This window comes from Camelus bactrianus, chromosome 3 (genome assembly GCF_048773025.1).
Source record: "Camelus bactrianus isolate YW-2024 breed Bactrian camel chromosome 3, ASM4877302v1, whole genome shotgun sequence".
Lineage (NCBI taxonomy): Eukaryota > Metazoa > Chordata > Mammalia > Artiodactyla > Camelidae > Camelus > Camelus bactrianus.
In genome coordinates, this window is record NC_133541.1 from 103,285,613 (window position 1) to 103,357,701 (window position 72,089).

A 72,089-nucleotide genomic window follows, 5' to 3' on the forward strand; every position below is an offset into this window, starting at 1 on the left:
AAATCCTCCAGTGTTTTCCTGTTATACTTAGAATACAAGTCAAGCTCCATTCATGGTGAACAAGGCTATTTTAGATTTGTGCTTCCTTCCTTCTCTTCTTTCATTTTTTTTTTTTTTACTGCTTTCTCTTTTTTCTCTATTCCAACCACATTGTCCTTGTTGCACTTTCTCAAATATGCCAAGTTCATTTCCCAAACATGGCTTTTACCCAGCTGGTCTCCACCTTTGCATTTTCTTCCCTAAGGTTCTCACATAGTGGGGTGTTTTTATCTTTCATCTATAACCAGATCTAAAAGAGCTTCCCACCTAAACCCTGCTCTCTAAATGCTTACCCTGCTTTATTTCTTCATTGCAGTAAGTCTATAAATTTATCCAAAATTGTATACTTAAATTTTTCTTGTACTTATAAATTATCTGTATTTCCTCCACTAGATTATAAACACTTTGAGGATAAGAATTTTGTGTTTTTCCTTTTAACCACTGTTTCCTAGGAACATAGAATGATAGTAGATAATCTAAAATTTTTGAATTAAGGAATAAATACATTTTACTAAAATCAATTTTTTTTTGAGCAGAGATAATTAGATTTATTTATTTATTGACTTTTTAAGTGGAGGTAGTGGGAATTGAACCCAGACCCCATGCATGCTAAATATGCTTTCTACCACTGAGCTATTCCCTCCCACCTGATAAAAGTAATTTTTATGTGTCCCATTAGCAGGCCTTCCTCTAATATAGAATGCCTTGCCTATCTCCTCAATATATCTATTTATCTCCCATTTTTCAATTTCCTTCCATATGATAACTTTTTATCAGATTTCCCCAGGTTATACTTTCACATCTTTCTGCCCTTCATAGTACCTGATACCATGCAGGGATGAATGAAAGATGGATAAAGTAAGCATTTCATGCCACAGATACCCATTAAGTATTTACAGTCACTCAGAATGTGGGAGAGGTACAGAAGAAAAAAAGTAAAATGAAAGTAAATATACCATGGTTTAAATTACATCATTTTGTGAAAGTCTGGACTGAAAGACTTTAAGAGTCATCAGATGCTTTATCTTAGGAAATCCATAGCACTGTGTCATCTGTGGTAAAAGACAACACTATGACCAGTGGGGAGAGTGACTGGGAGAAGAAAGTTATACACAGGGAACCCAGGTTGGAGGCTATTGTAGTGCAGGTAAAAAGGGACTAAAACTAGGACACTGGCCAAAAATAAATAAGTAAATGATGTTAAATAAAACAGTTTAGTGAATCCACTTGAGGGGTAAGTTGTGCAGGATTTAGTGAATAACTGGATATGTGTGCTATGAACAGACAATATTGAATGAAGTTCTGGGTTTCTAACCTAGGAATTTTGTAAGACAAAATACACAGAGAGCTTATGGAGGGGACTCTTCTCATCATAGAAATCCTGACTGACCTAGTTTATGTGCACAGGAGAATTTGTTGTGAGGATGTTGAGTGTGGTAGAAGGAATAGTGGTCCATCAAGTTGTGTGTGTCCTTATCCCCAGAACCTGTGACTAAGTTCCCTTTCCTGGTACAGGGGGCTCTGGAGGCATGATTAAGGTTAAAGACCTTGAAATGGGACTATTTTGGCTTATCCAGATGAACCCAGCCTAATTACTTGAATCCTTAAAAGCAGAGATCATCAGTCAGCCGAGTTTAGAGAGAGATGTGACATTCTGCCTTTGACGACAGAGGAAGTGGTCATGAGTCGTGGAATGTGGACAGCCTCTAGGAGTTAGAAAGAGTGACAGCTGGATTATCAACTAGGGTATGCAGAAAGGAGTGCAGCCCTGCAGACACTTTGATTTTCACTGGTTAAAGCCCATGTCAGACCTCTGATCTGGAGAAGTCTCTCTGGAGGCTGAAAGACAGGAAGGTGGTTGGGTCTCAGGAATAACTACAACCTAGAATGGAAATAGGATTATCTTCCCACTTAGCTTTCTGCGTGTCTACTTCATTCTCTCTCTGGAGACTGGCTTTGTCTACTTCTCCAGTGGTTAAATCTGTACGAGGGTTTCTGAGAATTCCTGAATGTGTTATCTAATAGATCCATCACCCAGAGAGGCTGCTTCTCTTTTTTGAATTTACTTCCCAAACTTTTGTGCAAGAACCAACTGTGGTCATAAAAAAAAGTTGATATGAATTAACCAAGGGGATAGCACTGAAAGTAACCAGGTGGATGGAGTAAAATTGGGAAGGCTCTGTCCCCCGAAGTAGAGAAGGGATGATGCCTAGACAGAAGAACAAACAAGAAGTAGAGAAGGACACGGGTGTAAAGCGTGGCACTGCTGCTTTTCTCACCCATTAGAATTCAGGTAGCACGTGAGTAGTTGCTGAGTGCCTGTTCCATGCCAAGCACTGAGATGGTCGCTGCGTAGCCCTGGTGAACAAGAGAGCAAGATGAGTGTCCATACTAAGCTTATACTTCCAATGGGAAAGGCAGTGGTTTAATGTTTTTTAAAAAAATTTACACACAATTACAACTGTATAAATAGCTGTGAAGAAGCACGAGTTTTAAAAGAAATGTCTAATTGAGATGGAAGGGTGATTCATAGAAATGAGACCTACCTAATCTATGCACTTGGGGAGCATTTAAGCGGAGATCATTTTTTTAAAATTTAAGGGTAAGAGGGATTTGATCAGACAAAAATATGGGGGTTCCAAACAGAGGAGATGGCAAATGTAATGGCATTAAGGCAGAAAGGAATATGTAATTTTATAGAAACTGAGTGAGAGTCAATATAGCTGAAGGTGAAGCAATGAGAAGGGAGTAATGTAAGTGGAATCTAGAGATAAAGGCCTGGGCATGCCGTTATCAAGGTGTGATGTGTCATTGGGACTTGGTACGTTTGTAAATATGGGATGTAATTATAAGGCAATGATTCAAATAGAGCTTGTCTCAGTCTTGGATCCTTGAGCCTCACTTGTAATCTTCTGAATCAGAATCTCTTGGGATAGAGACCAAGGAATCCTCTTAGGATTTTACACGCTTTAAATTGTAATAGCTACTCTTCAAAGGGAAATGACAATGATATGCTTTTGTTATAATAATATTATTAGGGAATCCAAGGTGGCTTTCACGTTTCTCTCAAGAACTCACATAGGAAGAACAGTGAATTCTGTTTTTCTCAGATGCAAAAGATCAAGTTAGTAGAGATACAAAATTGTCAGATTTCATTGATGTTCACATCAGCACATTCTAAGTTTCAACCAACCTACTCACCTCCATCTCAGTATTAAAATGAAAAATGCTTGTAGTGGATTACACTGCATATGGGTGTTGTCCAGCTTTTGCCCACCTCCTCCCCAGAGAATTCTTGATGGTTTGTTTATATTTATTTTAAAATAGGAGAAAGACCTTTCTACAGGGAAGAATGCAGAGTGTGTGTGTTCATCTGTGCTACAGTTGTTGGAATCACTGTCGGTTTACACCCTCTAAACTGACTATAGTGTAAATTGATGAGATGTGACAATTGTTGCTTTTTCACCAATTCCAATTACATTAGCATGAGATGTGACAATTGTTGCCTTTTCACCAATTCCAATTACATTAGCACTTAACTGAAATAAACAAAGATATGCAGAATATCTATTGATCATAAATCACTTAGTATTTTGGATGTTAAAAAAAAAAACTTTGGGCATTATTTGGGAATGTGTGAAGTATCTTTCTCATTTCCATTTGTCTAGGATGGGAAGACATAGACATTGAAAAGAATCTCTGCTCGATTGCCTACAGTCACCAAATGTTCTCTGCTGAATTCTCTCCTCCTTCTTTCGAGGTGTTTTAAAGATGACTTTTCAAGGCACTCTACTCCTTTATCACGTGCAAGGTAGTGGTTGCTAAAGGCAAAGGACAGAACTAGAATGTGGAGTTAAGCTTTTTCAGGTGCTTAAATTTGGAGGCAAGGTGAGAGAGCAAAGAGAACTCCCTAGGGACCTGAAAAAGCTGGCAGATAGGCTGTTATGTGTGAAGATTTCTGAAGAATCATTACGACTTAGCATCTCAGGCCCTGCTGAAGGGCAAGTCTTGATCCTTGCCTAATAATCATTTGAAACCAAAAGTGAACAGAATTTCAGTAAAGCTGCAATAAAACTCAGATTCAGGTCTATTATAGATTGCTTACTTCACTTTCTATTGTTCTTCTGCAAACAATATCCTGAATTACTTAAAAACAGCATAAGACACATAAAGAAGCAAGAAAATGTGAAACATAGTCAAGAAAGGAAAGTGTCAGATGCAAAAATGATTCATATAATTGGACTTAAAGACAGATGAGGACTTTAAAATTACTTTTTAGCATATTTATCTTAGTTTAGTGGAAAATGTGGACAAAATATTGTGTGAATAGATTGAGAATTTCAGCAGAGTAATAAATTATTAGAAAGTACCAAATGAAACAGTAGAAATAAAGTAATTTTTAGGAAAAATGAAAAATTAATGTGAAGATCTTAACAGAAGACTGGACATAACAGAAAAGGATAAGGCAGCTTGAAGATTATCTAAGTAGAATCATTTGGAGGAAAAAAAAAATTAAAAAAAAAGAACCAGATCAGTTGAGGCCAATGGAGCAACATTAATCAGTCTAACACTATAAATAATTTGACCAATTTGATATTTATAAACATAGCACTTCAAAACTGCAGAATACAACTTTTTTCAAGTGTGTATGGAATAGTCACCGAGAGGGATTGTATGGTGGACCACAAATCAGTTCTCAACAAATTGTAAGTGAAATCATGTAGAGTATGTTTTAGGTCACAACAATGATGAATTAGAAATCAACAATAGTAAGATACATAGAAAACTCTCAATCAGTTAGAAATTCAATAAGATCCTTGAAATAACTCATGAATCACAAAATAAATTAGAAGAAAACAACCAAAGTACATTCTATGCAGTTAGTGGGAAGTTTATCGCTTTACATGTTTATATTCTATAGGTAATAAGAGTATAGGGGGATATTACAGCCAAATTCATGAAAATAATTGAAAATTTAGATGAAATGGACAAATTCCGTGAAAGGCACAATTTCAAACAATTGATGCAAGATACAGAAAACACCGGTAGACCTTTCTCTATTAAAGTCATTAAATTAGTAAATAACAAAACAAAACAAAACAAAACCTTCCTACCAAGAAAATTTGAGGTCCATATGACTTAACTAGTTAATATTGTCAAACTTCAAAAAAAAACCAAAAACAAACAAAAGTAATACCAATCCATCTCATTTTTTAGAAAACGGGAGAAGAAACATTTCTTTATGTGTTTTATGAGTTCAACTTAATTCTGACATCCCACCCCAAAAAGGTAATACAAGGCCAATAGCCCTCATCAAAAAAGGACCAAAAGTCCTTAACAAAATGTTAGCAAATCAAATGCAGAAGTATATTACAAGTACCATGAACAAGTGGTTTATTTCAGGAATGCAGTTTTTTGCTTTTGTTTAAAAAATTTTTTTAAACATAAGTTAGAGGACTTATGATATCTAATTTCAAAACTTATTATAAAGCCATGTCAATTAATACAGTGTGTCATTGGCATAAAGATAGTCAAAGAAATCGAAAGAACAGAAAAGTAACAGAAGGAGAGGGTTACATACATGGCTGATTCATGATTGTGGCACCAAATGAATTCAGTAAGGACAAGAAAGTTTTTCTAACAAATGGTACCATGATAATTGGGTAATAGGAATATGAGAAGAAAATAAAATGTTAAGATCTACCAAATTCTGTATCCAAAAATTAATTTTTGATGGATCATAGATCAAAAAATAAAAGCTAGAAACATTAAACTACTTAGAACAAAGCAGTGGAGAATGTCCTTGTGACATTAAGTTTTCTTTTATGGGGATAAAAATCATTAACTGTAGAATACAAAATTTCAAAATTAAGTGTCATTAAAATTAAAATGTCTGTTCATCAAAGGACACCACTAAGGAAATGAATGGGTAAGCCAAAAAATGGGAAAGAATAAGCAAAATACACAAAATCAGCAGAAGACTTACGTCCAGAATACATAAAAAACTCTTACAAATCAACAGTGAAATGACAAAGAATATGCAATAAAAATAAGCAAAAGTCTCAAACATATATTTAAGAAGAGAAGATGTATAAATAACCAATAAGCACATAAAAGTGTTCAAAATCATTAGTCGTCAGTAATTTGAACATTAAAGCACCAATTGCTTCACATGGTTGTAAGGGTAGAAAATCTAGACTCCTTACCGCGTCCTATGTGGTCCCTTTCTATCTCTAAAAAGTTGTTGTCATGCTGCTCTCTAAGGCTTCTTGAAGGTCCTCAGAGTGTGCACCTGTTCATACCTCAGCCTGGCCCATTCCTAACTCCCTCCCAGCTTTGTTTGCTTACCTGGGTATCTGGTGCTTTGACATTCTTCAGGTCAGTGTTGAAATGCAGACCCTTCAGAATGCCATGAAGAACATCTTGGGTCAGTCAGTCTAATGCAATCCCTCTTCACCCCATGCGTTACAGTATCTCATGCTCTGTGTGTTTTCTTTATGGCACTTACAACAATGTAAGTTAATCTGATTTGTATGTTTACTTCCTCTCCTAGAATATAAATTTATGAACAGAGATTTTGTCCTTTTGATACCCTCTACATTACTACAGTGTGTGACAAAATGAACAGCCCTAGTAGTAGACACTGTCAAATATTTATTAATTGAATGAATAGATAAACAAATAAATCAAGTACAAGAGGTCAGTGAAACTAAGAATTTAGGATCTACATCTGTGAATTCTGGACATCTCTGGAGTTTCTGCTGCATTTCTGCAAAGTGCTGTCAGTCAGAAAAGCCCCTTCCAAAACTGAACTTTTGCTTTAATTTATAAAGCTGCCCCTGGAGGATCTTTACTGTATCAGGCAGGTGTTTTCCTGAGGGAATTATCTGTCTTCACACCAGATGCCCAAGCATGAAAAGCCACATCTTCCGTACATGAGTCAGGCAGTTTCTGATGAAAGCAGCCACTTACTCTTTTTTTTTTTTTCCCTTTTTCTTTTTTACTGAAGTACAGTCAGTTATATAATGTGTCAATTTCTGGTGTACAGCACAATGTCCCAGTCATGCAAATACATACATATATTCATTTTCAGTAAAGGTTATTACAAGATATTGAATATAGTTTCCTGTGCTATAGAGAAGAAACTTTAAAAAATCCGTTTTTATATATAGTGGCTAACATTTGCAAACTCCCAGATTTATCCCTTCCTAACCCCTTTCCCTGGTAACCATGAGATTGTTTACTATGTCTGAGAGTCTGTTTCTGTTTTGTAGATGAGCTTATTAGTGTCCTCTTTTTTTCTTTCTTTAGATTCCACATTTGAGTAATATCATATGGTATTTTTCTTTCTCTTTCTGGCTTACTTCACTTAAAATGATGATCTCCAGTTCCATCCATGTTGCTGTAAATGGTATTATTTTATTCTTTTTTATGACAGAGTAGTATTCCATTGTATAAATCATACAACAACTTCTTTATCCAGTCATCTGTTGATGGACATTTAGTTTGCTTCCATGTCTTGCCTATTGTATATAGTGCTGCTATGAATATTGGGGTGCCTGTGTCTTTTCTAATAACAGTTCTCTCCAGATATATGCCCAGGAGTGGGATTGCTGGATTATATGGTAATTATATTTTTAGTCTTTTGAGGAATCTGCATACTGTCCTCCGTAATGGCTACACCAAACTACCTTCCCACCAACAGTGTAGGAGGGTTCCCTTTCCTTCACATCTTCTGCGGCATTTATCATTTGTGGACTTTTTAATGGTGGTCATTCTGACTGATGTGAGATGATACCTCATTGTAGTTCTGATTTGCGTTTCTCTGATAATTAGTGATACTGAGCATTTTTTCATGTGCCGTTGGACAATTGTATGTCTTCATTGGAGAATTGCTTGTTTAGCTTTTCTGCCCATTTTTGTATTGGTTTGTTTGTTTTTTTCTTATTAAGTTGTATGAGCTGTTTATGTATTCTGGAAATTAAGCCTTTGTCAGTCACATCATTTGCAAATATTTTGTCCCATTCCGTAGATGGTTGTTTTATTTTGCTTATGGTTTCCTTTGCTATGCAAGAGCTTATAAGTTTAATTAGATTCCACTTGTTAAACTTTGCTTTTATTTCTATTGCCTGTGTAGACTGCCCTAGGAGAACATTGCTAAGGCCACTTACTCTTAAAGGGCTTCTAGGAAATCCAAAATGTTGGAAATGTTTTGTTGATAGAGACTTTTAAAGAGATGGGCCTGTGTCATGGCAGCAGTCTGAATCAAGCTATTGCAACTCAATCCCTTCCCTGGAGACATAGCTGAGTACTTTGTTAAATGGATGGAACTGTGCCCCAAAAAACAAGAGACCAGACAAGTATGTATGTTATCTGATTCCTAAGTCTAGTAGTTCTTATATTTTACTGACCCAGTGACTGCATCTCATTTTAAAACAAAAATGTCATATAATTACAGTTCAGCTTTGGTTCAGTAGAACCAAATGTTTAAATTTTTACTAGGCTGTCACTCGGGGGGGATGGGGAAGAGGCTCTGTGTGTGTGTGAGAAAGAGAGAGGCTCAAGTATTGACTCAAGTATTCACTTTTTACCCCTTCTTTGTCTCTAGATGATTTTTACATGACATTAAGCAAAATAGCAAAAGCCCACTGAAGACTGTGGTCAGAAACCATCTGCATAGAAGTATTTTTTTTTCCTTTAGCCTAAAACAATAGAGGCAGATATTCCCGTAAGCAATAACTAAGATTAATATCTTTAACCATCTAATGTTTGTGCTGTAGCTAACATAGGCAGCACAGGTACACAAGTTACAAATTACTTATTTGGGACATTTCCCTCATTTCCCAGTCTCTCTAGGCCACCACAACAGTCATTTTAGGGCTGTGCAAGTGTAAGTGGATGCTCCTTTGCCAAATCACCTTGTTTAAATCTCTGTAAAACATTGCTGCCATCAGCAGCTAGAAACTTTGAGGAGCAATTTAGAGTTGATATAATTTGCAGGTAATTTATCACTGCAAGTAGATGGTTTCATTAAACAGCTGTAGGGTGCCTGTATAAAAAAAACAAAAGAAAGGTTACCTTTGTTTGTCCTCCCTCTCATCCTTTCTAATTTTACCCCTTTTGTTTTCTGCTGTAGTTGTTTAAACTTCTCCTGGGTTGGGAAATAATGAAGTAGACAACACTCTAGCATGTATTGAACTACAAAGATTCCTCTAAGTGTATGATGACCTTTCCTGATTGTATGAAAATAGATTCCTATGAAGAAAAGTCACAATAAAACCTAGACTAAATAGAGAAAATGTTGTGGAGGAGGTGGGTTTTGGGTTGGATCAGAGGTAACAGAAGGAGGAGGAAACTCCTTTAGGACAAAGGAAGAGTATGTGCTAAGGTCCTGGGGCAGGATTGAAGAGGTAGTGAGAAGAGTTTATAGTAGAATTTTATTAATCATTTTTGCTTTGTACTCAATATATTAAGTCGCTGTATCTCTATATTAAATTGGTGATTAATTTTGAATAAATCTAATGTGATGTATCCAAATTACTCAAAATTCCCAAGGCTAAAATGTTTATCCATTCAACCAACAGAGCATTAACTTCTACTATATATCACACAGTGTGTTAATCAGGGGTATAAAAAGAGATTGAACCAAATTATGTAATAGATCAATCTATTAAAATTAAGTGGTTTAGTAGAATAGTAGAGTTTAGTCGTTTAGTGGAATTTCTGACTGAAGTTCTGTGAGAGATGGGACAAAGTGAGGCATTTTGACAGATAGCAGCTTAGGGTGATTAGGTTAAGCCTTTACTTCATCATATTTTTGATAATTCTTTATACATTGAAATTCCAAGTAAAGTTGCTGTAAGAATGCAGAGGGGCATGGGACCAGCTTGAGTGAGCTGAAGGCAGCTTTCAGGAGCAGGTCAAGGTTTCAGTAACACATGAGTCAGTGAACTTGGAATGATTAACAGTATGGATTGCATGCTCACTACAGTTTGTATTAATTCAAGGAGGTGTGGGTATGGTTGTATGCATATATTTTATGGAAGCACATCTATGTCCTAGATGATTACTTGGACTAAAAATGGATAAGCCATAAATTTTTACATGAGTTATTGGGCCCATAAAAAGGCAGTCACTCGAGAGTAAGCAGCTAACAGAATTAATCTGGGTTTGAAGAGAAAGAATCATCACTACTCAGAACCTGGTGTTGATTTGTAAGCAAGACCCCTATCCCTTTACCATATCGCAGTCACCAGGCCTCCCCACCTGTCACTCACGCCTTTGGATTTTGGTCGCATTTCCATGCAGTATTTTGGTTCTGGAAGGAGAGATGGAGACTTTGTGGCCACACTGTTGGAGAACCCAAAGAAATTCTCGTATTTACTCATGTAAATACGGCCCAGTCACTAACCTCTTTCTAATTCATTGGATCTGCTAAATTCAGTACAGGCTGCAAAACCAGATAATGCTCCCTGCTTCAGTGGAGATAGCACCGTTGGCTAATAGTTTTTGAAAGAAAAGTTAATGATGAAAAGAAGTGAACATGAGTTTGTTTGAATTGAATGATTTGAAACATTTAAGGAAAGCCAATTTAAAATGTTTTATTATTTTTTCCAGTTTGTTTTCCCATGGGGTGTGCCCCTAGGGAGATTTTCCTTTCCTCTTCCCCACAAAAATCTCTTTTTAAGATTTGTTCGAAGTTATTTTTTAATAAAGAAATGCATACAACTGAATAGTTCATCTTCTAATACCACAGAAAGAAAAAAAAAATACTATCAAGTTCTCATTCCCTAAGAAAACAGCATACAAACTCTTACTGAGTGGTTTATGAATAAGCTGTACCCATGGGGAAATGCTGGAGATTCTAGGAATGTTGATACTCAGATTTGGCAGCATCCCCTATTAATCACTCACTGGTCAAGGAGCTGCTGGCAGGTCCATAGATCTTAGATTTGGCCGTTTATCCCTCATCAACATTGGGTACATGGGAGTTTCCTCGCTCCTCAAAACCAAGAATAGATGAAGGAATGAATAGTTCGAAGCTCTAGCAAAGGAGCTTTCTTTGGTATTGCTCTCGGATTTTTGTCCTCTAGTCAGATTTATGCCTTGGCAGCAGGAGACAGGAGCCAGGAAACTAAATCATACAGTGGGAGCCACTGTGGTAAATAGAGAAGAGATCAGTCTGCCAGGAAAAGACCTAAATCCAATGGATCCTCTGCTTTGTTCCCTCCTCCGCAAAGAGTTCATGTGAACCAACTCCAGGATCAGGGGTGATGAAGGTTTTACCCTAATGATTCGTGCTGGGGTTGTTCTTGGCTGAGCCATCAAAGTGCATTACTGTTTACTAAGTGCCTAATTATGTCCAGCACTGTGCTTGCATGACCTCTCATTTAAACATTTAAGAACTTAAAATTTTAAAATGTATTCCTGCTTCTCAGACATTTATTTATTTAAAAGTAGAAGCAGACACTGAGGGTCAGTAAGAGTAACCAACGCGCTGTAGGATGTACAGATGGTAAGAGGCAGGGCCACCACTGAACCAGGGTGTGCGTGGGGCCGACGTCTCTGAGCTTTCCTCTACACACAAATGGCCTCTTGAGCAAACAGGTTTGAGCTTGAAGCCAGATCAGTTGGGGATTATTCATATGGCTATCACTTTAAGTTACTATTTGTGTCAAGTATCACTGGGGCCTGGGAGGAGGGCATATGAGAGAAAGTATTACGTGGGTTAACAAAATGTTTTCACCTTATCCACAAGGATGCATTAACAGCTAGAAGAAAACATATTATACTATCTCAAGTGAACTCACTCATGATACAAATACAAATGCAGCTGCTAGTCAAGGAAAGTCATCAAGAGAAGAGCTGCGAGTAGAACTTCTGATCTTTAATTGCTTTGAGACACAATCAGGGCTCTTTGGTGTCTGTCATTTTCATGTTCACTGTGTCTTCAGAGTTCCCTGCAGGAAACCCAAAAATGAAAGTGAGGTTCCAGCTCAATAGCAAATGAATTTAGCGTGGATTCTTTGTACATTTAAGTCTAAGATAAAGTAGATAAGCAGACAAACTGCTCTTAATAACAGACACTAGTATGAATTATAAGCCAACTAGGTAAGAACTAGATGAGCAGGTTTTTCGTTTGAAAAGAAAAATGCAAGTATGTTAGTTTTCTAGAGTGTTAGCTTTAGATTTATGATGTATATTTACAGGTTCTGACACTTGATAGCTCTGTGACTTTTCAGAACAAACGTCTCTGTGCCTCAGTCTTATCACAACAAAGTGAAGACAGTGGTAGTGCCTGCCCACCGATGAAGTAGTGATGAGGATAATGAAATGCCCCACATACACAGGGTCTGGCTTGCCATGAGCCTTGACACATTGTAATCATCAACTATGATTACCACTGAATCGTGTGTAGGAAGATGGAAATACCTTTGGGTAATTCAAAACTGAGTCTGATTTCACTGGGGTTCACACCTGTTCTTGTACCATGAGGCAGGTCTGCAAACTGAAAAGCATTTTAATTTGATTGGGTCTTCCGAAAAGATGCATATTGGCTTTATAAAAGCCCTTAAGTCATATTGTAATGATTGACCCTTATACCTGAAAGTTTGACACATAACTACTCAACAGATACTCCATAAATTGAGTTGTGTTAATTTGTATTAACCGTTTTAGTATATGATAAGTAAGCATATAAGTGTGTCTGTACGTACAAAATTCATCAACTGTGACTTAAGATATTTGCACAGGATTTGTAGATGGCTATCATAAAACTATTTAACATAGTGACAGAAATTTTATTTTATCAAATACACGCACTACAATGAATTTCTCAGGGGACAGAATAGATGTGTTGATGTTGTTTTATGACTCAGTATTCACTAAAATCAGGAAATGTGGTCCATCTATATGCTGCTAGAAATGCCAGGAAATAAGTACATCACATGCTCTTAACCTTTGTTCCAGTTGGTGCAGAAGGCAACCATTCATTTATTTGACATGCATCTATTGAACATCTTCTGTATGACAGGGACTGTTCCAGACACTGGGGATAGAAGGATGAACAAGATACACCAGGTCCTTGGTCTTTTGAACTTGTGTTATAGTGGGCATGGTTGGACAGTAAATAAGCAAAGGGGCTACGGAAAGTGATGTGTACTGGAAAGAAAATTAAATGGAAAAGGTAAATAGAGAGTAACAGTAACTGGGATATGTTTCTTTTAAATTAGGTAGTAAGGAGAGCCTCTCTGTGTGATGCTTAACTATTTTTCGAAACATCTTGAATTCTTTTAAAAGTTCAGAGGATCTAAAAACCATCAAAATGAGAGTCATTTTAAGAGTTTAGAAAGCCTTCATGTAGCTGAGTTTTCTTTTGTTCTAGGACGTCAGTAGTTACCAAACTGGGAAGCCCCTTCTGTCTTGCATGACTGTCCCCAACTCTTTGACTACTTTGGTGGAGTTCAGTTTGAACGTAATCTCTTCTGGGAAGCATCCCTGATCTCTTGAATGTAACGTTCTGTCCCTTCTGTGTACTCCTCTAGCACGTACGTCTTTATAACATTAAGTTAAAGAGGTTTATTTACTTGTCCATTCCAACACCCACTATCCATACATTAAACCATAGGCCCTTTGAAAGAAATGACTTTCCTTATTTGAATTTGTATATCCAGTGGCTGGCACAGCTACAGCTTTCCCTTGTGAAAGGTGATGGATATAACACGGGGCCTTTAAGTTTCATTAAGTATCAACTCATTTATTGAACATCCTTGTATTCTATACGTGCTGCATATTTTCTCAGCTGATCTTTGTTCCATGTCAAACTGACTAGCTTGTATAACCTCAGAAAAGTCACACATTGTAGAACCAAGTTTTTGATGTCTTCCAAACAACCAATAGGTCATGGAGGCCCTGGAAGTCATATATAAGCCCTCAGTGTTTGCCTGTGGTGTATAGGTACTTGTTAATAAATAATAATTCATAGTTAATAGAAAATTTCCTCTTTTTGTGTCATTTTCCCATCACTCTCCTTTCTAATCAGGCTCGATAACTCACTACCTCCTGTACTAGGCTCAACCCCTTATCCTTCATCCAAGACACCTCTTCTTTTAGGGCTTCATTCACATTTGAATTTCCCACCTGAAATGCACCTTGCTCTCCACACTTTCAATCCCTGGATGATATTGTAGAAGGGGGAAGGTGCAGTACCCTGGAAAGAGCTGGTACTGGGGATCTGGTGGGCAAACAAAAACGATCAGTGGAGAATTTAATTTCTAGAGACTGATACTTTGCCAGCGTTTCCAGTAAATTAGGATCAACCCTAAAATGGAAACAGTAAATGAAATCTTCTAAATATGTTCAGCTCAGTGGGCTTCAAAAATCTTTTACATCAAAGTTATTCATGAAGTTTTGGAAGTTTGAACATTTTTGTTCAAAGCCCCAATTCTCCAAAATTCATGTGCAGATCCAACAGGAAAGAATCTCTTTGAGGGAATTTGAGGTGAGCTCTGAAGTTTTATATGGATATTCTCGTGGTGCTTTATAAATTATTAAGTATACATGTATATGTATTTCACAATAAAGATATGCTACTTGCTACTTGCTGGGTATTTTGTTAGAACGGATATACAGCAGGTGTAGGGCTATATACACATTATGAGCCCCCAGTAAATGCTGTTTACTGATTGATGAAATACAGGTTGGAGCAGATTGAGCCCAGCCAAGACTGAGCCCCAGTAGTAGTTTCATTGCATGATGGCTTTTGTCAGGAAATCAGGTTGATTATTTCACAGCTTGGTATCCTGTTTCCCCAGTGCCTTTGAATCTTGCAATAAACACCCTTTTCTTTATGTTATAGGTAAGAGAAATCTACTTGAGAACTTTCTGGGTGTCAAATGCTTATTCTCATTGCTAATCAGTAGCTAATTCTGCTGATTTTACTTACAGTATGTTCTGGATACTCGTTCTCTTACCCTGAATCCCACTCCTTTTGCTCTATGCCAGACCTTACATCTTTCATTAAATTAGACAGCATGTGCCTCAGACACTTAAAAGATGCTCAAAAAATAGTAGGTTGCATACTTTTTTGAATATCTCTTCGTTCTGCCTTCAGTCTATCCTGTACACTGTACTCACAGTAAACCTTCTAGAGTATCATTCTAATGATGGCTCATGTTGGCTCAAAACCTTCAGTGATTCTCAAATATTCAGAGAATAAACCACAGACTCCTTATTTAGGTATTCAAAGCCACCTTGGCCTGGCCCTGAGTAGTGACTTAAAAAAAAAAAACCTTTTCTTGATCATGAAGCCTGTGTTCCTGCATAGTGTTTAAGAACTTGGACGATGGAATCTAATTCAGATCCTGACTCCACAACTTGTGACCTGTATGGCCTCGTGTACTGATAGGCACTCAGTGGGGAAAAACTTATTAACTACTTCACTGGGTTATATAATGATGGTTAAGATCATGCATATGAAGTTCTTAGAATTTCTGAGGTGGGTCTTAGCTCTTGACCTGTCTCCAATTAATAAGTGTTAATTTTTTTAGCATTAATTTTTAGCAGCCACTTGGTACAGAGTGCTACATTCTGCTTTTATGAGGGGAAAATCTGAAAGACATACCTGAAAGGTGTACTTTCTGTTCAAAGACTCACATGCTTTCCATCTATTAGCAGATGATTTAGTGCCGAAAAGGCAGATGTCTGATGGCTAAGGAGAACTGAGGAGTTTCAGCTTAGCTGATAATGTCCTTGCTATAACTTTTCTGTTAGTCATGCTCAATGAATAGACAAAAATAACTCCCCCAAGGAGAGTAATTTTCCTCCCTAATCATGATGTCTGTGGAGTCCCTGAGAGTAATGATACTGTGGGGGGTATCCTGGGATCTCCTCTGTGTCCTAGATGCGGACAGCACGTGCAGAGCGAGATGAAGGCTACCTCAGGGGATAACTTTACCTCCTCCCTCCTGCGTCTTTTCTTATCCCACATTAATGCAGTGCCTCCCTGCCTTCTTCCTGCTCCCAAAGGGGCACTGGCACTGAATGCCGTTAATAATATCTCAGTTATTCATTCTACATTGATCACCACCCATCTGGGAAATGGTACAAGAATACGCACACAGAGTGAAAAATTTTGAAAGTTAAGAGGTGACCTTACTTTCTTAACAAGTATTATAAATGTTACTTATTTTGCAATTTCTGCCCTCATTTTTCCTACGTTCTTTCCATTCTCACCATTTTCCCAAAGAATAGCTTGTGTGCATCCTTGCCCTTATCTCCTTGGACATCAGTCTTTTAATTAACATGGGGCCTATCACATTATCAACCTGTTAATTAAAAATACAAGGAGAGTCATCCAGGAGTTGAACAGTGTCCTCCAGGGATTCTCGGTCAGAAGGTATATTGCAAGGAACCATTAAACTTTTTTCAGCTTTAGGACAATGATGATCAGAAAACTCTGATTTTTAATTTATGACAGTTGAGTATCAAATATGTGAAATAGACGTGGTGCTCTGAGAGCTTTTATAGCATATAGTCCTTGACCAACAGAGCCCCAGGGGACCCCCTTGTTCATGCGTCTATGCACTTTGAACCATGAAACCCTCATCTCCTGGCCATAGACTGTTGACATTTGAGCGAAAGGCAGCCAGTGGACCTACTGACCTAACATGAGCCCGTATATTAGATGGTTACTAACAGATGTACTCAGGTTTTGTTATAGTCCTTTGAATATGAGTAACTGTTTACTCATCAATGATCTCTTAATGAACATCCACTGTGGACTTTCTCACCTTTTTACTTCTGTATGCCATTTGCCAAGTTCAAGCATTTTCAGCATTATTTCTTTGACTACCTTCAGCTCCAGCCTCTTTCTCTTCTCTTTCTGGGGGCTCTGATGACACAACTGTTAGCTCCTTTGCTATGGTTCTATACATCTGAGGTTCTTTTCATAGATTCTCAGTCTATTATCTCTGTTTTGTTTTAATTGGATAACTTCTATTTTTCTATCTTGAAGTTCACTGATGGTTCCCTCTGTTCTGTCTTCTGCTGTTGAGCTCATCTGTAAGTGTTTTTCTTAAGTTCTAAAATTTTTATTTCATTCTTTTTAGTATTTTCTGTATCTCTACTGTTTTTTTTCATTACTTTCAAGCATGTTTATAATTATCCTCTGAGGCATTTTTCGGCAGGACTGCTTTTAAAACCCATGTCATTTAATTGTAACATCTTTGTCATCTCAGTGTTGGTATATGTTTTATTGTCTTTGAGCTTTTTCTAGTTTTTTGGTAATGGATGTGACTCTTTATTGACTCCTGGACATTTTGAGCATCATATTGTGAGACTATTAATCTAATTTACAGTTTCTCCTCTCACAGCCTCCCGTAACACTACACAGGAGGCAGAGTCAAGCACCACCTGGTTGCTGTCAGATGGGCTGGGAGTCTGGGTTCCCCGCTCAGTCTCCTTGACACCCTAAGTAGAGTCATGTCTCAGGACTTGGGAGGAGGGAGTTCAGACTCCTTGTCAGGCTTCTGTTCTGATATCACCAACACTGAGAAGGTTAAAGATAGTTTGTTACTATCCCCACGCAACCTTCACTGACACCACAAAGGGCATCCTTATTGTGTTATATGCCACTCTGCACTAAAAAGAACGGACAAGTTTTCCTGGAGAAATGGCTGATTCCTTCCTTCCATGTAAGGAAGACACATGCCGCAAGGACACAGGAACCAGCTTGAATGGGCTCCCAGTGATCAAATCTTGAATACTGTAAGTGCCAAAATAAATAATGATAGCAGTGAATTATAACCCATTAATTAAAGTAAGGATTACTCAACTTTATGCTGAAATAAGGAAAGCTCTTTCTTATAATGGAATTACAGCTAATGTGTATGGAAGTTGAAAAATCATCAACAGAAACTAAAATTTCTAGGGGTAAGTTTGATAAGGGACAGGATATTTATATAGTTTCAAAATAGCTTCCACAAATTACTTTTTTGATTACAAAGGGAAAAAGTAGTAACCTTACAGTGAGGAAACATGGCAGGAATCATCTTAATCAAGGCATCAAAGCTAACGTTTAATATTAGTAACACTGAGACAAACCAACATGAAATGCCTTCTGTCAGGTTGCACTGAGAATGCTGCTTCATTGGTATTCCTATAAAAATGCATAACCTCAACCTAATTATGATGAAACATTAGACAAATCCAAATTGAGAGATATTCAACAAAATAACTAATACGTACTTTTAAAAATGTGAAGATACGAAAAGAAAGAAAGTTTTTGTACTGTTTATTTTAAAAGACACGTGCAACTAAATATATGCAATAATTTATCCTGGATTATTTATGACAACTAAATACAATGAATTATCCTTAATTGGGTTCTACACACGGAAAAATAGTTTAAAGGATGTTATTTCAGGAATTACTAAGATTTTGAATATGGACTGTGGATTATTAGGGATTGGGAAACTACAGTATGTCAGCCAGGTTCATCCTAGGGTCTGTTTTTGTATGATTTATGAGCCCAAAATGGTTTTTAAATATTTAAGTGTTAGAAAAACAAGTAAGCCAAAAACAAAAACAAAAACAAAAACATGTAAAGAGAACTGATGAGGCTGTCAATGCCTAAAATGTTTGTTATCTCTTCTTTATGGGAAACAGCTTGCTAACTCCTGGACTAGAGGACTAGTGAAAGTCAAGATACATTTCATTTAAGCTCCCAGATACAGCAAGGTGTCCCCCTGGCCTTTTCCTGTACATGAGGCAACAAATTTCCTTTGTTCTTATGAAGTCACTTGAGTTAGGGTTCTAACATTTGTAAGCAAAGGGATCTTGGATGATACAAACAACCTGCACATCCAAGGCAATGTGCCCTTGGTTCCTCAATTTTATTTGCTAGTGTAGACCGCCTTTCAGTGGTAAGGTTCTTCAGAGGCCATATCAAATCTCCCATCATGGCTGGCATAACTGTACAGGTATAGAATTTTCCATTTAGTCAGGTTTACATGTCTCTGCAAGTGCCAATTTACATTCTACTGCTCTCAGAAGAAATATTGATGAATGTGTCCAATGTAATTAAAAATGGATTCATAATGGAAATGCCAATTCCTTGAGCATAACTAATGACACTATGAGTTCATTTAATTACTTTTTAAATGGTCTAAAGATCTGATAGGAAAAAAGAAAAGACTTCACTATCATACTATTTCTTAAATTTACTTCCGAGAAAATACATAAAGCAGTTCTTAAAGGAAGGGGAGAGTTGAAGGGAGAGAAACGTCAAAATGATTTAGAGAAATAAGGACTTCGGCTTCACAAGTTTAGTTCAGCATCCTTTATTCATTCTCCTTTCCGTTCCTCTCTGCAAGCATGTGCTGAGCAAGTAATGTGTGCTGGCACAGAGGCAGGCACTGAGGCCCTGCTAAGTAATGTGATGCAGTCCTTACCACTGTGGTGATCACAAGGTGCTAGGAAAGGGAACAGTTATCATACAATTGCAGTGCCAGCTGATGAGTGAAATGAAAGTTATACATGTAAACCTCATTGCTTAGGGCTTTGCAAAAAGTCTTGTCTAAAGAATAGAAGTTTGATCTGGATATTGAAGGTGAATAGGAGGTTGCCAGGATAATCTTGAAAACAAAGAAGGCATATGCCTCTGGGGGAGAGATTAATGGAAGTTGTTATTTAAATTAAAATTCAAGAAAGTTGTACAGTCAGGATGGAATGCCAAAATATAGTAAAGGAAAAAAAATGAACTATTATAAGTTTCTACGAGAGAATCTTAGGTTCAAAGGGTGCCACCACAGACAAATTAATGCAGGATAGAAAGCTGGAAAAATAAACCAAAGAGAGAAAAAAGGGGAATTAAGAAGAGAAGGAAAGAGGGAGAGAAGAAAGGAGTCAGCTCAATGTGTGTTTCTAAAAGTCACAGGTCATTACATACCTCGAGATGACTACATGCAGACCTTTTAGGACTAACAAACAGTAAGCCATTGTGTCTCCCTTTAATTTGCGCCTGAGGCATGATTTGCGGCTCCCAGGCTTAACAAACACATCTAACCTTTCCAAAGACACTTATTTACATATAAGAATGTATGAAACTTTAGAGGAACCTATAAATGTGTCACAAGTGAGGAGCATGGTCTCCTACTTTCTTTGCTTTCTGCCTTTTCCTATTCCGTGAATAACAGAACTCCCATTTTACTTGGAGAATCATCTCTTCCCTGTGATTTTGGTGAGCCAGATTGACCCCTAGCTAGATGTTCTGTATGACCGAGGCTTGCGCAATCATAACATTGAATCCTAGAATTTAGTAACTTGTTAAAAATGTGACCCAATTCTAGTTTGAACTGTTGTAAGAGATCCTTTTTTACTTACTCAACTCATAGTTATAAAAATAAAAGCCTGAATCTGCCTGGGGTCCCCACTAGTAATGAATGAACCAGAAAAAGAAGTCAACAGGAAGATGGAACCACTGCATGAAATAAAGTCAAATTCTAATGTCCTTGAGTGTGCATCTGGGTCTGTAAGTGACGGGTTTCCTCAGTCATTGGCTTTCTGCAAATGTCTTTGTTCAACCCTTGCTTTTGGAGGACATTTTACTGGGTACGAAATTCCAAGTTAATGACTTACTTTTGTTGTTGTTCATTTATTTTCCTTTAGCAGGTTAAAAATGCCATTCCATTATCTTACTGTTTCCATTATTTCTGTTAAATAAGAAGTGGTTAGTTTTATTGTTGATGCTTTGACGCTAATGCCTTTTTTCTCTCTCCATTTAAAATTTCCTTTTTTGTTTTGTTTTCTGCAGTTGGTCTACAATGTGTTTGGGTACAGCTTTATTCTATTTATCCTGCCCAGAATTTGCTGAGCTGCTGTAGGTTTGGGGTTGATTTTTAAAAATCAGTTTAGAAAATTCATAGTCATTTGACTTCAAGTGTTTCTTGTATCTCATTCTCTTTCATCTCTGAGACTCCAGTTACACATATATTAGACCTTTTCCATGTATGTCTTAAGCCCTTAATATAAATATGTATTTGTGCTTCTATTTCATTTTTTTCTGGTTCACTAATAATGTCAGCTGTCATATATTTCAGTTTTGGAATATCCATTCAATGTTTTTTAGAGTAGAGTTCTCTGGCGAAATTCTCCATCTTGTTACTTATTTTCTTGCACATACTAATCTTAGTTATTTTAAAGTCTTTGATATCTCAACTACCTGTGTTACCTGTAAGCCTATTTTATTGCCTTTTTTTGTCTTAGTCACTTTTCTTGAAATGCTTGGTAATTTTGGTTAAATATTTGTAAGAAGATCATAGAAGTTTTGAATGACTCCTCAAGAAATTTATTTACCCTCTCTGTTGACTGTTGTCTAGAATAGGGCATATATACTCAATACAGTCAGGGAGAGAGTTTTTTTTTAAAGGTCAGTGTCAAGATAAGTATTCCCAGGATGTGTGTCTCCAGGTCTTCCAGCCAAAAGCCTGGAGTTCTTATAATGGCCTCCCTTCCTTGGGATCCTGAGCTCCAATTTTATTACTCAGAGCTGCTGAAAAATCTGTCCTCTTTTGAACACGCAGAATTCTTGTTCCTAAAAAGCAAAAATGGTTTGGCACTCAGTGACTGCCTTCTTTAGATGCAGCGTGTACTTTCCAGCTCACTGCAGGCCCCACCACTCCCTGTTGTTATGCATACAACTAGCTTCGCTCAGTTTCTTCAGCTGCATGAGCCCTGTCTGTAATCCTTTGATTTCTCTCTCCTGAAATCAAATAGGAGCATAGGATATTCTTTGTTCTTCAGACTTAATAGAGGAAAGAAGCTTTCGTGGCAGTAAAATGCTTTTGTTTTAGATATAAAGTAAGACACAGCTTAGGAACTGGCAGACCTTTTCAAAGGAAAAATATACTGAGTTTTAGGCTTATGTCTCCACCCTCTCTCCTCTCAGGAATCTTATTTCCTCTCATACTTACAGCCTTGACAGCCTCAAACCTCAATTTTTGTTTTCCCAGTCCTGGGAAACTGCCAAAATACTGATGACTTGTCTGCCTGTTTACAGTTGCTACGTCCTGCTTTTTGGCTTCTCAGCCTCTCGTTTTCTACAAAAATGGTAAATTGTCCCAGCAGAAAAGTGGTATTCTGGATTTACACCTCAGCTCAATGAGCTTCCTTTTTCTGAGGTGCTGATCTCACAAATCCTGGCTGCAGTGGCGTTTTCACTGCTCTTTCAGACAGTTTGTGTGCGTGTGCACGTGTGTGCACGTGTGTGCGGCTCTCTGTTGGATTTTTAGCTGCTGTCAGTGGGATGTACTCCTCCATAATAGCTTGAAGCAGAGGCATTCTTACCTGGATATTATTTTAGGTATCAGTACATTTCACATGAAAATTCAGACTTTTTTCACTTGAAAAATAACAAGTTAAGGCAACCCAGAATCTTTATTCCTTTGAAGTCAGCATGCATTTTACGGAACACAGTCCTCACTGCTCTAGACTTTCTCCCTTCCCGCTGCACTCACTTCCATCACCTGCACACCCCTCTGTAATCACTTGGTTCTGCATCTCTTGATGTGTATTGAGAGAACAGTATGTTCTCTGCTCTTCAAAGCCACAGACTAGAGGAAAGGATCTTCAGTGGCAGTAAAGGATCTTCAGTGGCAGTAAAGGAGGTTTTTGTTAGACATAAGGCATTGCTCCTTTATAGCGCTTTCCAGGAGAGGGGAGGCATTTCCAGAACACAATGCCAATAGGCTAGATGCCCCAGCCATGTAGTAGAGATGAGACTATGTCAGAGGCTGGGATGGGAATTACGGAAAATTAGACTAACTGGGTAGGCTTGATGAGTATGTTTTCAGTAAACTCTGGCAGAGTGATTAAGAAATAAAAGGGCATTAACAAAATAAAATAATAATCATTCAGGAATTTGACATTCAGATATGAAGGTCCATCATTCATTCAATCTGTATTTATTGTCACCTACACATGCCAGCCTAGTTTCTAGGCACTTAGCATTTTGGATGAGCTTTAGGTTTAGCAGAATAATAAAGACAATACATGCATAAAAAACCAAATAAGGTAATTTCAGATAGTGTTAAGTATTTGTGGTAGGCATTATAATGGCCTCCAAAGATACTCATGTCCTAATGCCTAGGATCTGTGATACATCACCCTACTGGGCAAAGTGGACTCTGCAGATGTCATTGAGGCTAAGGACCTTAAGATGGGGAGATTATTTTGCATTAACCTGATGGTCCCAATATAATAATGCATCTTTAAAAGCTGAGAATCTTTCCTGGCTACAGTCAGAGGAAGCTGTGATCAGAGAAGAAGGATCAGAAAGCTAGAACTTTGCCTGCTTTGAAGATGAAAGAAAGGGGCCATGAACCAAAGATTGTGGATGGCCTCTAGGAACTAGAAAAGGGAAGCAAACAAATTCTTCCCTAAAGCCTTCAGAAAGCAATGCAGTCTGGCTTGCGCATTGATCTTAGACACTTCTTGGACTTCTGACCTACAGAATTATAAGATAATCCTTTTGTGATGTCTTAAGCCACTAGGTTTGTGGTAATGTGTTACTGCAGCAATAGAAAATAACATAATGCAATGAAGAAAGTGATATAAGTTAGTGGTATAGAAAGTGGGGCCGGTGCTGAGGGGGCTGAGACGACGATGGAAAACTTTCCGAAGGGGAAACTGGATGAGTACGTCAGAGGGCAATACAGGGAGAGCCTGTCAATTGAGGACTAGAAAGAGTACCCGTGTAACTGGAGACTAATGACAGAGTGAAATGTGTGCATTTCTGGTGGGGAGAGCATGGAGGGCAGGGCAGGAGGTGACGAAACAAGCAGATGACGGATCAGATCAGGTCGGACATGGTGGGTCCAGGTGAAGTGTTTGGAGTTTATTCTCATTTTGTTTGGAGGGTTTTTTATCAGGAGACATATACTTTTATTTGCTTTCTTGGCCCTGTCCCCAGAGTACCTGCCTCACTAGGTTCACGCAGGCGTCGGAGGAGCCACATTGTGTGAGCGCCCCTGCTGATTCGGATGCGGGTAGTCTTTGGATCACACTCTGACAAACACTGCTTCAATTTCTGTGTCTCTTTTGGGACTTTTTGTCTGGCTCACAGGCATCTGCTCTCCCACTTTCTTGCAGACACTTTCCCAAAATATACCATCATCTCAAGACCACAGAACATATTTTAGGTTCCTCCCATGTTGCTCAGGCAGCTTAGCCTAACTCAGGGCCTGCAGAAGGCATCTTAGTACACATTTATTTAACTCAGTTGAGCAATATTTGTGTAAGTAATTCTAGGTCACTGTTTTCTCAGGTTGAAATATATCTATCTGTATGCATTTTTAATGATGCTTATACCATGGAAATTCTATTACTTAATCTTTTCCTTACCTCATTCCTTAGCAATATGCTACTTTCAAAATAAAACTCTTTCTGAAGTAAATAGGTTTCAGCTGTATTTGAGGAAACAGTATATTGTCTCTTCTGTCCAGGGGCAGCGTGTAAGGGATATAAGAGTGGAGGGGTTGGGGTGAGGAAAGGATGTGTCTCTGAAATAGCTCAAACCTTGGACTTAGAAAAACAGACCACAATTTGGGACACCATGATTTGGAGATACTTTTAAAGACCACCACAGTTTGAGACCTGTACTTCCTGTGTTAATAGCTGTCACACTTTGCTTTGATTTAACCTTCTTGCTTTTTAAAAAATAACCCTTTAAAGATCTCCCTTAATGGTCATTTGCCCAAACAGTATGTCATCACTCCTTTTAAGTACCCAAGACAAGTGGGTGGTGTGGGGAAGGGTCTCTCATTTTAAAGAGGTAGCCAACTTTGTCTTGAGTCATCCTTTCTTCCTTTCATCCTTTCTGATATTATTGAAAACCAGCAGCGTTTTAAAAATCATTAATCCTTATTGCCTCATGACTATGCTTATTTCTGGGGACTGATGTTTGTCAGGCAGGCGTCCTGTGTAAAAGCACCCCTATTTCAGATGCTTCAAAATGATCTTTCATCTTATTTGGAACTCAGCAGCTGTCTGTGGGATTCTTTCCTGGCTTCTCACCTGATCTTTTCTTTCATCTCTGATTTGGCTTTGGGACTGTGATTGTATTTTTTTAAGGCATTGTTTTTAAGTGACAGCATTGAATAGAAGTGAGTGAGTGTTCTTAGAGAATTGTCCTAAAGATATACTTACAAGGGAAGGAGCTGAGACAACTACTTAGGTCATCTGGGCTCCTGAACACTCTTTATTTTGAGTTCACGTGGCTTCCTCTGTCCATGGTAGCTGCTAGACTCATGCACTACTTCAAACCCCCAATCAGTCTTTTCACAAACTACCCAGGGAATCCTACTTAAGTATACGAAGAGCACCAGAACAGGACAGAAACCGACACCATGCCAGATCGAAAGCCCAGTTACCCATAGTTCCCACTTCCTGATTTATAATTCACAGTCTTCACTATAATGATCTCTCAGAAATACAGATCTAATCTTGATGCTCCTCAGCTCAAATCCTGCAACGGTGTCTCCTCACATTGGGAAGAAAATATGAATTCTTACCTTTTGGTAGGAAGTTCTAGGGTGACTATATAATTCACTGTCCAAATTGGGACCGTTTGAGAGTAAAAAGAATGCTATGAATAATTATGTTTAGGCAACAGGCAGAAACTCAGCCTATTCTGGACAATAGGAGCAGAGGGTTTCCCTAACTAAAAGCTGCCTGCAGACTCACCCCCCACCCCCTTCAGCCACCGTGCTCCAATCATACTGGTCTCTTTCGTGTTCTTAAAAGTGCTAAGATTTCCCCTCTGTGGCCTTTGCACGTGCTACACACTTTATCTGAAATGCTTTCCACCTAGCACCTTGCATGGCTGGCTCTTCATCTGGTAGGTCTCAGGTTAACAATCGCCAACTCATAGAGGCTGTCTCTGACCATCTGCTCTTGTGGCAGTCCTGTCTCTGTCATGCTCTATCCCAGGATACTGTGCCTGTGCATTTTTCTTACCACATTGATTGTGATCATAAACTCTGGTTTTCTGTACCTCTGCTAACTTCTCTATCACCCAGCTCTCTGCTGCTCAGTCTGCATGGAGTCCCTATCTTCTGTTGTTACCTTTTAGGGTTTCACTCCCACAATGAGATTGACTCTTCTTGCCCAATTCCGAACTCCTAGAAAGTGGTACTGATTGTCCCAGCTTGGTTCAGATGACCTGTTCTGGTAAAGTCCCCTATCGTTAGGGGAGTGGGCCAAGTTGTATAAGCATCCGTGCCAGGAACCCACATTTTCGGCTAGGGACACTTAAGGGGCAGTGGGCAAAGGCATGGACTCTAAAACGTATGTAAATGGTTTCCTTTCCTCTCTATGTCTGTGATTTCCTAGGGTAGGATTCTGGTGCTGTGTTCCCATCTCTCCTTTGCTCTTGTAATTTTTGACAGTATCTAGTTATATATTACATTCAATTCTCTTGAATAGAGCCATTTGGAATTGTTTTCTCACTGATTTGTCCAGTTTTACTAAATTGAGAGGCTGTTTTTGGCATCATGTAGATAGCAAACTGAATCTAGTGAATCATTTATTTGATCAAAGCACGTGTGCCATACCAATATTCTGAACTTGACCCTTGACATTAGGCCAAGGGGTTTATTCTGACATTAGCTGTTTTCTTTGAAAATTAGAGGGTTTATTCATTCATTCGTATGTTTATTTTGTCTGCATTGCAGGTTAAAATTAGATGTATATTATGACTCTACTGATTTAGTAATTCAATAAGACTGTTTTCTCCCCTTTGGCACAAGAAAAGCTAATTAAACATGCACTCTCTGCTCAGAGTTAGGAGGCTTGAGGAGTAGACTTGGTCCTGTCACTAATTAGTGGTGTGGTAATGGGAAAGCCCTTTAGCCTGTCAGCCTGGCCCTCCTTCATATCAGAAATGAAAGCATTGATGAAGATTGTTTCTAAGTTACCCTTAGCCCTAAAATTCTGAGATCTGTAACTGCCTTAGAAGGGATCATGTTATCTTTTGGCTCGCAATTCGTTTTGGAAAAGCCTCTGGATGCAATTGTTACTTCAGAGATAAGCTCTTTAGGAAAATTTGTGGAGAGAAAATTTTTTTTTGTTGTATTTTAAAGAATTAAACATCGTAAGAGGAGTCACCCAGGTCCTGAAGTTGGTGAGCCTTGCAGAATACTTCTTCTCTCTAGTAATGAAATTGATTGCCATCTTGCTGCATTTTTTTCTTCCCGACCTGATTCTTGTTCAGAAGACTCAGAGGACAGTGCTAAGATGCAGACTAAAGTAAGAGCCATTATTTTTTACAGCAGATTAATGAGAGTGAATTAGAGAAAGCTTTCTGCTCTGTAAAGGTGCCACTTATAGTCATATAACATATGGCTCAGCACAGAATCGGTGAAATGCAAGTGGTCGTTGAATGACAAAGGCCAGAAACTGCTAATGATGTCATCTCAAGGAGCATGAGGGACGCCCTGACCCAGTTGCTTCCCTGCTTGGCATTTCCAGTAATGAGAAGGACGGCTCTTTGTCAGTTGCAGAGTGACTTTCCCATGAACCTCTCAAAGAGGGTTCACAGCATCTGCTCACCACTCACTAATGACACGAACAATACTGCTCCTGGCATTGTCCCTCCCAAGAGGGGCATGGCTACACAGCACTTCGTTCTGAAAGACTTTTGACAGCACTTAGCGATTCACAGGGGTCTAATGAACACATCTTGGTGAAATGATAGTTATTAGGACACCTACTGGCAGCTCAGTTCTTGCGTTTTTGTGCATCCAGATATTCTGGGTGTGTTTTAAGTGTTGTTTAGGTTGGCTTCAGTTTTCAGTGATCTCTACTAAAGAAAGGAAGTAGTTAATTCAAACCAGCAGATTTTTCAAGAGCAATCTTGGCATTGGTGCATATTTTGATGCAGAGATTTTAACCAGGGTATGCCTGATACCCCATCAGTTCAGATCAAGACTTAGCACACCAAAAAGAAAAAAGAAAAAAAAATAGAGGAACTGTGAAAACTACAGTGTTTACTATTGCCTCTGCAAGTCCCCCACATCAGAGCTCTTTCACGCCTTAAATCCACTGCTGAGTATGCAGAGAATCACATCGTGGAGAGGCGAAGTGCTGGTCTAAAGCATGGCCAGCTTATCTCTGTCAGAGTCTCTGTACCTTTCTACTCCTATTCAATTCAACACACAAGGATTGAGCACTGTATATGAAGCATGGAACGTGAAGGGACACACTTCATCCTGCGAGTCGTTGGTGTTTTGGATTCATAAGGGCTCAGACTATGTGAAGCTTATTTCTGTGTCCTGTGGCTGCTATGCAGGGAGTGTACATCAAATGTTTGGTGAAGGGATATAAATTTGAATCAAGCTAGACATAAAATTCTTAAGTACAAACCTTGGCATCCTGTTCTTACTTGGATGACATGGGGTTTTGTTTAAATAAGTACTTAAGAGTGACATTTACCATTGTGAGGCTGTTTCTTCCAGGTTCTTCCATGAATTGGGAAAAAGAAAAAGAAAAAAAAAAAAAAACCTTGAACTTTTCCGATTGATTTGATAGGAGCAGCTCAGTGGGACTTCTTTATGCATATATTCAGATCATTAACTTCCTTCACAGAGCTGGGGTCACAGGATTATTTTTCCAGCAACATAGAGATCATCTAGCCAGCTCCTCCCACCCCCAGTTTTACAAATGAGGAGACCAAGGCCTGGGGATTTTAAGAGTTGTTCAGACATCTCACTACTAATTAGAGAGGGAGCAGTTACTGGAACTAAGGCCACCTTGAGTCTGGCTCTTTCTAATATACTAAAACCATGTCTCAAGCCTTGAATAATTAAGACGTGTAAGAAATGCCTTAAATCAGTTGAGTACAAAATGCACTTCAAAGGTGAATTTAGTATTCAGATATCATTATTTCAGATCTCCAGCTGTTAGAGAACAAGCTGCCTAAAACTCCAACGTTAACAGATGTCTGCTAAACACTTACTACTAATAATTGAAACAGTAACAACAGTGCTGCAATTAGCCTACAAGAACAGCAACAAAAAAACCGTACTGTTTTTATTCTCACTTTTTAAAATAGTTATTAATTCATCTGTGTAGCACCTTGAATGAACATCCTGAATGAAGAAATTGAAAAAAAAAAAAAAAGCTTTAAGATAGAGTATGTATTGGGGATGTTAAACTGTTTAAAAATTGTTAGTTAGACTACATTTGGGTTAGGGGAAAAGAAATTGAGTGCAAAGAAAGAAACAAAGATGATCTGAGCTGCTGTTTACATGGTAATGTTAAATGATGGTCTTCGTACTAGCGGAAGAAATGGCATAAAGATGAAATGACTGAGCAGCCTCAGTTTTTCCCTCTAACTGTTTAGCACCATTTGAGACAAGGTAGTTCATCTCTGATTTTGACCAAGGCTAGATATTTACTGGCCTACTCAAAAGCCTTTGTTTGTTCATTCGTTTCACAAATATTTATTGAAACTTTTTTTTTCTTCTTACATACTAGAAAGGTAAACACATGATCTGATCTATATGGCCATTTTATTTTATTTTATTTTAAAACATAAATAAAATTAGCATCGAATATTTACTACGTGTCAAGCATGTTGTCTACATACTCTCATTTAAGACTTAAAAGGGATTTTATAAGGGATGTTCTGTTATCCTTTGTTATTGATAAGAGATTGGACAGTTAAAAAAATATGTAACTTGTACAAGGTCAGAAAATTAGTATTTTGAAGGGTAGGAATGAAATCCAAGAGTTTGTATCCAGAATATATTCTCTTACCTACTGTGAGTTATAGACCTTCATAAGTGGAACTACAAAGTAGATAGTGGCTCTTAAAATTGGATCAGGGAGGTGGTTCACAAACTCTTTTTGGAATCTAATGAAATAAAACTATTGCCTCTTAACCCAGGAAAAAAAATGATAGTGCACACATGAATGCATTTGAAACATTTCAGTGTTATTATGACCTTTTGAATATTGTTCAAGGACCTTGCATGGGATGAGAGGAGAAGAGGCTGTTATGTCTAAGGTCACAGCCACTTGAGGGGCAAAGCCATCTTTGAGCTCACTACTTCAACTTCTGTGCTCTTAAACATGAGGAGTTGAGGCACCACACGCTTTAACAACTCTTTCAAGGTCACCTAGGAAGACTGTCACTAGTCCCTCCTCCCCGCCACACTACCATCCATCCTACATCTGATGGAATGGGAAACTCTTCCTAAAAAATAGATTAGAACAGGTTTAGAAGTGGATTCAGGTAAATGTACCATCAACAGGAAAATTACAAATAAATTATTTTGGAGGAAGAATGAAAAGATACTATGGGAAAATAAAAATGTTCCGTTCTTTTTAAGGACTAATGAGTTGGAACTTGTTTAGGAATGCCATCTGAGTTTTTAGGCTCTTTGAAAGAGGAAGCTAAGATACTAAAAATATTTGACATTCGTGTATTCCTCTTCCTTGCTTTTAAACACTACAAATAGTCCAACAAAGTTTGAAATCCATGTCAATAAATATGTATAATAATCCCAGTTGCTCCAATTTAATTACAAACAATACTAGACTCAGTGGATTCCTACTTTTCCCACTTTATTCTTGGAGAGGGAGAATATTTCTATTTTTTAAACATTGTGCAACTCTGAAAATAATCAATGAGTCTGTTTGAAAAGGAGCTTAAAGATAATCTCTATCTCTTTTTCACTAAATTAAATAATCTGTTTAAGTCTATTATTTATTGTGACATTTAAGAACCTTAGAGACTATTGAAAGGAAATCTGTAAATTCTGACATTAACACACAGAAAAATCAATTTGATGAATGCAGGATTTGGATTCATTTTATTTTAGGTTGAAAATACACTTGAAATATGAGTTGTGAGTTTTATTAATCTTTTTATCCTTGGGGCCCCAATGCTGACACTCCTCCATTAGGCATTTGAGAAGTTACGGTGATGGACAGTCTACCAGTCAGCCTCAGGCCGTTGGCCTTTCCTGCAGCCTAGTGGTCCAGTGATCAATATGAAACGACCTAGTGAAAGCTCCCGCCGATTGCCGTCACATTGTAGCTTGCAAAGAATACAAATCTAACCAGTCTGATTTGCTGTGATATTTATTTTCCCTCAGGTTTGCTTCTCTTGGAGGATTCCTTTTTCCCTCAATGCTCAATAAATTACTAAAGTTAACTCAATATAACATGGCAAAACTCTTAAGACACTGATGTTTGGAATCATTCAAAAACACCACCTGTGTGAATGAGGGCACATTACTTAGATCTGAGTCTCTTTCTGTTTCTTGCTCTCTCTCTAAATCTGAGAATAGGACTTACTAGCCTAAAGTTACTGCAAACATTCAATGTGCTGAAGCAAATAAAACAGTGCAGTGCTTGGCACTGAAATGGTGTTCAGTCAGTATTAACATATCATCTTACCATTTATAAATTTTCAAAACTGTTTAAATGCCCCGTGGAGGACTCTTTCAGATGAGATAGATGAAAATAATGTGTGAGATTTAAAAAAAGAAAAAAAGCTTTCTTGATTTCGAATGAAAACAATGGGTTCTTGCCTTAGCATTGCCATTGTTTAATGGACCACAAGTTCCCAAACTATAAATTGAAGGAGATATGCTGGATCTACTTATTTGTAATTACTTGTAGTCAAAAATAAGCCCTTCACTGCAAAAGGCACTGAGATACAGCTGTGAATGAGACAAATTCCCTGCTCCCAAGGAGCTTCCATTGTGGGAGAGACAGGGGAATGTGCAAAAAAAAAAAAGATAAATAAGATAATTTTATAGTTGGAGGTGATAGCTACTGTAAAATAGGAAGATGGGATAGACAGCCAGTAAGGGCAGACAGGATCTACATTAGACACGGTGGTCAGGGAACACCTTTGAGGAGGTCACATTCAAGTCAATTCCTCAATGATAGAAATAGCCTAGCTGTGGACAGCTCTGAGGAAAGAGCGTTCCACGCTCAGGAAACACAAACGTGAGTGTAACTGAAAGTATTTTGGGTGGGAGAGGAGGTAGAAAGTGAAGTTAGAAATATGATGAGGGCCTTTCAGTGATCCTTAAGCTCTTTTCTTGATGTAATTTTGAAGTTTCTAAGACTGGACAGTAATTCTGATTTTCTTCCGTGGCTTGTAAGGAAATGAGATGGCGTTTCTGACATTCACTAACTGATACAAATCCTGGGCTCACTCACAGGAAAGATTTTTAAGTCCTTCATGTTCAGTGAGTAACAAAGGTGGGAAAATGTGCACCATTTTGGAAACTTTTTTTTTTTAATATTTTGCTAAATTATAATTACTAAATGGTTCACATATTTCTGTTATAAAGACAAAGAAAAGGATTATGTCCCAGACTTGTTAGAGCCAAGGGAGGAACAGAATCAAGGTAAAACATATTTCTTTCAAATAAATTAAAAGTAAAAACATTTCCTGAATATAAGTCTTGTTTCTGCTATTTGGAATGTTGTTTCTTTTATATGCGGAGGTTAATCTAGTGATGCCTATAGATAGAGCAATAACTTGTTAATGAGATACTGGTTTCTAAAATTAAAACCGTATCAGTATCATTTTCAATCTAAATTAATGCTTCATTAAACTAATTTATAGCATAACAATAACTAGCACTTTTAGAGATTGTAATTAATCATGGTCACACAGTATTTCTTTACCAATCCATAGGCATAATGTGATCTTCTAGAAATCAGAATTTTTACATACAAGTAACGAAGATGTCATTTTACTTTACAGGGTGCTAATGTTGCAATATTAGATACACAGGGTAGTATAAAGAAGTTGGACTGAGTTTAGGAGAGATGAACTTTAACATTCTCTACTCCCCTTCTCTCTTTATCTCTCTCTACCACTTACTGCCTCCTACATGGTCCTTTACACATCACTTTCTCTTTAGATAAGTAGTTGATTAATTTGTGAACTAGGAGAGCTGGACTAAATGACCCCCAAGATAGCCTGTATTTCTAAAAACGTTAGTTTGGGAAGATGGCATTCCTTAGGGAGAAGGTGACCTCATACGCTCCCACTGTGTCTTTTAACACCTCTGTGCTGATAGCCCAAAATCTGTATCTCAAACTCTCTCCCGACATTGAGCCTTTTTACCCAGCGACTAACTGGATACTTCAGTTTAGATGTGCTGCAGGTGCCTGAACTGCAGCTTGACTAAAACTGAACTCTTCATCCTCCCTGTTGAATTTACTCCTAGTGAGCTACCCGTTTGAGGAAACAGTATCAACCACCACAAAGTCATCGAAGTTGAAGTACCTGGCTGTCAGGACTCACAGCTAATGAGTTTCTCAGTCTTGCAGGTTGTAGTTCTGAAACGTCTCTCTCGCCACCCGTGGTGCTCCATCTCGCCACCCTAGCGTTCGGCTCCCACGTTGTCTTCTCTGAGTGCGGCGTCTAAGAGCCATCTAACTGTTCTCGCTGCCCTGCGTTATGTGACTGCCCTACATAATCCTTTCTCTTCACTGGCTCCAAAGCAATCTCTCTGAAAGGGGAAGCCAATGATGTTGCTTCTCACTATGCCAAAGTCTCAAATATTACGCATGTCCTTCAAGGCACCCGCAGCTTGGCCCCTGCCTACTGATTTAGCTGTATGTTTTGCCACTTTCTTCTTTGCTGCTGTGATTCTTCCACCCTCTCTCATGTCTGGGACTTTGAAAATCGTGGCTGTTCTTTTGGGAAAATTGTTCTTCCCAGCAAGTTCCTTTTTTTAGCATGGGCTTACTATAACCCAACTTTAAATTTAGAGAAATTATATCCCATATTAAACCCTCTAATGGCTTCCCATTACAATTAGAATAAAATCTATACTCCTTTATTTTGTAGGATAAAACCCATATTCCTATAAGAGTCTGCTTGATCTGTCTCCAGCTGAGTTCTTTGTCCTCAGGGTTGCCAAAGTTCTAACTTTACAGAAATATTCTTATCCAAGATCATTACTTGATTGGCTCCTATGCAGTATTCTTGTCTCAGTTCAAATTTAAATCACCATTCCTCCACTAGTCAGTCTCTTTATTGGTTTAAAAGTGTGTATCACTGTCTGAAATTACTTTATCTTTTATTTTCTCAATTGTTTATTACTTTTTCCTCTAAATTGTAAATGATAAACTTTCTGAGGGGCTTTATCTGTCCTATGCAGTATTATGCCTTAATTTCTAAGATAGTTGCAGGCATATAATAGATATTGAAACATTTGTTAACTCGTGGGTGAAATTCACCACTTAGCATCCTAGGGGAGGACTTCCCTGATTTCCTTGGCCAAAACCAAATTCAATATATTCCTAAATTACAATATCTATATCTATTTTTATCTATACTTTGATGTAATGAACCATAATTATAATTTTAATAGCTTTATTGAGGTACAATTCTTTGAAGTACAAAGAACCACACATATTTATGTGTACAACTTGACAAGTTTGAACATAAGCAGACACCTGTGATACTGTCACCACGATGAAGGTAACAGACACCTCCCAGAGTCCGTGTGTCCCTTTGTTGGTGGTGATGGGTTTTTTTGGTTGGTTTGTTTTTATTTGTTGTTGTACTGTTGTTTTTTGGTGTTGTTTTAGAAGGACACTTTACATGAGATCTACCCTCTTACCACATTTTGAAGTGCACAGTACTGTATGGTTAACTGATGGTCCTACTATGTATAGCCGATCTCTAGAATTTACGTATGCAGCATAACTGAAATTTTGCATCTTTTGAATACCCGCCCTCCATTTGTCCCCAGGCCAGTCCCTGGCCACCTCTGTTGTATTCTTTGCTTCTGTGTTTGACTATTTTAAATACCTTATAGCAGTACAACCTTGTGGCGTTTGACCTTATGTGTCTGGCTTATTTCACAGCATAATGTCCTCCAGGTTCATCCACGTTGTCACACATGACAGGATTTCCTTATCTTTTAAGGCTGAGTAATATTTCATTATTTATATATATATAAATTTTAATCCATTCTTCTATTGATAGATGCTTGGGTTGTTTCCATATCTTGGCATTGTAAATAGTAATACATTAAGTCGATATCACTGAGATCCTGATTTCAGTTCTCTTGGATGTAGACTCAGAAGGTAGAAGGCGGGATCATAATGTTGGTCAGTTTTTAAGTTTTTGAGGCACTTCTGTACTGCTTGCCAGAGTGGCCGTACTATTTACATTCCCATCAACAGTGCACAAGGGTTCCCATTTCTCCACAATCTTGCCAATACTTGTCTTTTTTTTTTTTTTTTAAATAATACCCATCCTAATAAGTGTGAGGTGATATTTCACTGTGGTTTTGATTTAGACACATATGTGATAAAATGAGGAGACACAATATTCTGTCTATTTGGAGGTTTTGGAAGAAAACAATGAAAACAGTAGGAAGTAACAAGATTAAGGAGAAGATGTTGGTTAGAAGAAATAAGTGTAGCTAATGTACAGAGAGAATTAGGTCAGTTGAGAATGGGAAACCCAGTCCTAACTTCCTTTGCTTCTTCTCAGCTTTCTACTTGCAGTAATGTTCTATTGGATGGTGGGTCCTGTATGGCAGTCTTTGTATGAGGTCTTACTCTTTATGATACACCTCTTTTCATAGAGTATCTGAGTAAGCTTCTGTTCTTTGTAGTGAATCAGGCCTTAGTCAAATAAAAAACTTGGTTTGTTCAAATGGTTCTGAGTGATAGAAAGAGAAACAGGGCTTGAATTCATCAATGTGCTAACCAATTCCCTGCTTTGGAAGTTAATGTTTATTAGCTGACATGTGTGTTCTCTTTAATATCTGTAGAGGACATTTAAGGATATCTTTGCTATTTCTAGACCTGGCCTCAGAAGTATTTCTGGCTTTGTGAGTTTGCAGCCCATCCAGCTGGTGGAATATATCCAGCTTCCTCCATGGAACGTACCATGGTTGCCATCTCTCAGAAAGCACTGGCTCCACCACCCTCCTGCTCTGGACCCCTCCACTTGGAACTCTGTTTCCCACTGAGTTTTAGTTTGTGACTTTTTATGAGCTGTCTTACTGCTAACTACAATCCAGTCTTCCTGTAGCAACAGGTTATTAGTAGCCCAAACAAATATTTTGATTTATATTCCTTAGAATTCTAGAGGAGACTTTTTTAGGTATCCCAAGTGCTTTGCGGGCAAAGGTTGCTAATTGATTGATTGACTGATTGTCAGTTCTTTTAGTCTGGAAAGAAATGATCTCCTAGTATTAGGCAGGAAAAAACTAGGCAATATAGAAAGAAAGTGAATCCCTCAATGTCAAGTAGAGCCAGAATTAGAAACTTTCTTCCAATCTGGTAGTCTTGAAGTACCTTCTCCAAACTATGTTTTATCCATAAAATGGTTAAATGCTGGGGTTCTGAAGTCAGATGGCCTCAATGCAACCCACACTGTGTCACTTACTAGCTATAATGACTTAGGAGAAATGGCGTAGCCCCTTCAGCCTCACTCTCCTTGTTCCTTGGAGATAATAAGTGTCACTGACTCATAGAGTTTTTGTGAGAATTAAGTGAGATAATATATGTAAACCATTTGCCATGGTGCCTAGTACACATTAAGTGCTGAAAAATATTTCCTATCACTGCAGTAGCAGTACACAGTGTGATAAGTGGCTGATTAAAGTCAAGTCAGATCAACTATTAATGTTCAGCGAAGGACCTATTCCCAGTGCTTTGCCAGGTGTCCCAGGAAAATGGAAAAGAAATGGAATACTGTCTTCAATTTCATGATGCTAATAAAGCAGTTGGGTGGAAAAGGTTGCCTGTGAAAATGTACTCATTTAACAAGCACTTACTGAGTATTTGGCCTTTGTGATGAAACAAACATTCTTTTTTTTTTTTTTTTAACATTTTTTATTGATTTATAAACATTTTACAATGTTGTGTCAAATTCCAGTGTTCAGCACAATTTTTCAGTTATTCATGGACATATACCCACTCATTGTCACATTTTTTTCTCTGAGTTATCATAACATTTTGTGTATATTTCCCTGTGCTATACAGTGTAGTCTATTCTACAATTTTGAAATCCCAGTCTATCCCTTCCCACCCTCCACCCCCCTGGTAACCACAAGTCTGTATTCTCTGTCTGTGAGTCTATTTCTGTCCTTTATTTACGCTTTGTTTTTGTTTGTTTTTGTTTTTGTTTTTGTTTTTTAGATTCCACATATGAGCGATCTCATATGGTATTTTTCTTTCTCTTTCTGGCTTACTTCGCTTAGAATGACATTCTCCAGGAGCATCCATGTTGCTGCAAATGGCATTATGTTGTCGGTTTTTATGGCTGAGTAGTATTCCATTGTATAAATATACCACTTCCTCTTTATCCAGTCACCTGTTGATGGACATTTAGGCTGTTTCCATGTTTTGGCTATTGTAAATAGTGCTGCTATGGACATTGGGGTGCAGGTGTCATCCTGAAGTAGATTTCCTTCTGGATACAAGCCCAGGAGTGGGATTCCTGGGTCGTATGGTAAGTCTATTCCTAGTCTTTTGAGGAATCTCCACACTGTTTTCCATAGTGGCTGCACCAAACTGCATTCCCACCAGCAGTGTAGGAGGGTTCCCCTTTCTCCACAGCCTCTCCAGCATTTGTCATTTGTGGATTTTTGAATGACGGCCATTCTGACTGGTGTGAGGTGATACCTCATTGTAGTTTTGATTTGCATTTCTCTGATAATTAGTGATATTGAGCATTTTTTCATGTGCTTTTTGATCATTTGTATGTCTTCCTTGGAGAATTGCTTGTTTAGGTCTTCTGCCCATTTTTGGATTGGGTTGTTTGTTTTTTTTCTTATTGAGTCGTATGAGCTGCTTATATATTCTGGAGATCAAGCCTTTGTCGGTTTCACTTGCAAAAATTTTCTCCCATTCTGTAGGTTTTCTTCTTGTTTTATTTCTGGTTTCCTTTGCTGTGCAGAAGCTTGTAAGTTTCATTAGGTCCCATTTGTTTATTCTTGCTTTTATTTCTTCTAGGAGAAAATTTTTGAAATGTATGTCAGATAATGTTTTGCCTATGTTTTCCTCTAGGAGGTTTATTGTATCTTGTCTTATGTTTAAGTCTTTAATCCATTTTGAGTTGATTTTTGTATATGGTGTAAGGGAGTGTTCTAGCTTCATTGTTTTACATGCTGCTGTCCAGTTTTCCCAACACCATTTGCTGAAGAGACTGTCTTTATTCCAATGTATATTCTTGCCTCCTTTGTCGAAGATGAGTTGACCAAAAGTTTGTGGGTTCATTTCTGGGCTCTCTATTCTGTTCCATTGGTCTATATGTCTGTTTTGGAACCAATACCATGCTGTCTTGATGACTGTAGCTCTATAGTATTGTCTGAAGTCTGGGAGAGTTATTCCTCCAGCCTCTTTCTTTCTCTTCAGTAATGCTTTGGCAATTCTAGGTCTTTGATGGTTCCATATGAATTTTATTATGATTTTTTCTAGTTCTGTGAAATATGTCCTGGGTAATTGGATAGGGATTGCATTAAATCTGTAGATTGCCTTGGGCAGTGTGACCATTTTAACAATATTGATTCTTCCAATCCAAGAGCATGGAATATCTTTCCATTTTTTAAAGTCTTCTTTAATTTCCTTCATCAGTGGTTTATAGTTTTCTGTGTATAATTCTTTCACCTCCTTGGTTAGATTTATTCCCAGATATTTTATTACTTTGGGTGCTATTTTAAAGGGGGTTGTTTCTTTACTTTCTTCTTCTGTTGATTTATCGTTAGTGTAAAGAAATGCAACTGATTTTTGAACGTTAATTTTGTAACCTGCTACCTTGCTGAATTCTTCAATCAGCTCTAGTAGCTTTTGTGTGGACCTTTTAGGGTTTTCTATATATAGTAGCATGTCATCAGCATATAATGACACTTTTACTTCTTCTTTTCCAATTTGGATCCCTTTTATTTCTTTCTCTTGCCTGACTGCTGTGGCTAGGACTTCCAGGACTATGTTGAATAGGAGTGGTGATAGTGGGCATCCTTGTCTTGTCCCAGATTTTAGTGGGAAGCTTTTGAGTTTTTCACCGTTGAGTACTATGCTGGCTGTAGGTTTGTCATATATAGCTTTTATTATGTTGAGATATGTTCCCTCTATACCCACTTTGGCGAGAGATTTTATCATAAATGGGTGTTGAATTTTATCAAATGCTTTTTCTGCATCGATTGAGATGATCATGTGGTTTTTGTCCTTTCTCTTGTTGATGTGATGTATTACACTGATTGATTTGCATATGTTGAACCAGCCTCGTGTCCCTGGGATGAACCCCACTTGGTCATGATGTATAATCTTTTTTATGTGTTGTTGGATTCTATTTGCTAAAATTTTGGTGAGGATTTTGGCGTCTATGTTCATCAGTGATATTGGCCTATAATTCTCTTTTTTTGTAGTGTCTTTGCCTGGTTTTGGTATCAGGGTGATGGTGGCTTCATAGAATGAGTTTGGGAGTATTCCCTCCTTGTCAATCGTCTGGAAGAGTTTGAGAAGGACTGGTATGAGTTCTTCTTTGTATGTTTGGTAGAATTCCCCAGTGAAGCCGTCCGGTCCTGGACTTTTATTTGTAGGGAGGTTTTTAATTGCTATTTCTATTTCCTTTCTAGTGATCAGATTGTTCAAGTGTTCAGATTCTTCTTGATTCAGTTTTGGTGGACAGTATGTTTCCAGAATCTTGTCCATCTCCTCTAGGTTATCCAGTTTGGTTCCATATAGTTTTTCATAATATTCTCGTATGATATTCTGTATTTCTATTTTGTTTGTTGTAATTTCTCCATTTTCCTTTCTTATTTTGCTAATTTGTGCTCTCTCTTTTTTCTTCTTTGTGAGTTTGGCCAGAGGTCTGTCGATTTTATTTACTTTTTCAAAAAACCAGCTTTTGGCTTGGTTGATTTTTTCTATGGTCTTGTTAATCTCTATTGTATTTAATTCCTCTCTGATCTTTATTATTTCCTTCCTTCTGCTGCTTTTTGTTCTTCTTTTTCTAATTCATTCAGGTGGTGGGTTAAATTGTTTATTTGAGATTGTTCTTCTTTTTTGAGGAAGGCCTGTATCGCTATAAACTTCCCTCTTAGCACTGCCTTTGCTGGGTCCCATAGGTTTTGAGTGGTTGTGCTTTCATTATCATTTGTCTCAAGGTATTTTTTAATTTCAGCTTTGATTTCCTCATTGATCCATTGTTTTTTCAATAACATATTGTTTAATCTCCATGCTTTCCTTTTTTTCTCCTTTGTTTCTCTGTTGTTGATTTCCAGTTTCATGGCATTGTGGTCAGTAAAGATGCTTGAGATAATTTCTATCTTCTTAAAATTGTTGAGGTTTCTTTTGTGCCCAAGTACATGATCGATCCTGGAAAATGTTCCATGTGCACTTGAAAAGAATGTATATCCTATTTTTGGGGGGTGTAATGCTCTGAAAATATCCACCAAATCTAGTTTTTCTATTGTAGTATTTAATTTCTCTGTTGCCTTGTTTATTCTCTGTCTGGAAGATCTGTCTAGTGATGTTAATGCAGTGTTAAAATCTCCAACTATGATTGTATTCCCATAAATATCCCCCTTTATCTCTGTTAGTAATTCTTGTATGTACTTAGGTGCTCCTATATTGGGTGCATATATATTAACGAGTGTAATATCCTCATCTTGTATCACTCCTTTAATCATTATAAAATGTCCTTCTTTATCTTTCTTTATGGCCTTTGTTTTAAAGTCTATTTTGTCTGAAATCAGTACTGCAACACCTGCTTTTTTGGCTTTTCCATTTGCATGGAATATCCTTTTCCATCCTTTCACTCTCAATCTATATGTGTCCTTCTCCCTAAAGTAGGTCTCTTGTATGCAGCATATTGAAGGTTCTTGCTTTATTATCCAGTCTGCCACTCTGTGTCTTTTGACTGGAGCATTTAGTCCATTAACATTTACAGTAATTAATGATAGATGTGTGTTTATTGCCATTTTGAACTTATCTTTGCAGTTGAATTGGTATATCCTCTTTGTTCCTTTCTTCTTCCTTTTGTGGTTTGGTAATTTTCCTTTGTATTATCGAGGATTTTATTTAATTTTTGTGACTCCTTTGTAAATTTTTGGCTTGTGGTTACCCTTTTTTGTAAATCTATCAACCCATTACTATAACTGTTTTTATTAAACTGATAGTAACATGATCTCAAACCCATCCTATTGTTAAAAAAATTTAAAAAAGAAAATAAAAAAATATTCTATATTTCCCTGCCTCCCTCTCCCACTCTCAGTGATTTTATGTCTTCTTTTATAATTTCATGTTTACTTTATTTGTAATTCATGAGTTATCACCTTTCCAGTTGTGTGTTTCTCATTTCTGTAGCATCCTGCTGCTTTTCTATTTAGAATAGCCCTTTCAATATTTCTTTTAGCATGGGCTTAGTGTTGCTAAACTCCTGCAGCTTTTTTTTGTCTGTGAAACTCTTTATTTCTCCTTCTATCCTCAAGGATAGCCTTGCTGGATAAAGGATCCTAGGCTGCATCTTTTTTTCATTCAGGGCTTTGAATATATCTTGCCACTCCCTTCTGGCCTGTAGTGTTTGTGTAGAGAAATCAGCTGAGAGCCTTATGGGGGTTCCCTTGTAACTTACTCTTTGCTTTTCTCTTGCTGCCTTTAGAATCATTTCTTTATCCTTGACTCTGGCCATCTTGATTATGATATGTCTTGGTGTGGGTCTATTTGGGTTCTTCCTGTTTGGGACCCTCTGAGCTTCCTGTACTTGGATATCTGATTCCTTCTTTAAGTTTGGGAAGTTTTCAGTCATGATTTCTTCAAAAACCTTTTCAATCCCCTTTGATGTTTCTTCTCCTTCTGGGACCCCTATTATGCGAAGATTGGGACGCTTTGTATTATCCCATAGGTCCCTTATGCTATTTTCATTATTTTTTATTTGCTTCTCTTGTAGTTCTTCTGAATGTGTGCTTTCTATTGCCCTGTCTTCTAGATCACTAATTCGTTCCTCTGCATTATCTAGTCGGCTTTGCACAGCTATTAGATCATTCCTCATCAATGAGTTTACCCATTCTACTTGGCTCTTCTTTATAGCTTCAATTTCATTTTTGACATATTTTATATCTCTAAACACTATCTCTTTTAATTCCTTCAGCAATTCGATCACTCCTTTTTTGAAATCTTGATCTAGTAGGCTATCGATGTCTATTTCGTTGATCTTTCTTTCAGGGGATTTCTCTTGTTCTTTTAATTGGGAAAGGTTTTTCTGCTTCTTCATCTTGCTCATACCTCTTTGGCACTGTGGTTTATGGAGTATCAGTTGTTTATTTTGGTCCTTAAGGATTTTATCTATCTAATGCCTATTTAGGAATAGAACTTAGGAAAAAAAGAAAAAAAATGGGAGAGAGAGAAAGAATTTTAAAAGAAGGGAGAAAGAGGGTTTGAAAACACTGTATAATGAATAATAGAAGAGTGAGTTGAAGCAGAGTATTAATCGGGTTGAGACGTCCTTTTAAAACCTTTACCAGAAAAGGGGGGGGGGATGAATAGATGTATTTGAAACCTGTGTCTAATCAATAGCAGGACATCAAAACCCAAGAGGAATAGAAATGAATTAAGAAGTAAAGATTAAGAGAGTAATAGAAAATAGAACAGGTAAAAACAGATTTAAAAAAAAGAAAAAAAGGTGGGTTTGTCAGTGTTCTCCTGGAGTCTGTGTGCTTTTACTGTGAAGTCTTTGTCTTCATCCTGTTTTGGAAGCTCAGCTTGCTGTTTTCAGAGGCCCTCCGTTGGCGCCCTTTTCTGTGCTGCTCGGCAAGCAGATCGTGCCTCCTCCTAACACTGGGTCAGGTGCAGCTCTCTGCTGTGGGCGGGCGGGTCGCTGCCCCTCCGGATGCCGCAGTCAGATGTTGCAGACTGGCCAGGTAGGAGGGTGGGTCGTGCCCCCTCCCAGCACCTCGGTCAGGGGCTGTGTTCCTGCCGGAAAGGCAGGGGGGCCGCTCTCCCTCTACCTGCGCTGCTGGTAGTTCTGCTCTCTGTGTGGCTGCGTGCTCCACCCTGGTCAGCGCTCCGCAGTTGGGCTCGGGGAAGACCTGTCCCTGCTTGGAGCTAAAACCCAGCTCCTTGTTTGTCTTTGTGGAGCAAGTTCTCTGAGGGACCAGGATGGAAGGATCCTATCTGCCCCGGGCTTCAGGCCAGTCTCAGTCTGGCCTTTGAGGCTGCTAAGCCCTTCAGTGCGGATGCAGGTTTCGCCCCCGCTCCCGCCTGAGTGCTCAGCGCGGAGGATATCGCGGCTGTGCCTGAGCCCCGCCTCTCTTCCCCCGAAAACTTTCCGCGGGTTTTCAGAGGTGGGGGTGTGCACCCTTCCCCCGAGAGCACATCAACCTTGCTGTTTTATGGAGGGCCCAGGTTGTTCTGCCCTGTGCACCCACAGCCACGGCGCGCAGCCCCTTGCGTTCCCCAGGGGCTGCCTCCCTGCAGCCACTTCCGTCCTCCGCCCTGCTTGTGCAGCCTGGACCTGCCCGCAGCTGCCGGCCCGCGTCTCAGGCTGGGTGTTGGGGGGACCATCTGTGCCCGTTTAACTTAGTTCTGTTAGTCAAGGGCTGCTCTGTACGGATCCGAGCCTCGGAGGCTCCCCCTCCGTCCCTCTGGCCTCTCAGTTGGAGAGGGGAGACCCAGCGAGCGAGCGCCAGTCCTCCTTTGCCGCTCCCTCCCCGCGGGACCCATCCTGCGCTGCTTTGCCTTTTGTTCTTTCTTTTTTCCTTTTCTCCTACCAGATTTTTGGCATCTTTATCTTTTGAAGAGGGCGATGTTCTGTCGGAGTTCCACAGGTGCTCTGGTTGGCTGAGTGGGTCTGTAGATGTGGGTCTTGGTGTATTTGTGGGAGAGGGTGACCTGTGAGCGTCCTTCTACTCCGCCATCTTCTCCGGAACCTTGAAACAAAAATTCTTAGTCTAGTAGAATTTACATTCCAGCTTGGGGAGTTGGCAATAATCAATAGTCTTTATAAAGAAGTTACTTGTAAAGTATGAGGGAATTAGGTTTTAAAAAGAGTAGATTAAGGAATGCAGTTTGAAATAGGGAAGTCAGGTATACCTCCATGGCAAGATGTCTGAGAAAGACTTGAAGGTAGTGAAGTAGTGGGCAGTCATAGAATCAGAGTCTCCCTGTGTGGTAGACCACCCAGTCTGCTTATTGTGGACCCTAGAAGGACTCAAGAAAAGACTCAAAGGAGAACAGAGATAAGGCGTTTAAGGTGGGAGAGAATAACAGGATACAGTTCTCCGTTTATTTACATTTCCATTAAACATTGAGTGATTAGAGTACTTTCTCTATTAGCTAAGCTAGAGAAAGCTTTAAGGAAAGAGAAATATCCAGAACACAAGTTGATAATGTGGCTTATAGATCACTATACCTTCTTACCCTTTCCACATCTATAACAAAAATTATCAATAGATAAAACCAAGCATATGAACAGCCTCAGAGTCCCTCTCAACATATCACTCCAGGAGAGCTAAATCAACACTTCATAGATGACTTGTGGACTGTTGCTCTGTGCTATGATTCTGCAAGACTTCATTGACATTTAGAGCAGATCTGCTATCAGGAGTCTTCTAACACTCTTTTCCACTTACAGGTATTTTTATCCTTCTTTCTCTCTCTCTTTTTTAATCATTTTAAAAGATAGACTTTATTTTTTAGAGCAGTTTTAGGTTCACAACAAAATTGAGGGGAAAGTACAGAGAGTTCCCACATACCTCACACGTGCATAGCTTCCCCCTTCATCAACACCCCCCTCTAGATTGGCACAGTTGTTACAACTGATGAACCTGCAGTGATGCATCATTTGTATTTCTTCCTGTTTTATTTACAAAATCCTCTCCTATCAGCCTCTCACAACATCAGTTTTAGATGAGATACTTTTTTTTCACTTGTAGGTTAAAACCTGTTGCATAAATGTTGTAAGTGACTGCCTACATAACGTGGTGGAGATTACCCATATCAAATGATCTGTACCATGGATTTTGATGATGACTGGCAAGTCCACAACTACAGTCCTGTTTCTTTGTGCTGATGTATTTTATCATGCTTTATTGTTGGATGGTTTGCTATTCTCTCCATCAATACACCTGAACTTATAATACTGTGCTTTCTATACATACACTTCAAACCTAGAAGTTTCTTCTGGTTCCTAAAGCAGTGATGTTTAGAATCCTTGTATCTTATGAGCTGATGTGTTTCCGTATCCACAGTGACTTCATCCCCATTCTAGTTAAAAGGCGAGCATCTCTGCCCCTCTGTTGCCTAAGTGGCGTGTTAAATTACAAGTGTTCCCACACTCTGTCTAGGACAGAAAATGCAGGACTGTGTTATTGATTCAGGAGCTTGAGCTTTTTAAGTACAATATAAAAATCAGAAGTGAATCAAAGCCAACTGTTTGGGAAAGGAAAAAAAAAAAAACTGAGTTGCCACATCATTACAGGACATTTTGAAGGAATTATAAAAGCTTTTTCCAGGCTCAGATAAGGTATTTGGTTCAAGAGAATAAAAATGTTTACCACCAAAAAGCAAATTTCATCAATGAAATTTGTGGGAGGAACCCAGTCTCTATTTCAGGGTGTTGCCCTGCTTCCTGAAAGTTGGACAGTGGTGTTCTGAAAGCAGGTGCTTATGGCCTATTTATTTCTAGTGTCCCACATGGCCTCTTGCTGTGGCAACAAACTCAGATCACCCTTGGTAGGAGATGGGGTGTGGTGGAGAGCAGTGTTTTGGCAAGCATTTTGGGAAAGGCTGCACAGTCCCACTTGTATGAAGCTTACACGGCGAGGTCGTTGGAGACCTAGTCACATCCCTGTGGTGGTTTATTTCAGTGTATGCATAACTAGAAATATGAACTTAACTAAAATAATGTACACACAGATGCATTTGTAGGATGAAAAAAAGGGAGGAAGGGAGAGGGAAGGATTCTACAGACAGAACAGAAACCAGAGGAATAGTGGTTATACATAAAATAGATGACACGGTCCTTCTGTACAGCACAGGGAACTATATTCAGTACCTTGTGATAACCTGTAGTGAAAAAACTATGAAAAGGAATATATATACATATAAAAAGAATATATATGTATATAAAGAGAAATCTGAAAAACAGTGGAGGTCTATGATGGCAAAGCAGAAAAATTAGTTTTAAGACTAGCTAACCTGGGTGTAGAAATGTGCGTGTATGCGTAAGTGAGTATGTAGATTTCCAGCCTACCGCTGGTACTTAGGAGGATGTTTGGTTTAGGTCCATAGGCTCTCCAGTTCTGTGGAGAGCTCACTGTGTTGAGAATGAGAAGACGTTGAAGCCTGCTCTGCTGCCATCATCGGGTGGCACTATCTTGGGCCGTTGTCTTGTTCACTCCGCGCTTCAGCTTCACCGTTAATAAACTGAGAGCTTGTGGTTCTCACTACTTTCTGTAGCTCTAATTAGGTCCTAATTCAAAAACATGTGCATGCACATATTTATATATCCCGGCACTTAGGGAGAAGTTAGAATCTGGCGAAAAGCCTTTCTAGCATTTTCTGATGTAGTTCTCTCAGCAGCCCCTCGGATACGTTGCTGTTAGCATTCTCATTCTGCAGGTGAGTAAACAAGCTGGGCAGGCCATGTTACCTTGCTCATGGTTAATCTGCTAACAGGGAGTGTAAGGGAATCTTAAACCCAAGTTTCTAACATAGGGGTAGTGCTTTCAACTACTATTTCTGTTCCTGCAGTATTTTATGCTGCTACAAGATGATTATTTTTCTATGGTCCAAGCCTTTAAAATATTGTTTGCAATACTTTGAGGTAGGTATATACTTCGATATAGATTGGGCCTATGTAGCTGTGATGAGACAGGTAACATACATACTGCTGGTTTGAATCTCTTAATCAATGGGAAGAGTCAGAAAATTATGGTCTTGCTATTTTGTGGTGGCAAGAGTTGGCGGAGGGAATGTCTTTAATGATCAGGGAAGACTGATTTTCAATCATTAAGCCATGTCAGAAGCAATTGACTCCACCTAGGTACACTACCTCCAAACAAGTGCATTAAAAGAAAACCTCTCCTCTAAACGAGTATATTAAATCTCTCCCCTAGAAAATCTCTTTGTATATGTGAACCCAACATTTTTTTTTTTTTTGCAATTATGCTAGAAACACATGAAAACTGTGGATAAGGACTTAGAGGAAGAGCAGTGTGTTTTGCAGTCAGACTCTTCCAACAATGCTAATGAATTCTTCATGCTCAAAAAGTTTCATGTCACCATCCTTGCATCCTGTCACCCACACTATCACTGCCGTCATCCTCATCCCCGTGCTTGGCTCTTTCTACATTTTGTTTAGTATACTGATACTGATTTAGAGCTGCAGTTAGCTTAAACTCAACAAATGGCTATGAAGCACCAATTAAATGCAGCTTAATATGAAACATCAAAAGATAAGACAAAGAAAAGTTTCACACAGGTGTGGTTTGGTCATAACCAACTGGCGACAGAAATCTAACTCTTACCAGCTGAAGCAAACAGAGGGAATAATTGACTCACGCACATAGAAGATCTAGGAAATAGTTTTAGGCCCAACACTGTGGTCTTGGCTTTTTCTCTTTTTTCTGTCACTCAGCTCTGCTTCCCTCCTAGGGTACAGGCTTTATAAGGCTTTGTTCTCTGGCAATAACTTTCTGTGCTGAGGGGAAGAGATCACCAGATGCCTGTACCATTTACAGCTCATGATCCAAAAGAGACACTTTGCTTCAGTGCTTTTGCATGTCAACGCACCCTTAGGCTAATCTCTTTGGCAGAAGTACGGCACACTGATTGGCTACCAGAGTCATGTGTTCTTTTCTATGGCTGGAAATTGATCCAGTATCTGTGATTGACAGCGTTGCTAAGAGTTGGTTCTCAAAAGTCGGTTGGCTAAACAAAGAGCATATGTCCACTATACATATGAGTTACGTTTGAATAATTTACATATTTCCCTAAAGTGTTTGAAGAACTTGGGAATAGTGGTGAGAATAAGGAAGTTGTGATGCAGAGATAAGCATAAATCAAAGCACAAATGAAAAAAGAATAGGCTTATTTGCAGAAAATCAGGGAAAAAAAGGGAAGCTGGAAAGGCGAAATAAAGCTATTGATGGTTTCACTTGTTGATTCAACTAGGTGGATACTGTTAACTATTCAGGAAGAAATGTTATCAAAATAATTTGAATTAATCAAATAGTCAGAAGTTATATTTTCACATTTTCAGCTAACTCGCTCTGTTGCTTTAACTCTTCCTTTTCCTTCTGTTTCCGTTTTTTTTCCCCCTAAACATGTGAATACTTGCATGGAAATACAAATTATAGAAACTAGTTTGAGGGCTTGTGTAAACCATAACGAAGCATAAAACTCAGTTACTCATTAGGATCCCAGGTCTGATGGCAGTGTTGTCACAGCTTTGCTGTTCTAATGGCAGCCAACCAATTACTGCAGCAGTAATTTCCTCCTGGATGATGAGGGTGGTTGGAAGTGATGGAGAGCTGGATGGCTGGGAGATCTGGAAAGCCAAGTGAGCGAACATAGTTCTGGTTTAGTCAGTCTCATTCAGAAATCAGCTTTAAAAGCCCTCTTACTTAAATACGTTGCCAATGTTAATGCTGCTATGTCCTTTTAAGAAATGCTGTTGCTCCTAATTTGAAGCAAGTGCTTCCTTTAGGACTAATTAAGCTGGTGAATGAGGACCACATAGTTAAAATGTTCAGTCTACAGTAAAGCCAGGGGTGTTGGTTACGATGACTTAGAATTTGCACTTCCAGACATAACTACTCTCTGGGCTCTGGGAAGACACTGATGTGGTGAGAGAAAAAACAAAACAAAACTTCATTAAGTGTTTTATCTTGTTTTCTTCTAGCATATACCCTTTTCCTACCACCCCCCCCACCCAAAAAAAGAGAGTTACAGAGAATATTTGTTGCAACACTGGCATCTATTAATTTCTCCCACCAAATAGTATTTGTTTCTCTCTTAAGAAATTTACCCCGATCTTAGGAATATAGTTTGTGTGATACTGACCCCACGCTAAGCTATGGCATTGGGTCTTGAGTGGCTTAAGTGTCTCAGGCCATTATGACCAGATCAGGGATGGACACATGACTTAAGTGGTGCCCAAGAGCTAATAAGAAACTGAGGGCTCCAGGAAAATGAAGGTTTACTTCTTTAGAAGGAACTGCAACAGCATACTACTCACTGTCACCATAAAATGAGACTGTATATGTGAATGAGGCAGTGACTAAATGCAAAATCAGAGGGGAGAAAAAGCCAAAAACACAGACCTGGTTCTGGTCGCAGTGAGCCCTGAATCATTTTCTCCCGGAGAGGAACTGCTCCTGAACTAGCCATCTGGAGCTAATAAATCCCCTTTCTTTATGTAGGCAGTTTAGATGGATTTAAAGAGGTAGGAAGAGTCCTCATATGGTGAAGCCACAAAGATCTAAAGAAGAAAGTGAAAAACTACCCATACATATCACTCACCCAGACATATCAGTCATTCTAGTGCTGATGGCATCTTAAGCTGTTTTGGATTTTTCCAGATGGATTAGAGAAAAAGTTAGATAATTATTTATGTACTCTTGAGATAAAGGAGGACTTTTTAAGCATTTCACCACAGCCAGAAACTATAAAGAAAAAGATCAATCTCACCTCATGAAAGTTTAAATGTTGTAAATACAGAAAAATAGTAGCAAAGTTAAAAGATATGACAAGCTGGAAAAAAATAAATGCAGCAGTATTTTGGATAAAAATTTAATGCTGTTAATAAAATTAGTAATTAAGAGTTAAATGCCAATAAAAATTAAGCATGGAAAATAAATACATAATTAACATAAGAAATTATATATATGTGTGTGTGTATTACTATATACATATCTCCAGATAATCAGCTCTACTCTGGCTAGTTTTGAGACTTTAAGCAATGGACCTTATTTCTTCTTTATAGTATCCTCGTTGGTTAAAACAGGGATACTGTCACCTGCTTCACAGAATTTTTATAAACGCGAAATGAAGAAAGAGCATATAAAATATTTTATCAATATGAGAAAGAGAACAGCCTCCATATTTACCCATATAGTTGTCTTACTGCCCTCATTTTGCTCGTGGAGGAGGAATAAGATAAAAGGCCCTCTGATTCAGAAAGTTCAAGTGCAACTTTTGATTGCTAAGTTATTGATCACATCACCACACCCCATTTGTGTCAATGGATTCAACAATCAAAATTGAACTACAATTCAAACAGTGAGTTTAATGTGCAAGTTACTGATGCATTGATACGAAGTATTCATGGCTAAGGCTAGGGAGGAAATCATCACAACTGTTAAGAGCCAATTCTAGACAGTGTCTTAAACACTTTTTAAGCATTATCTCTTATTCACTCTTTACAGTGAATTATAAGGGTATTATAAAAGCCTGTTGTTTTTTGAAGATGGGGTTCCCAGAGACTAAGTAACTTGCTCAGCTAATAAAGAACAGAGCCAAAATGTGAGTTCAGGCCAAATTCACATGTTCATGCTGCTCATTCTTTTCCCTCTTCTATTATAGTCAGGAAGTCATTTCGAATTATTTTAGAAATACTAGAATAATATGAGCATCATATGCACAACATTTTTCTTTTATTTTCTCTAAGTGTATGTTGGTACCCCAACTCCAATTCCAGACTGGATTTGAACAAATCTTTGGGAATCCACTGAGTTCCAAGCATTATGTTTGATGTTGGGGAGTCTAAAAAACGAGTTTAGGCAGGGTTTCCGCCTATTAGAGCACATTAATTATTTTTTCTCAGCTCACAGCACTTGCTGCTTTTTCGTTAAATTCTCATTGCATGCATCACTGTTGGCAGTTGCATTATTAAACTTTCTAAACCTCAGAGCTATGAAATTTAACATTGTTAGATTCAAATCCTTACTGGACAACTTGCTAACCATACACCTTTGTGCAAGTTTGCTCCTCCTCAACTGGGAGCAGTAAAAATGATTTGATAGCAGTGGTGTGAGAATTAATTGAGGTACTTTATATGAAACACTTACCAGACTACCTAGAACACAGTGAGCACTTACCAAATCAATTTTAAAGTGATTATAATGGCTGATTTCTGTACTGAAGTCTGAAGGTGATGCATTTGGATGGAAAGCTCAGTCTACTTTGGTTTCATCAAAAACAGCAGTGAATTAATGTAGCTCCATACAGGAAAAAATAATTTTAGTCTGAGGACACTGGGACCTTCAGCATTTTTCATATTTCATTACATTTCTAAAAAGAAGAACAACGTATTTAACTGAGATCTTCTATCACAGAGTTAAAAATTCTCAGGAACTCATGATGGCTAACGTGCCCATGGATTTCTTCATCTCAGGACTAAGCCAGTGGTAGCAAACAGCCACATTTGGAATACACCTAGGTCATAATATTTTAAAAGATTTCTCATGGTCCATTACATTCCAAATTATATACATTTTTATTTTAGTATCAAGACCCCTGACAACCCAACCGGTTCCCAGAGGATTCCACCAAGGCTAGAACAGCATTGCATTGCATCTCTCCCCAAAATGAAAACACCATCTGTTATTATATCAACATGACATTGTGTGCATTAGCATATTTCATATACACATCAATTTACATAATGCTTAGAAAACCATCTTTCTATGATGCATGAAGCTTTTCATCCATCCCCCTTATTTATTGCTATTATTGGAGGCTGGCATACCTATACAGAGGGGACTTGGCATACAAGTTCAATGTAGCTGTGAGCAGTGGGAGTCCTTACTGCGGACTTTAGCTATGGCTAGATAGGAGCAGCTAGACACTGTTCTTCCTAAAAGGACATTAGGAGACCCTTCCTTTATTACAGTCTGTGTCGTTCTGTGCATTTCCTATTTATTTTTACTGTTCCATAAATCCTATAAACTTCTGGCAGGACTTAACCAATATTTAAAGTTATTTTCTAATGTTTTTATTGATGGTAGATTTTCCCTTTAAATAAACATTTTAAGAGCTTCGGCTAAGATAACTGTCCTTTGTGTTCCAGGTTTCTGTCCTCCCCGGTGGAAGCTGTTTCCAGATATGTCTTTGAGACTCCTGGGAGACAAACTCTGGGAGTGAGCTAGGAGTGCAGAAATGTGTTGAGGAGGAAAACCTGTGAAAGGAAAGGGGAGAAGATAGGGTTGGGGAGGGGTACGTGTCAGACCACATGGAGACCTGACAGAGTTCCAGCAGTGCCAGGGGATGCTTCAGAGAAAGATTCCGCATTAGAAGATCCCTGTGTTGGACAGAAATGGCTTGCCCTTTGTACCAGGGCTTTGCCCAGTCACCAGCTTGGGTCACACGTGACTGAAAAGCTAAGACAGACCCAGAGGAACTAACAACTGGAAGCTGTTGGCTGACCAGAGTCCCCAAAGCTGGGCAGCAAGTCCTTTCTTAGAGCTGATCTGAGGGGGCATCTTTGGGTTAGTCATTCAGCTGCTCTCATACTAGTAGAAAGCAGTATGTGGTTGTTTTTCCTTAAAGTTGGAGGTTTGAAAGATGTAAGGTTGGAGGCTGACACATCTGTACAGAGAGGACTTGGTGTCCATAAAACTCTCCTTTTGTTCTAAAATAACCTTATAACTGCATGATTATGGCTGCCTGATTGTGGGCTGTTGGGGAAAAGACTGATTTCACACTGTTAGTTTACGGGTCTTCAGGAGGTACACATAGAATAGACAACATGCTGAATTTTCAGTTTGGCCTTTCAAAGACAAATGGAGGCAAGGTGAGTGCCCCCTGTTGTTCCAAATAACTCAATCACGAAACTATTTTCGTAGTTCGTTGAGCATTTACTGCAGAAAAATACTCGTAAGTCATCAAAGATACTGAAACTACTACCATTAGCCAAGCGTTTTAGGAAACCAGTGAGCTACGCTATTAGTCAATCAGGAATGCCTGGTTGAGTGTGGAATTGAGTGCAAGGAAAAATGCCACACTCATTTAGAGGCTAGATGCGCACATTTTTATGAATGCTTGTAACTTATGATACTTTTCCACAACACATCTTCTTCCCATCTCAGTCCCTTGTTCTAAATAAGAAGTTGGCAGTGTGTGTGTTTTTTCCTCAGTGGATCACAAGATGGATCCAGCATTCTGTGTGCTCAGGTGGCATTTTGCATCTGCTAGTTACACTATCTGTTTATAGATGCTTCCTGTAATATTCCGTTGGGTAAGTTGAGCTGGCTCACTTGATGGCTCTTTTACAAACGGAAATGTTTTACTGCTTAACTATAGGCATATTTAGAAATGCCAAAAATCCTGACTTTAAACTACGAGTAGTTTTAATCATAAAGCCTTTGTCTTCTGGGTCATCTTCTTCTCTTCCCTGGATTGGAAAAAGGTCTGCCAAGATCCTTGGAAAAATACGTGCTTCCATAGAAAAGCTCTTTTCCACCCAAGAGATTCATTCTTCATCTGTAAAATGAAGGAATTGGACTAAGGGACCTTTAATGTCTCATTTAGGTCTGTGCCCATGTGTTTCAGAGGAAATGCCTTTCATCCCTGAAGGATAATAAAAAGATAATGACTGGACTGAGTCTGCTAGACTCATCCGCACTCACTGAGACAGGTGGAATATGGCACCAGGGCTCTAAGAGTTAAACAGAGGGCCCTAATGTCCAGAGGCCTCAGGAGAGGTTTGACAATGTGACCCATGCAAAGGAACCTGGAAATAATAGTAGTTACTCCTCATTCAGTGCCTGTGACGTGCCTCTGACTATGGCAAATGCTTTACTTCTGCTACATTTATACAGTCCTATGAGAGCGGCACCGCTGACCATGTTATAGATGCTGAGAATGAGTCCAACAGAGAATAAGCAGCATGGCCATTGTCACCAGACTGTTCCACCTGACTGTGCTGTCCTCAGTCATCACACTCTACTTGTCTGGTCACTTTATTGTTTCTTTGATTCCATGCCTGGATGCTGAGATGCTGCATCAGACCAGGTTGATCAAAGAGAGGGTGACTGTTTGGTGGGAATGGGTCTGTGCTGGAGATAAGGAAGCTTTCTGTGTCCTTTGTTCATTTTGTCTTGGCACTGTGACTGTCACCTGATGGTGATACCATGAAGTGTTTCCCTTCTGCAAACCCTGAAGCCAGTGTCCCTTCAAGAGCAATCCTGGAGCCTTAGGTTGCCAGTGCCTTAATCACAGCTTTTAATTCCCTGGCTCATTCACTGGATGGATGTGTTGGAGATTGTTTAAAGGCATGGTAATAGCATCAGTTTTTCTCCCTGTCATATCCTAAAGACTACGAGCGTGCAGTGCAGGGTGTGAGAAGGACCTTTAAGGAGCCATGGCAGGATGGAGAGTGTGATAATATGGAGAAAAGTCATAGGGTCACATTGTCCCCCAATTTTGCAGCATTACTTTCACGTTACCATTCCAAAAACAAAACTTCCTTGTGCTTGCATCTCTCTTTGAACTTATCATACCCTAATTTAATTACTTTTCAATCTTCACCACAAAACTAATCTCATGTGTGTCGTTTACTTTGAATTATCAGCACCTAATGTTTCCTAGACTGAATTTTTTTTGTATTTGTTCAACTAATACTTAATGGGCAATACTATGTGTGAGGTACCGATTTAGGCATTGAAATTATATTGGTGAACAGGAGAAACTTCTTCCAGCGTGAGCTCACATTCAAGTGAAAAGACAGATGGTAAATAAATAGAGAGCCAGGCAAAGATGTTAAATATGAAGTAGTTTCACACAGCAACGAGGTGTTAGAAAGCCAGATAAGAGGTCAGATATTCTCTTGTGATAACATGTTCAGGGAGTCCTTTCCAGAAACATAAAAATTACAGAGACAGACCTAGGGATAAGACTGTTCCAGGGAGTAAAAAAATCAAATAAAGGCTTGAGGCAAGGATGAACTTGACCAATTTAAAGAATATGTAGCTAGTGCAATGGAGTATTCCAAAAGAAAACATTAGGTGACAATTCACATTAGTGAGGTAAGCATAACTAAGTTCACAGAGGCTCTAGTAAGAAGTTGGAACAATCCTTACTCAACAAGTATTTACTGAATATTCACTATGTAGCAGGCATTGTTCTAGATTGTGAAAGTACACTTATAAACTAATGAGATGCATTTTCCAGCCTTAAGAGAGCTTATATTATTAGCGCAGAGGCAAACAATGAGTCAGATTATATATATACATACATATATATAAGCTAGTCTCATATAAGCTGGTCTTAAGAAAATATATTTATATAAATAAGCTAGTCTTAAGAAAAACTGAGGCAGGAGTGAATGATACCAAGTTTTGGAATAGGGTGAAGGACGCTTTGAAAAGATGGAGAGAAACCAAAGGAAGAAAGCAAGCCATGTAATTCTCTGGGGAAAGAACAGAGTCAATAGAAATTAAATTCAGGGACAAGCTAAAAGACCAGTGATGCTGGAATGCTGGGAAGTGAAAGGAGAGGAGGTCAGAGAGGAAACTGAGTCTGATTACCTAGAGCCCTGCAGGTGCTGGTACAGACCTTGTCTTTTATCCTCAGTAACATTGCAGTCCATCTCAGAGCATGGGATTGTGACAGTTTAAATAATATTTCAATAGGTTTCTTGTTTGAAAATAGAATAAAAGGAAGTAAGGGTGGAGGCTGGAGCAGTATTGCCCAATAGAAATGTACTACAAGCCGCGAAATTGAGCCACTAAATTTTCTGGCGCCCACATAAGAAGCCAGAAGAACTAGGTGAAATTAACATTAATGGCGTATTCTGTTTAACCTGATGAGATACTTGACATACTTTTCACAGTAAGTCTTTGAAGTCCAGTGTGTATTTTATACTTGAAGAATATCTCACTTCGGAGTAGCTTTATTTTGGGTGCTCAGTAACCACATGTAGCTGGTGACTGCTAAGGAGGATGTGGCACTTAGAAGCCTTGCAGGGAAAAGAAGACGGCAGTGCACTGAGGGTGATGAAAAGGAGTCAAATTCTCAATCTGTGTGTAAGGCGGAGCCAATACGGTTTGCCGAAAAGATGAATGTATGAATGGATGAGATACGGAATTAACTGAAATAAAGGAACTTCTAAAGAGGAAATAAAGTTGTAGGCAAGTAAGAATATTTAACATATTTTAAATATATTGCAAAGCGATCTTAAGCTGTCTATACATACTCTGGTCAGCTACCCTACCCTGGGTTATGGAGGCCTGTTAAGAACACTTTTCAGATCGCCAGAGTAGGTGGGCTTGAGGAACCAGTGCATGGCTTTATTATAGGAAAAGTCGAGTGTGGAAGACAGCAGAGGACCACGATATGGTTATTGTGGTGGTTTTCTTCTCTGACTTACAGAACAACCATCACACACACCTTCCAAGGTCCTGGGATATGAGGCTGTATCAGGTAACCATTTACCCTCTTCTGGGGTTTTCCAAATAACAATCTAATCCCAGGGAAAGGACACTCATTCTATTGGGTATATGTTTATCATTACACAAATGTACAAAATCACAATCCTTTCTACACAAGGCATGCTATATGCTAGGGTAGCCCAGATTCTGATATGAAGTTTCATTTAGCTGGCCATCCAGTGTTGTGGACTTTCCAATTTGGATCCTCTTAGTTAGGACATAGAATCTTCATCAAACGTTCTCCAGTCTCCATTATCTCTTAGGGTGTTATGCCTGTTCCTTGGGTATATTGGGGATGTATTGCCAACACTCCTAGAAAAAGCTATGAGATTTATCCCTATTGGAACAGTCCAGCCCTGAATTGATAACCATGGCCATTGGATTAACCTAGATTATTGCTTCACTACTGAAGGGTAAAATTGTGAGAGAGCACCCAAAATCATTTTTTCTCAAGTAATGCTCAAGCAAAAAAACATGACTTATATAGAAAGAAAAGACAGAATGAATGCTAAGAGCACAATAAACCAAGTTTACATAGAACTGTACCTATGCCATATATGTATACATACAAATATATACATATATCAATGTGTATTATAATACATTCTATGAAGTGCCAGCTATGTTTGCCTTTTAAATCTGCCCAACAGCCCTATGAAGTAGGTATGATTTTTTTTTTTTTACTGAACAACCAAGAACCTAAAGAGAAACTGAGCTTCAGAGAAGGCTAATAACTTTCCCAGGGCCACACAGCTGGTAGCAAAAATGGCTGGGTTCTGACTGAGGGCTTGCTCTTACCCTCTGCAGTGTTAACTACTTTGACCGGGTAGGTGGCATCACCTGTAACACCTATAGGTAGAATGGGCCTCTTTTGCGCTGTAGAAATTACTTTGAACTGCATGCCAGTGTTCTCCAAACTGTCCTTTAGCTTGGCTCTTAAGAATGTGTCAGTATGTATTGGGTACTTCTTGCCAAACATTTTGAGAGAATATTCCTTTTGCTTGATGCCAGTGCTACTAACGAGCAGGCTGTTAATTCCTGCAGGATGCCCCGGAGTCAGTTCCTAGTCAAGGACTATCAGTTGATACTGAGCCAGATGACAGAAAGAATGTGGCTCTCAAAGAAAATTTAGAGAAGCAAAAGTGAAAAGGGAAAAAAATTTTTTTAAATACCTAAACAAGTTATGAACTAGCTTATCAAAGCAAGAGTAAAGTAAAACAGCAACAAAAACCACATGCTCCTCTAATCATTCACACAAAGCCAGGTGTTCAGAAGAAAGTGGGAGATGGACCCGTCCAAACCAAATCAGTGGTTAAAGGTCTGAAAAGAAATACATGAAGGGGACGGAAAGATGAAGACTCCACGCTCTGAGTGTGATTGGCTTCTTGAGCTGATGGGGCCATTCTTTGGATGTTTTGGTCCTATAAACATTATATCCATCCAATTATTACATACATGAGTTCCTGAACCATGATTAGGAATAATTTTGGTAATTTTGGTCTCAAGAATGGAATCCAAATCCCTTAGTAGATCTGTGTAAAAACTAAATGGTGAAGGGTTGGAAAGGGTGGGACAAAATAATACCTAGGCGTTGTACGTGCTGTAACAAACTGTTCTCTGTACAACTGCAGACAGTTTCATCTGTTTTCTTTTGTCATTTTTCTCTGAAAACTCTATATATCAACCCCAGATCTTGTTTCTCTTTTCTTCTCTTTATTCCCCATATGATTTGTAATCCAAATTATCAAAGTTAACTCTTGAAGATATTGCTTTTTATTTAGCACATTGATTCATTCGTTTGACAAATACTGAGTATGGGTTATGGGGTAGGCACTCTGGTCTAGGCAATGGTGAGCAGACAGACAAATAATCATGCAAATAACAAAGTGAACAAGGTGATCGCAGATAGTACTAACTGTTGTGAGGAAATTCCACAGTTGCAGTGGAGGGGGACTGGGCATTAGAAATGGGAGAAGGTTGGCTAATTTAGATGTAGTGGTCAGAGATACCTGAATAATTTTTATTTAAGTATTTTTCTCCTTGAGTAGATTAAAATTAGGTCTGAGGGAGAAGCTAGGATTCAAATCATGCCCTGCCATTCCTTCATTTGTTAATTCACTTTCATTTACATAAACGTAATTTACTGAAATATAAATTTTGTACCAATAACTATGGTAGGAGGTAGACATTGGCTAATTGACTCAGAGAACCCATATTTATTGAATGCCTGCAAGGTGCTCTATCCTAAGTGTTTGTGACAATCAATGAACCAAAGAAAGATCATGACTGATGGTGGCCAGGGGTGTGGTTTTGATCACGTTGAATTGTAATGTTTATTATGCATCCAGGTGCAGATGGCGAGTAGGTAGCTGGATTTGCCAATCTAGGATTTGAGAGAGGTATGGCCAAGAAATCTGAGATTCATCAGAAGAGGAATGATACGTAGTCATAAGATCATTTGAGTCCACCAAGGGAGTGAGCATAAAGAAGTGAAAAGGATCATTGGCCAAACTCGGGGACACTTTAATATTATGAAGAGAGGGAACTATCAAATTAATCTATGAAAGAGGGATCAATAGAATAAGAGGGAAACCAAGGAACTGTGGTGTTCTGGAATCCAAAGGAAGAAAATGTATTAAGGACATAGAATAACTAACTGAAAAAATCCTTCTACTATGTCATGTAAGATGAGGACTGGGGATGGATTATAAAATTTAGCAACATGGAGATCATCTGTGACCTTGATATGAGCAGTTTTCAATAAAGTCTGGTTGGAATAGTTTTAAAAGGGAATGGGAAGAGAGTAATCAGACAATGAGTAGAGACATGTTTTTAAGAAGAATTTTGCATCAGAAGACAGCAAAGAAATAGGCTGGAAGCTGGCAAGAGAAACGGCAAAAAGAATGGTTGTTAAGATGGGAGAAGTAATAGCATGTTTGCATATTGATGAGAATGCTGCAGTAGTAAGGAAAAAATTGATGATGTAAAGATGGTCAATTTCTGGAGAGTTGTTCTTAAGTAGATGAGAGGACGTAGGATTTAGTGAGCAAGCAGAAGGATTATCTTTGGAGAGGACTATGGATTTTTTGTCTGGTTATAGGGAGAATGGCAGAGTTACGTGGATTCAGATACTGGGAGATGGGGAGCTGTGGTGAAGGGCTTCTGTGGAAATTCTCTTACTGCTGCTGCAGTTTTCCCAGTGATGTAGGACACAAGAGGAAACAGTTTCCATACCAATTATAAGCTATATAATTTCAAACAAGTAATTCAACATGTTTGAATCTCAGTTTTCTCATCTGTTAAATTGGAATAAAAATATTTATCTTAGGTGCAGTAATAATGATTAACTGTGACATTACATAGAAAAAAATACCAGCCTGGGACCTGTACCATCAATTAATTTTATCCAAAATTGACCTCAATATGATGAAAAATGAATTAGCATCTTAAATAGCGTATGTCACCTAGATTTCAGTTAAGAGGACTTGCTTCATTATAGGGAGGCAGCCAATAGCTAACAAGAGTGTGAAATAAAGTGGGTTTGGCTTAATTGTTAAGAGGTACATTTATAAAAAGACTTACTGTATCTGTCATCCGGTTCCTGGCCAAGGAGAGCTCACTGAAATGTTTTAGCCGTAATTCTTCTCCACACACCTATTGGTACCCACCAGCTTGGAGTGACAGCGATCCACTGAACATGGGGAGAAAGCAAATGTCAATGTTCATTCTCCTGTCCCAGGCTAAGTGTTCTAGGCGTGTGTGATATCACCCTGATTAAAGTGTCAAATGGCCCCTAATCACATTAAAATGAAATGTGACCAGACCGTACCAAGAAGTGGGACATCCCTGTCACCTTTTCTCTTTTCCCCATAATAGCAATACCTATCTGCTATATTCCAGATAATCTGAATGTCTCTTCACATTGTGTGGACAATGAGATGACTTGAATTTGACAGATCTTATTATGCTGGAAATCAGCCGCTCTAAAATTAACATAGGCTCTTATTAAAAGCGATTATGCAAAATTTCTCTGGTGCCTGAGATTTTTACTAGGCAAATTCCTTCCTCATATTCTTCCTTATGCCCTTTCCTCTTTGTGTATTTTTTTAAGTGGGAATAACACAGGGATTTAGTATAGACTAACTAATGCCAGGAAGGCTAAAATGTTTCTCCACTACAGATATTTACCATCATCTATCAGGTGCTCATGATACTAGGGGAGTCAACACTGAAACTATAGCTTGAGGTATGTGGTGCTTTATGAAAAAAGAATGTCTAACTTTTGAGCCTATAAAGTCAACACTGTGAGACTGGGGAGTTTGTACTGTTCATTGGTTCTTTTTCAGTCACCCACAATAGTACGGAGTAAGTAGTAAGTACACAACAAATGTCTGTTTGGTGAATTAATGCTAATTAATATTTCTCTGGTGAAATTAAGCCTGCCATTAAGAATTATAAATAATCATGGGAAAATAACTCCTTAAACAGAATTTTTTTCAGACCCCATCTCCAGTGAATACCCTAAAATTACTAGAAATGGCCCAGACTCTATACAAATATCTTTCTCCCTCTTGAAATCTTAATTTAGGAATAAATTCCCTCATTTTTTGACTGATTAAATTCTGAAGAGGGTAAATGTGAAAAAAGATAAAATGTGTCTAAGGCACACATAAAATCATGGGTATGTTTTTAAAGTGTCGGAGGCCCAGTCGACTGCTTGTACATGAACCTTGATTTTTTTTTTCTTCATTGTGGAAGATTAGGTTTGCCACAAGTTGGAATATAGTGTAAGTCTAAAACAGCCAAAGTGAAATAAAGGAACAATGTTATCTAGTGACTTCAACTTTGACACTAAAAATAGCCATTTCTCAACTTATGTGGAACAGGACTCTCAGATAATTTCCAGAAGACAATGCGGTCTGATTTAGACTAGAGATCATAAAATCAAATGTCAACAAAGAATAGACTGATAAACTTGTATGTGAGGCTGTGAGGGTAGGAAACTAGTTTGAGTTGAAAACATAGTGAATTGGCCTATCCTAAATTTAAAAGCATTCAAATCAATCTGTTTTTTAAAAACATTGTACCGTGTGTCAACAACAACAAAAAATTAACAGTCAATCTGAAAAAAATAGAAAATTATACTTGAGCTAATCTGAGGATTGGTAACTCAGGAGACCATCTCTCAGGGTTTTGAGAACTGTTCCAAAGAGGTGGTGGGGAAACCAGTACGTATGTGATTTTGGTGAAGGGGATACATGCAATCAAGCGCTCATCTCAGTAGAAGGCTGCTGCTAGCCACGAGGAACAGACATCTTAGCTAGTGGTTTTAGTGCTTTTCTAAGTATGGGAAGATGCAAGAATCCAGATGCATAAAAAAAAATTTCTCCTGAAAATACCTATCTGAAGGCCAGTTCTGCCAGTTTTCCCAGAGCACAGAGTGGTCTTCAGATCTTCACCCTGAGTTCCTTTCAGGGTCTGTTGTAGGTCAGTGACTGCAGTGGCTCATGACTTGATCCCTGTAGAGCCGGATGGTGAACAGTTTTGTTTATTTTACCGTCCCTTACCTTTCGGTCTTAATTTTGACCAAGTTTTGGGAGGCATTCCATGACCAGTTGGTCTCACAGCGCTGGGAATGCTCACTCCCGGGTCAGGCCAGGGTTTCATGCATAGGCTTCTCACTGTGCTGTTACAGGACTAGACCCTATTAGCGGGCAACCACTGCCAATCAGACAGCGACAGTACATGACATAAAGCCTATTTCCCATCCTTACATTGAGAATGTAATTTTTCCAAATGCCCTGTAGTATAGATATTCTAAATCTTTTACTAGTCAGTCTGATTGAACACTAAATATATGTTTGTTTAATGAACACATGAATTCAAAATCCTTGCCCCTCCAAATGTTTGTATGATGTAATGTAAGCATTACTTACTGAAATTTCAGTGAATAGTTCTCAGTCTTCTTTTACCTTTTTCTTCACTGGATACACCATTATTGCTACTGGAGCCGTCCAGTAAGTGGTCCAAAGGCTTATGACTACTGTTAATAGGGCCTCCCTCCACCTGGTGCAGAGGTAAAGTGTGCAGTAATTGATTGGTCATGTCTGACCTGGAAATAGAGATGAATGTGGTTGTACTCATGACACAAGTTCTCTTTTCCTAAGATAGTCTTATTTTTGTATTTGTAAACTATATCAAGAAGTTTTTTTTTTTAATGGAGGTATTGGAGATTGAACCCAGGAACTTGTGCATGCTAAGCATATGTTCTACCACTGAGCTATACCCACCATACTATATCAAGAAGATTTTTTAATGTCTCCCTTCTGCCTCTCAAGTGTACATATTGTAAATGGCACTGGCATCCAAAAGAATTGCTGAATAATCTGTGTATACTTGAATTGAGGTCTTTTGTTTAATCCTTAATGGCCGTCCAACAAATTCTACAGTCTTACATCTCCTTGGAGAGAGCCACAGTTCTCTATTTCCCTATGTCTTAGCAAATATATGATTGAGAATGCTTTTTAAGCAGTAAATGTCTACAAGTTGGAGAAGTTAGAGCTGTTAAATGGTTAACTAAACATCATTGAACAGCATGGCAGTTTGGGGAAGGATGACTGAGGCAGATGTCCCTGTTAGAGAGTTGTTTTTGAAAACAATCACAAAATGATGACTGAGAATTGCTGACTAAATGCAGGGAGAAAGGAATAAAAGTGCACTCTGTAAGGAAGGCATCTTCTCCTAAGATGGGACATTCAAGCTAGACCCATGATTTAGGACAAATTGGATCAGAGACCTCAAAACAAAAGAAATGGGCCTTGCTGACATGCAGTATTATTTACTTGCTCCCTTGCCTGACAACAAAAGCTTCAGAGTCTAGGATACCTGAGGTTTTCTCAGATACTTTGACCTTTTATTTTCTTTCCAACATACATTTTAACACTCTGGGTTACTCACTTAGACTTGAGAATGTGTCTGATTTTGAAACACCAATTTTGTTGCTTGGAGAAAGCCAGAGAAATACTACACCATTGTAGAAGATGTTTCACCCTCGACTAGATTTCAGTGTTGTATCCTTTAGCTCCAGGGAGGAGACTGCCATTCATCCACATGTGCCATCTTGCATGCCTGTTGACTTGCACTCGGCAATGTTGTGATAATTACATGTATGTGTTTTTATACTTGATTAAATTGTGTCTTACTGAATACCATGGTAAATGGGATTTGACCTTTCTCTCCAGGCTGTAGAAAATGCTTCGCTGGTTAAAACATGATTGCCTTCCCCCCAACCCCTACCCCTTTCCCTTTCTCTCACGTTTACATTGATTGTTGTTTCAGGTTAGCAATAAAGTTGAATTACTGAGAAACACCCTGATTGTGTTTTCCAAAGGATAGAAAAACAAAGCATAATAAAGAAGGAAGTGTTTCAAGCAGGAAATGCTTAGTACGCTCTGTTTAGAGCAGCCTCTGATGGGTAGTCTTTGCTCATCTAGCCCTGAGTGGGCTAGTCTGAGGCTCAGTTGAGAATAATGCAAAATCAGGCTACCCAGTATAGTTGTTCTCTAAAGAGAGCTTCACTTACAGATGTTAGAGTAGAAGACCATGAGAAAAAAGCCAGGAGAGCCAGGTGTCTGGAGGGCACAAGTTTATAGCAGAATAGCTGCAGTTCATTTCCACCAGATGGTGGCCGTGCTGGGAAAGCCTGTCTTGAACTTAGAAGTCAGTGGTTGAACAATCGTCAGGCCACTTCATGTCCTTTGGAAGTGGGTAGTATCTCTTCCTGACCAGAGTTTTATGGCCCAAGGACAGAGTCCAGGGACTACAGAAAATAGAGAATTCATAAAGATTCTTCACTGGAGGCAGAGAAATTCAAAAGAATCTAATAGCAATTTTAGATGGCCAAAAATTTTGATACTCTCAGTCAAAATAGGAGTGGACCAGGGGCAAGCCATAAAGACCTACTGGTAAAGATTATGAATGGATCATTGATAGGACATCTGGAAAATTGCCTCTGGCCAGAATCCATCAAATAGAACAGGGTTTGGTTTACTTCCAGGCTGGCCCTAAATGGTAACCCAGGGACCACCAGCAGTCAGAGTCATTTGAGTTGGAGAGATGTTGAAAACAAGCATCTCTATGACTCTGTGAGCTCATCAGGGGAAGTCGAAGAGTGACCAAAAGACGAGTAAATTTAGGGTTAGTAGACTTGAATTATATGAGATTGGGAAAGGAGGTTAACCTCTGTGATATCTTCTGCTAATTAGAAGTCACAGTGCTTTTTCTGTACCCCTCTCTTGTGGTTTATGAGAGTCAAATTGAAAAAAAAAAAGTATAGGATAAAATGCTATTCAAATCTCCAGTTTTATCTTTTAAAATATTATAATTAAATGCAGGTTGAATTGCAACAAATTTAGACATTACCACATCCTTCCTTCTTTTGCTTGGCCATCTCCTCATAATACTTGGGAAATTCGATTTGAATGTCAACTTATGTCTTGCCTTCTTCAGCACTTGTGTGGCCTTTGCTCTCTTCTTCCTTTAGAGGTCTATCAAACGTTTGAAAATGATAGGACTGGAATAGTCCACTAGCAATTAGGTCTAATTAATGCATAAATCTAGAATAAGAAGTGGTATGTAGTTAATACAGAAACAAGAGTAGTGTAAGCCCTTCTTGGATTTCAAGGGCCATCACAGTCTAGCCACATTCTTTAAATGGTCTGGATTCTCACTGTTGCCACAGATAACCTCACTGGCACTCCTGTCTCTGCCTACTCAGGAGGTCAGTCCTCAAATTTGACCATGTTTTCAGACTGCCTATTTTTTCCTCATTTGTTTTCTGACCTCACAGCATTGCCATGAAGTTCAAATGAGGGACTTATATGGGCATATTCTGTGAACTGTAAAGTGCTATACAAACAGAGAAAATTAAATTTAAAGTTAAAACAGGTAGGTTTAAGATCAGTCCTGGATGTTTACTGTGTGACTTTAAGGAGATCTCTTTATCTCTCTGGATCTCAATTTTTTGTTGGGAAGATGAGGGTTAACATTTCTGTCCTGTCAACCACACAAATGTAAAAGGTGATGTTTGTCATTCGTTTGTTGTAAAATTCATTTAGGAGACCCATTTACATGTTATTTGTATTCTTATTTATCAGATTTCATTCATTCTCCTATTCATGTATTTATTCATCTGAGAGTCATTTATTATTTGAAAATACTTATGTAAATAAATGACGTGGGTTTATTCAAAATCACCTAAAATAATCAATATTATATAAAATGTAATTTTCAGTGAAATAAATTTTATAGTATATTCTTCAAAGCATATTTAGTTGATAATCTAAAGAAACTTTCCCATGTTTTAATCCTATCAGAAAATTGCGTGGGATTTGGCACCAGATGAGAGCTCTACAAATTTTAGCTTTTATTTTGAACAGAAATAGCCTTACTCAATTTTTTTCCAATGGATCTTTTATTCTTAAGGACATTGACATAAATAGTTCTGGCATTTTATATTTTACTAGGGTACCTACTTCATAGATAGTTTATTAGGATTCTACTGCTAATAAATTGCTGTTCTTTTTTCTAAACCATTTTAAGTGTCTTTCATTTTCTTCGTCTTCTAAAATAATTTTCATCTTACACATTATCAGGTATAACCTGACTACAATGGTCAAATATGATATCTTATTAATTAATATGTGATGCCTTCTTTCTGTGAGGTTCAGTCTCCTCTGCTAGAACCAGTTTAATATCTTTTTTCTCTGTCACCTACAGTCATTTATGATTTTGTGATATATCAAATTAGAAGAATAATATATTAGTTTTTCAAAAACTTAACTCATTGTATAATCAGTCTTGTTTCATAAAGTATTATTAAAAGAGGGTAGACACACTCAGACCTTTTATTATTCAAAAATCATTATCACTGAAGTGTTTTAGATTAGTTAACATTAAAAATATTTTAATAAGTGATATTCCTTTTCCTGTATGTAAATATGGTACTATTTTATGTATTCCTGATAGAATATCTCAAGCGGCCATAATCTACCTTAACGATGTAACTTGATTCGTCATAGTTTTATCATTTGAACTCTGTATATTCAGAAAACCTGCAGCTGCATCTGTTAAGGATTGTGCCTTTTACTGAAAGAGGAGATATAAATAATACATAGTAGTAGGCAGCATATCAATATTGTCTTCGGCGTCTCTGGCCACTAACTGGTGATAAATCATCCAGACCCACACTTACTTGTTTGTCCACATGTAATTTATGACGTAAGTATTTATCTGAGGTAGCTTTGATCTATAGAATGGCATTCTAATGCACACTTACACACAAGCACAACTCATACTTCCCTTCTTTACTGCTGTGCAACCCAGTTTTTTAATGCTTTGGGAAAGACTTGCCTTTCCCTTGGGTTTCTTTAGTCTAAAGTCACGCCTAATTAATAACTCAAACAAATAAACAAAAAGAAGTCCTCCTCTTTTTGGTAAAATTTCAATTGTTTCATGTTATATAGAAACCCAGGAGAAGGATTACCTAAATTCATGCTCCTTTCAGTACTGGGAAACCCCCAAGTAGTATACAGAATGGATAGATACCTTTAATACTAAAATCAATTAACCCACTAGACTTTATTGATGTCAGTGGCCGCAAAGTGCTGTGTGGGATCTCTACAAAAGACAAGGCATCATCTCTGACAGTCACAAAGCTATTGGAGTACTAAGGCCAGCGCATGTGAAACAAATTGGAGAGGTGTTTTTCCTTAACCGTTTCCTGAGTCTGACAAATACTCCCCTTAGTTTTTGATGTCTTGAACAGTCATGAAGACACATAAATATATAAAAGTTATATCTTTATCTCTACTTACATTATCTGTCTGTCTGTCTGTCTGTCTGTCTCTTGGATGAGCAACAAGTTGATGGAAATGATCCTTCCATATTCTCACTCCAGTTTATATACCTCACTCCTGCTGTATCAGAATTTGTTCTTATTCTAGCCGCACACCATACTCTCTTAGTCCTTTGAACTTTCACACAGTGTACTTCCAACTACAGTATACTATCTTAATACTGTATGACACCACTTATGTGGAATATAAAAAATACAACAAATGACTGAATATAACAGAAAAGAAGCAGACTCCCAGATAGAAGGAACAAACTGGTTGTCCCGGCCTGGCGGGGAGAGACAATTCACGGGGTGGGGAAATGGGAGGTACAAACTATTCATGTAAGATAGACTACACAGATGTGTAGCACAACACAGAATACAGTCAGTATTCTGTAAAAACTGTAAATGGAGTGTATGAAGCCTTTAAAAATTGTGTAAAAATTAAAAAAAAAAAGAATATGCAAAAAAGTATAAAATATACTCTTTCGCAAGTTTCCTGAAAAATTCCTACTACTTACTCATTTGATCTCCAGATTTAAACATCCCCCTTTGTAGCCACCACCTCACACCTCCAGGCTGATGGACCAATGATGAATCTTATTCCATAAATAAGGTATACTAGAAATACACATTTCTTCAAATAACTCAGCTTAGTTTCTATTTGTAATCCCTAGTCTGAAACGGAAGTGGAAAGTTGGTTTCAGTCAATGTGGCCCCTCCCCCTTTATTTGAAGGGGTTTTCATCATCATCATCACTGAACATGTCTTTAATCCTCATAATAACCCTGAAGGTGGATATTGGTATTTGTCTATGTTTTATAGGTGAGAAATATAAATTACAGAGAGTTAAGTAGTTTTCATTTGGTTATGTTATGAAGCCAAACATTCTGAATTTAGAGCCTGTGCATTCAATTACTCTGTTATACTGTATATTGCCAAGGCATCGATGTGGCAGGATGGTGTTTAACTGATATTTTAATGTTATCTGTCCATACAGATACTCGTCCAGTACTCATTCCATCATGCCATCTGGTCCTGAACCAATCATCTTTATAGGTCACCAGGGAGATGTCTCTCATTATCATCTAAATGTTCCCTTTCGGTCAGTGACTCTTTTCTCTATTTCCATGCTGTCCTTGGGCACAAGAATCTGTCTGCTTCATCAACACAAATGCAATGAGGGAGTCATCATGAATCTGTCTGACGTTGTGCCTGTCCAGAACTGATGCGGTCATGTCCTCGCTCTTGGATCTAGGTGGGCTCTGCTTAGAAAGCAAGGAACTGCTCCTGGATCCAGCACATGCAGTTGGGATTTTATCCTGTAAACTAGTTTACAGGGTGTCTATCTCTGGGACTCAGCAGTGTCCACTTGTTTATGAACTCCCCTCCATTTTTCTCTTTTCCTGCATCTAAGAAATCATTTTCTCATCTGGCAGGAGGAGGCCTCTGCTCTTGCCCTATGATGCTTCCTTTTGAATCTTCTTTATGGACCTTCCTGTTTCCTTTGGGCCTGACTATTTGACAGCAAAAAGCAGGAAAACTTACCTTTTTCTCTGCTTTCTATAGCAGCATCTTGTCCTTAAGGCAGTGAGGACTGGCCTGCCCAGCTGCCTGCATGTGAGGAAGAACAACATGGGCCGGGAACTCTGCCACATCCAAGATGTTACCCTCCATTGAGTTGCATTTCCCTGCTATTCGATTCCAAAGCAGCCTACACCTGCCTCCTCACAGGTTTCATGGTTTATTTTACATAATATGCTGACTCTCTTCCTTATCATATTTTAAGCTCTGTGAAGGCAGAAATTGTGCCTTTATTTTCAATATTTGGCATGTGGTAATCTTTTAATAAATAACTGATGGATAAATAAATCAGCCAAGCACTACCACTGAAGCCTTTTAGCTTAGCTTAATATAGGAGTATTGGATATCTTAATATCGTATGTATATATGTGTATCATATACATATGACTTGAAAAAACAAAGTGCCAGTTTTGAATTGGGTGGACTCATTCAGCTTGTTAGTCATACCCTCAATCTCTGGCTTAGGTTCCTGTCTTTATTTGGGTCCAAGATGTTGTCTTCTCACTCTAAATGACATCCACTGGAATGGAGTGAGAAACCCTCTATACCAGTGTCATTGTGAGAACTGAGGGATCTCTTGGCATGGACACTCTCTTCAGCTCCAGCACTGAGACTTTCCCAGATTTCACATGGCTTCTAGCACTCTAAGACCATGTTCTTGGGGTAACCCAGCCTCCTCTTGAGTTTCTGCCTAGAAAAGATAAGGGCTGGCAAAAGAAATGACTGTTCTCTCCAGCTCCTGTTGATGGATCCCTGACCTCCCTTTCTTAGAATTATCTACCTAAAAGGGTTTATGGTTGAGAATTCTTTCTCTCTCTGAGATGTGCACGTATCCCCTACAACTCAGGAATGTCTTTCCCAAAGACCTGAAAGCCCTTCCTTTGAAATTAATCCTCAGGAAGGAGGTGGCCTCTGTCCCCCAGTCTCTGTCGGAGAACCATCCTAACCTCCATAACTACCAGCAAGCAGATACACTGGTCTAATCACATGTACACGGACTAACCCTTGGTAGCTTTTCACTTGAGTTCTTACTCGCCACTCTGCCTCACCATCTTCATTTTCCCTTTAAAATGCCCAGTCACCTCACTGCAAATCAAATCAGATGATCCTCAGCATTTTCCCCTACTGTCAGTAGTTCCTGAAAGCAATCTGTTTTCAGGGCTTTAACTAATGTCTGGCTTTGTTTATCTTTGACAGTTATCATAACCATACCTGTCTATTATGGACATGAGTAGATAGATGGTCTTGATTTTCAAGAGGGCTAAAGAGAAGTTAGAAGAAGGGGTTCACACAGTGATAGAAACAGAGCATCAATTTCAAAGAAGAGTTGGGAAACCTGCCATATTGGAAATAGTCCTATAGCTCCTGCCTTATGTGACTATAGGACATAGATGCCCTATGAAGCACAGAATACACAGACAATTTGCTGAGCACATGCTAGGATGACTGCTTTTCCATAAACTCCTGATTTCATAGTAATGCCAATAACAGTTAATATTTATTGTTGCTTACTCTGTATATCCCAGGTACTGTGCTAAAACACTTGGCATGCATGATCTCATTTAATCCCCCTAAAAAGCCTGCAGTGTAGGTGCTGATGCCATCTTCATTTTATAGGAAGGAAACTGGAGGCCAGGGAAGGCAAATGATTTTCCCAAAGGTACATAGTTATTAAGCAACTAAACCAATACTTAAACCAACTCTTTGACCTCAAAGCCCGTACACTTTGTTGGCTCACTGTATTACTGACTAATAGACAAATATACAAGTAACGGTAGTCCAAGGCAGAATACTGTACGTATCACAGATACAGGAGGGGAAGATAGCAGTTGCTTAGGGAACTTTTAATAATTACAGTGAGATTAATGAAGGGGAACTAATGAACACTGTTATTACATCTTTTTCGTGAGTCTAGGAAAATTTGCCATTTTTCTGGAGAATCTGAACTTTCAACTTAGGAAAGTGCTTAATGACCCCTACGTCCTGTCATTTATTGGCTAGCATTCCCTATACATAATTTCTCCTCTTATCTTTTCCCTCACTGTTGCTTCCTCTGAATCATTGTCATAGACTTGAATAAAACTGAAAGCTGAGTTTCAGCACAGCCCACAACTTCAGGGGAGAAACAGAGGAAGATAATCAAGTAACCTTGATTCGGGGTGTTACAGCAACACAGCCAGCCTCAGATGTGGCTTCGGTTGGCTGGACTCATCACTCTGAGTGAGTTCTGAGCACTGGGAATCATTATCTTTACTCTCTCTTGACAGTAACTGAAGAAAATCCAAGTCAGACACCGTCTCTTAATCAGTCAGTGTCAAGAAGTGTTACAGTCACTGGATGTTCCTTTTGTTACCAGTCTTCCTGCAGAAAAACTCAGGGAGACTTTGTCTCTTACCCACATCTGGCGTGTTGAAAAGAGTGATTTTCAAAAGGTCTTTCAAGTCACCATAGCCTTCAGACCTGGACAAAGATGTGCCGGGCCCCATCTCAGAGATTCAGTGGCTTTTTCTGTGGAACTAAACCCATTAACTGGTTCATTCAGCTTCAGAGATTATAATAAAGTTCAACTTACCATTTACTAAAATCAGCATCAGCAAAGTGAGGAGGTTCTGGAATTTGAGCTCTATTCCCCATGTGGGGCGCTCTACATTTGTAAAGGCACTCATGGCCTCAGGGATGATGATAGAGTGAGATAATAGGTAAGTATTTGCCAAAGTACGGATCAAGAGACTATTTGCTGTAAACCTTTGTCTGTAGTAATTGTCAAAGAATGACAGAGTATTGTAACTGGAAAGGGTCTGAGGAAGTCCTCTAGTCAGTAAGGAGGGAAGAAAAAGAAATGCTTCAGTCAGATACATTCTACCTGCTAAGACCTTGGGGAAGACAGCTGACTTAGGCTTAGTTTTCCTAGCTATAAAATGGCATAAATATTCTTACAGTATATGAAATAAGACTCAACATACTACTTGGCATATGATAAATGCCCACAAGTTTTAGTTAACTGCTTCAGTATCATCATAATCACCCCTGTCACCATCATCTACATCAAATTATAGCCAGCTGGCCAAATCCTATTTGAACATAGTCACACTCAGTTGATAACTTACTGTCCATGGCTGGTTTTGCCCTGCAGTAGT